The 70,512-nt window shown below is 44.1% G+C and overlaps 1 long non-coding RNA gene across 1 annotated transcript; it reads left to right on the forward strand.

Moving 5' to 3' along the window:
• Window positions 1-643: 643 nt before the first annotated feature.
• LOC129333227 (uncharacterized) lies at window positions 644-35,605 on the forward strand. Its single transcript, XR_008597408.1, has 3 exons — window positions 644-703; window positions 1,504-1,726; window positions 35,444-35,605. It is a non-coding gene; the product is annotated as an uncharacterized LOC129333227 (long non-coding RNA).
• The last annotated feature ends 34,907 nt before the right edge of the window (window positions 35,606-70,512 follow it).

A 70,512-nucleotide genomic window follows, 5' to 3' on the forward strand; every position in this document is an offset into this window, starting at 1 on the left:
TAAAGATGCTCTATATTACCCTTTAGTTTTTATCCTCTAATGATTTTGCTGCTGTTTAGAGTTGAATAGATGATACCAGACAATGCTTGTCATTTTGTTCTTTTAAACAGATTTTTCCTGCTAGTTTAAGTGAAGCTTTTAAAAGCCTTTTGGGAGGGGGGGGGGTTAACTTGTATGTTGCTTAAGTGTGCCGATGAAAGAGTTGGAAAAGTGACCCATGAATTTCTTAAACAAGCTTTTCAGTAAATTGTCCAGAAACTGGTTCGGCTTTTCTTTTTTCTTTTCTTTTTTTAAAAAAGGGTCTTTTTCTTTAGCCGTATGTTAATTGCTTTCTCTTCTATTGTTCCACCAGAGACAATGCAGAACTTTATCTGTAGAATCAGTCTCCAGAAAAATTGCTGACGGGTCTGTTTACTTGAACATAGTGGTGCTGTCCCAGGAGGCATCAAAATAAAGCTTCGAATGGAGGAGGGCTTGCGTAGCTGATACCTTGGGGGCCTGTCGTAATAAATACCCGGCTCTCTTGGGAATCAGAAAAGACAAAGCAAGCCTGCAGTAGAGGCATCTGTGTGTGAATTTTCTCAGTGTACCTAAAGTCCGTTGCAGTCATGAGGTCTTTGTTCCCTGTCCCTTTTCTCTTTTCAGTTGTCAATATTAGCACCAGAAGTGACTTCTGACTTCATGGGAACCAAGAGGGGAAGGGGTGAGTCATTGCTCTTTAAGCCACTTAAGCGCTCTCTCTCATGGCATGGCTTTTAAAAGCAACACAAAGAATTGGATCTATATGGGTTCATACCAGTCAGGTACTGAATCTCCCTTATGGGAGAAACTGAACACATGCTTTGTTCCCACAGAAATCAATCTGAGCTCATTTCCCAGTGGGCTCTGGATCCGAAACCCTGCAGAATGTATTTGGCTAAAGTGCAGATGAAGGAACTTACTATGCAAAAATGTTGTTATATTTTGGTTTCTGGAATTTGCAAATGATAAAAACTACTTTTGAAAAAAGTAAAAAATTGTAAATATTGTTGCACGGTGCAGATTATTCCCCCCATACCTAATTTCTTACAAGATATAGTAATTTTTAAAAACTGCCCCTTGCATTAAGATACAATAGTACATGAGCAAGAATAGTACATGCATGCAGAGAAAGAGAGAATATATTTAAAGGTAAGGTCAACAAGAACTGAAACAGCATTAACTGAGTAATTACTATATAATAGGTAAGAGCCAATACAGTTAGCATGACTGAATATTTCCTGGATATTGTTACAGGTTGCCACAATATACACTTTGGAACTACCAAAAAAATAACAAAACCCTAGTTTGACATAGGAAGATGCTGTTTAAGAACACACAGTACTATTGCATCATGAATTATATTGTTACTCACTCTCCACTTCCCTGACCAGTGGAAAGATCCAGGGATGGCACTATAGGATTTAGTTTCCTTTGGATAAGGCAGCACTGAGGGTTTCTTTGTAATATTCATTTTATTTACAGACTGACAAGGAAAGCATACTGGAAGCGCAAATGTCTTTGGAGAAGAGCAAAAACCCCAGAGAACTCCTGGACCCCGGGATGCTTCTCCTCCACCCACCTCACAGCACCAAACACTCTGCCGCTCATTCTATCCAAATCCAAGCATTTGTTTCTCACATGCACCTCTGTCAAGCACCCTGCACTAACCCCTGTCCTGCAAGTGAACTGTCCCTTTTCAGCGATGGTAAAACATTTGTATCCTCTTGACATTTTCTTGCCCACCTATTTATAGGTTGCTTCCAACAGAGCTCTTGGCTCTGCACCCCTCCCCCTCCCCAAACTGCCATTAGTGGGAAAAGCAGCTTCTGCATTATATCCTCACGAAATCACCCGTCTCCCAAGTTTTCCCCAGCTCTGCTCTGCAGTTTCCTAAACCTTCCTTAAAAATGATACTCAGAGTGAGTTTGGGGAGAGTGTGGTCAGGAAAGGTCAGATTTTTGGACCTTCCAGCCCACATCTGTGCCATCTCCACTACATTTCCTCTTGGTCCCAACAATATCCCGCCCCCACACACTCTTACCAGTGGGATTTTTGCCTTTTAAAAAAATTGGTAGTAGATATATTACTATAATATAGCAATATACAATTTTTTAAAAAACTAGCCAAAATCCCACCAGTGATGGGGTTGATATGCATGAGGTGAAAGCACATAGAAAACCCCATGTGGGCTTGTAAGTGCTTTTGCATTTGTTGTGACATTGAGGGCAAAATGAGGAAGAATTGCCCCTATGTGAAAGCAGTCACCGTCAGGACCCCCTTGTATGGGCAACAAAATGACAGGAGACTGTGGTCACCTTGAGGGCCCATGCCACTAGGCAAGTCATGTGATTTATTTTCATATGATATTTAGATTGGACCTAGATGGGGCATGCAAAGGGAATCTTTGTCTGAAAGCCAAACCAGGCAAACTTACACCAATATAAGCAATACAAATATTGGCCCAGCAGGGGAGGAAAAGGCAACAATATAGTATTGTATTTGTAGATACGTCTAAATAAAATTATACAGTAGTGCATCTATGTTATTAAATGGAGACAGAGGTAGAGAAATACCAGATATATACTATTGGCACTGGATCCTACATTGTGTGTGTGTGTGTGTTCTCCAGGATTTTTTTGCAGTGAAGATGTTCTCAGCACACACAATACCTCACCTGTCATAATGACAGGCAGTTTGCTTGTTATCACATACACCTTATTGACTGGGAAAAGTGGGAGGTTTGGCACAAGGAGGTTCTTGAAAAAAATGGTTGGGAATCTTGCCACATATGTAGATTTGACCAAGACACTCGTCTAGATGATTTTTATTCATTATACCTCTGAGTCAAAGGAATTCTGATAATGTCTTTCTAGGAATCTACTAGTATGACTGCTCTCCTGTACAGTCTGCTATTAATGTTTGCTGCTTCCTCCTGGGACAGGCTTCCCTCTCATTCTAGTAAGCTTTGCTTACTTCAGCTAGCCATGCAACAGAGGCTCAGCTTCTGTCTTGCCTCTTATTATGGCAGTTGGTCTTCCAGGAGTCACTACCAAAAGTTACTTAAAGACGGGTTTTCATGGAACAAGTTATGGAGCAAGAAAATGTATTTGGGGATGAAAATATCAAGAGAGGCAAAGCTTGAGCCAGAATCCTTTAGTACTACAAAATATTGCCCAATACATAGAGTAAGTAAGACTCAAAAGTAGCATTATTCGTTGCAATACCACCCTCGCAAACAACCAGTCTGCATATGTACTCTGAAGAGCCTGTACTGTGATGCTTAAAAAAAAACCTCTAAAGGCAGGCAGCCTATCTTGAGCATGAGGAGGTTTGAAAAGACTGATGGGTAAACTACTAGAAAAGAGTCCAATAGCACCTGTAAGGACAGATGGACTCACATTCTAGCCGTATTTGAAGAAGTGAGCTGTGACTAATGAAAGCTCATACCCTACCACAAATTTTGTTAGTCTTATAGGTGCTACTCAACTCTGGCTCTTTTCTACTGCTACAGACAGCCTAACATGGCTACCCAACTTGATCTATCTCCAGGGTAAATCAGCATTAAGTTTGTTGATATGTATTTCACCATTCAAACTGAGAGGATGCCAGGGTTCAATTGCCTCTCAGCAACATGCTGCAAATTTTTTTCGGTATTGTGAGTGTCGTCTTCTTAGATATGAACATGGAAAAGTAACGCCTGAAGCAGGCTTTAGTGCATATCTGCATAGGCTCTTGGTTGTATTCATTTAGCACACCTGAAACTTGAAGCATTGTGTGAAACAGGATGCTGGATTAGACAGACAGATCACTGATCTGAACCAGCAGGGCTCTTCTTCAATGCTTACATTTCCACTACTTCTGGTTTTGTCTAAAATGATGGATTGGGAGTGGATTTTCATGGAGATGTACTCTAAAAAACTTCTATTTCTTTCTTTGATGGATTTATATCCTGCCCTCCCTGCAAGTGGGCTCAGGACAGGTCACAACAACATCATAAATGAATATGGAATGCAACTATGATAGGCTCTGAAGAAGCCGAAGCAAGTGATCCATCGTGACTCAGATTGTTGGGGACAAACACTGACTAATTTAGTGCCCTTAGCTTCTAATTGCTGGAGTTTGGGGGATTTCATAGAGGAAGAAGGTTAGGAAGGGATTTCAGAGACCTCATCAAGCATGGAAATGTTTTTGTTCTCTCTCATCTTCAGTTCTGCAACTTTGACAGGTTTTTTATTTTTACCAATTTTTTAAAAAAATGGTTTAAACATATAACAAAAACAAATTAACTTGTGTTAAACATGTAAAAGAGGAAAGAAGTATTTATTTTATTTATTTTCCATTTCTATTCTACCCTCCCTGAACTGGCAGGCTCAGGGTGGATATTTTTGGTCTAAAAGTTCAGGTTCTTTTACAAATAATTATCCTTTCAATTGTTATAACAATCAAAGGCAGTTTCTGTGAGCGTATTGTACATTAAGGTTAAGGTTCTCCATATTTCCAAAAATTATTATCTTCAGACTAATTAAACTTAAGCAGTATCTTTGGAGGCTGGTGTACTTCTAATAATACATTGAGCCTTATGTTAAGTGGTGAAGTAAATATAGATCAAGGTATTATTTTTGCTGGCCCTCACTTGATGTGCTGAAAGATTTCTGAAGGGCTTGTTCAAAAATCCTAGCCCCCCCCCCACCCAGTTCATTGAATTAATATACATGGTGTGATAGAACAGGCATGTACACATCTCTTTTAACCATGAGGAATTTGGAATTTACTCTACTGGTCCAAGCCTCAAGCTGCTAGACCTCAGGAAAATTCACCTTTCCAGCTCCACCCCCAGCACAACTAGTATTACTCTTTGCTGCCACCACCAGGCCAAAAGTTAGAGGTACATTTGTCTGGTAACCTGGAGCCTAGACCATGGCCTGCCCACACACCCCATGCTACATAAAGAAGGGAAGATAGCATTCTCCCACCTTGCCCCTCCCACCTCCTGCTGTGGGGAAACAGGAAAAGAGAGCTTGCCATTTTTGCCTCCTCAGGTGCCATGGCAAGGAGTGGGAGGGGGGTGAAGTATGGCAGTGCCTTCCTCCCCTTGCCCACCTGTAGCATGACATGACAGAATGCTCCTGCCCACCTCCTTGTTCTCCCCATGACAAGGATATTACACTCCAGTCTGTTGGTAGGCCTGGTTTGGGACTGAAACAGCTGTGGTCTACCTGGAGGATAACCTGCATTGGGAGATGGACAAGGACAGTGTGACCCTGTTAATTCTTCTGGACCTCTTGGCGTGTTTTGATACCATCAATCACAGTATCTTCTCGACCGCCTTTTGGGATTGGGACTGGGAGGCACTATTCTGCAGTGGTTCCAGCCCTGCGTTGAGGTAGGTTTCAGAGTGTGGTGTTGGGGAACTGCTGCTCTCCCCCTTGGCCTCTTGCCTACAGGGTGCCTCGATGTTCCATCTTGTCCCCTATGCTTTTCAATACCTGTGTAAAGCCACTGGAGACAGTTGCATAAGGCAGCATTTTTGCTGCCCACTGCCATATCCATGGATCAGAACCACTGCATTCCTTCTAGAGAATTGGTTATTTATTTGCATACAGTATTTACTGCATTCAAAAACAGTGGGAAATCATCTCAAAATGAGGACAATAAAATGCCAGACATCAGCTGGAAGCGGAAGGAAATTGTAACGGCAACAGTGGTACTAAGAAGGAGTGATACTGCCAGAAGTTGCTATGACTGACGCTGCTAAGGACCAGGCCATGTTTTGGGGCTTCCCTTGCAATTATGGATATGGATATTTCTGCCCTCCTCCTCCCTCCAGCAGCCTCCTGAGCCCTCCAAAAAGCTGCTGCTCTCAGGGGCAAACTAGATATGCAGGTATGTAAAGAGTTGGGTCCAGGTTCCCCAGACGCAGCTTGGGTTCTCTGCAGCCACACAGCAGCTGTGGGAAATGGCTATTAAAAAAATAAAGCAGAGCCCAAACGGCCTCAGAATGCCACCGCAGCGGAAAAAAGAGCTCCTGCCTTCCCCCCTAAGCCATTTCTCCATGTCAAAATATCCTGGGGGGAGGGTATTTCCCTGTTTTTACTATTCCATGTGCACAGAATACTCTGCGTGGAACAGCAAAAACGGAGATCCCCCCCCATCTCTATTTTGCAAAATAGCTTAAGGGGTAGAAGCCCTTCCTCCCCCCATGGTAGCATTCTGAGGCCATTTGGGCTCTCCTTTTTTAAAAAAGCCATTCCCCACAGCTGCTGTGCGGCCGCAGAGAACCTCAGTGGGGTCTGGGGAGCTGGTCCCAACTCTTTAAAAACCTGCACATCCAGTTTGACCCTCACAGAGTCAGGGGAAGCTGGTGTGGGCAAAATGCCACAGAGTGCTGGGGGCTGCTGCGAAGAGGTGGGAATCGAGCAACATCACTACTACATCCCTCTTGCACTAACTAAGTCTTTTGAGTCAACAGAAATTCTGCTGGTAGAAAAGTGAAGAGGGGTGATATCACTTGATCCCCCTTCTCCACAACCAGCCCCTCATTCCTACCTCTCAGCATGGCATAGTGGATAGTATGTCGGACTAGCATCCAGAGAGACCCGAGTTTGAATCCCCACCTCTGCCATGGAAGCTTGCTGGGTGACCTTGAGTATGTCATACACTCTCAGCCTGGCCTACCTCACAGGGTCATTGTTGTCAGAGAATGGAGGAGAGGGGAATGATGTTCTAAGCTACTTTGAGTTGCCAACTTGAGAGAAATGTGGGATATAAATAAATCCTCAGCAAAATGGTGTGAGGAGAATAGGATTGCCAATTCTGGGATGAGAAATTCAAGGAGATTTCTTGATAGTACCACAGGAATTTGAGTTTGGATAGGGGAGAGAGCTCAGTGAGTACGTGTGATGCCACCGAGTCTGTTTTCTGACGCTGCCTCCAGGAGAACTTATCTCTGTGGACTGGAGATCAACTAATTCCAAGGGACCTCCAGGCCTCACCAGGAGGTTGATAATTCTAGAGGGGAAAGTAAACCCTTGCCCTATCACAGTATTATGGCAGGGGTCCAAAGTGCCCCTACCAGTCGCTTTTTGAACTTAAATGACACAGTGAGACATCCAGTCACAGGTCTCTGAAATCATGCGTAGTCTGGGGGCCTAAAAAATTAGAGAATTTCACCTGACCAAAATAAGTAGCTAGGCTCCTAAAAGTAGGGTGCAGCTTTAGCTTAAGTAGCATAGTCCGCTGTTCCCTCAACTGCTGGTGAAGCACTGAAAGGGCCAAGCTGTGGATCTCATTTTAAATTGGCTGTTTGGGATACTGAGATTTTTATCCATTTTTGATGAAATTCAAATAAATGGCCATCTTGATGAAACAAACTGTAAAGAAAGGTGGCCATTGTTTAACAAAACTACAAATGTGGAATTCTTATCACCGGTTAACAACTTGCTTTTCAACACCTCTCTGTGGACCTACTGTGCAAATGTTGACTGGCGCATGAAACTTGACGAAAGTCCTGACTTATTATCCTTTTTCTGGTCTCCCACCACTGGCTCTCTAACATACGTAAACATTCCTATAAAAACACAGATGTTGAACATTTTTGTTAATGCTATTACTGAAATATGGGCTGGACTGGTAATGTTTGCCCAATTAAAAGCACTAAATTATAGATCCACATCAGCTTTGGAATGTTAACAGTAAAACACAAAAATACAAGGTAGTGCAATGTAATACCTAACCAAAAGCAGTTCGGTTTTTGAAAGGAAGTTTTACTAGCTGTTAATTCCAAGTTTCAATTTCTCGCATTTGCTGTTCAGAAAATATATATATATTGATGAAAATGGGCCACAAAGGGCACTTTTTTTGCAATGATTTATACATTTGGTTAATGTCCCATGCTGGGAGTAAGCTCTTCTGAAACCAATAGGGCTCCTCACTGTATGTAAAGTTAAGCTTGCATAGATCTTGAGCAGAATGAAAATGGAATAAAGGTACACCACTGACTCAGAATGAAAAATCCTATTGGATACTGTAGTTAATATAGAAGAAAATTAAAATTGGAACAAAGTTACATTGGAGTTAATCTGCATGGAACTGGACCAAGAAACAGCCAATCAACCGTCTCTCCACATACAGTATATAACAAACAGTGTACCATCGAGATTGTGAGGGCACACGGGTGAAAACTGCCAAGTCAGAATCTACCAGAAGGATGATAACTTTCTTGCACTAGGCAGACCAGGTAAAAGGCATGGCTGTGGCTCAGCAGAAGAGTATCTGCTTTGCATGCAGAAGATCCCATGCCCAATCCTACCCCTCTGCTTAAAGGAATCTCGTGTAGCAAGGGGATGTTGCGGATTTTAACTTTAAATCCCTGTTTAGGATATTTTGACATAGTCAGCCTGTGAGTTTGCTCTTAGGTTTTTGTGTAAATCTGCAAACATACATATTTTTTCACCATTCCAGAACACCTGCCCCTTCAGCCTTGAAAAAGATAATTTATGAATCAATGACTTTATGTCCAGAATAAATCCTTTAAAAATTGGAACAAAGTTTGCAACAATTACTCTTTGGAATGGTCAGAGATGACTAAACCACACTTTTAGAGAAACAACTTAGATGGTTTAAGAAAGTCGTGTGAGGTTTACTCAGTTGTGTCTCGCAAATCTGGGCTGTGGTCCAACTATTATCTTTTCTGAAAAGTCTTCGTAAAACATTTAGAAATTTCATTTTATCTCTAAATATAGACTAGGTAGAAGGGATGATATGAATGCTTTATTTCTAATCTCATTTACATACGCTAGTGTTTTCTAATTGTGATTCTGGCTTATTTAATTTGTTTAAGAGTAACTAGAGTGATTTCAAATAAAGTTCTCAAACCGCTCTGAGTGGACATTAAGTTGTCCTGAAGGGCGGTATATAAATTGAATGTTGTTGTTGTTGTTGTTGTTGTTGTTGTTGTTGTTGTTGTTTTTGTTGTTAAAAGACAACATTGAGTGATCATTGGCTGGGATACAAGGTTTTCACCAAGACCCAGAATAAGAAAAACTTCTCTTTCCTGTCAGAAAACTGACTACCTGTACTGAATGATCATTGGAAAGACTGATCAACCTTCACACAGTCTCGTGGTTTAATGGTTAATGTATTGCTTTAAAATAGTTAAAGAGACTTTGGGTTTCTATGTGTTTGTTTTAAGTAATAACCCCCTCCCCCCCACACACACACATACACACTGGGTGTCAGAAGAAAATAAACTTCCTCTGCCTGAGGGCCTCTGCCAGTCAGAGCACACAATACAGAGCTAAATCAACAAATGGTGTGATGTGGCACATTTTCATATGTTCTAAATGTCTGCCAATTGCCAAGACCTAGATATTGCACAGTAACTAATCCAAGGGTGCCTCCAAGCCTCTTCTATCCTCTTTAGGTCTTTAGATCATCAGACTTGTTTGTAGTTAGCCTCAGTTAACATCCAGCTGCAGGCCAGGGCAAGATATCCGCTAAGTACCAAGAATTCAAGACTTGGGTCAGGTGTAAAGCAGAGGAATATATGACCATACTGTAGATACTTAATACCATATATCTATGTGATCTCAACAAGCAGCTGCGTGATATACAGGGAAAAGTGGTGGTTATGTGGAGAAAGGAATATTATGGGATTTAGTATTGATGCATTTTAGAACTGTTCTAATTTAGCCATTTTTGCATTGGACTTTTCTGAAACTGACCAGTTTACACTGCTCATGAAGTAGATTATCTGTGCCAGATTTCAAACTGATAGGATAAATTGTCTAGATTACATGACGAATGTAATTTAGAGACTTTGTAATGGTAAAATTTGATTAACCAATGAGGCTTAATTTATGTAGCTACTTTTGTGTGGCTGTATAATGCTAGGCAGTGGTTTTCAAAAATGAGTTCTGAGGAACCCTGAGGTTCTTTGGAAATTCATCGGGGCTTCATCATTGAGTAGATCAGTAATGGAGGACAAGTTTCTCTGAAAGATTTGTTCATCAGGAATGTATAGCTTTAGCGGTGTATTGAGTGTATTGTTGGGTGCATATTTAGGCCACAAGGGGAGAAGTCCCAAAGCCCAGACAGCACCTGGATGAAATGGAACGTGCCTCCCAGGCCATACCCAGGGACCTGTACTGGGATTCTATAGTATATCTTTAGGGATTCTTTAACAGTTGATGTGGAAAGTCACCAATTAAACATATTTTAAGGGTGCAAAGCACTTCAGGTACATTATTTCAGTAATCCTTACCACAACTCCCCCAAGTAGGCAGCGTTTGTTTTCCTCATATTAAATACTGGAATATGGTGGTAAGTGCTAAGGTTAGGGCTAAACTACACTTTTGTGTAGTTTAAGAGCTGGATCCAGGTTCCTGGAACCCAACTTGGGTTCCCTGCAGTCACACAGCAGCTGTGGGGATTGACTTTTAAAAAAGAGTCCAAACAGGCTTGGAACACTGCTGTGTGGGGATGAAGGGCTCCTCCCTCCCCTTCAAGCTGTGTTCCCATGCCAAAACAGCACTGGGGTGGGTGGGTTATTTCACAATTTTTGCCACTCTATGAGCACAGAATACTCCACAGTGAGGAGCAAAAAATGGTGAAAATGCTCCCCCCCCCACTGCTGTTTTAGCAAGATGAAAGCAGCTGGGAACGGAGAGCCCTTTTGTAGGTGCTGTGAGGCTGCAGGGAACCTGGGTTGGGTCAGGGGAACTTGGATCCATCTCCTTGAAAACCGGGATGTAAGTTTGGTCCTAAGAGAACCTAAACTTCTTGTTATCGTAGGACACCTCCCCAACAGGACACTTGTTCAACACTCAGACATTCTTTCCCCACAGATCAGCCTGCCGGTGGACTTTAAACAGTAGTTCTGCACAACATTTAATATAGCACTGTATTTGTTATGAAGATTCAGCAGTAATACTGGATTGGAATGTACTCCATGGGCAACATCCTATTATATGTTTACGTGGAAGTCCCATTTAGTAAAGATGTCCCTTGTCCTTTTGAATTTTTCTTCTTTTTTTACAGTCTAATCAGTTACTTTCAGTTCACTTGCAGCTGAATTGATTGCTGATTGTTTTATTGTCATAACAGTACAATTATGATCACAAAAATAAAATTTAAAGATAATGAGCAATTGCTTTGGCTGCAAAGAAGAAAAGCAATCATTAAGCTCCCACATCATAGAGAGTTAAATATCTTAAACTGATATTTACTGATTATGATCATGAATGCTGCAGCTTCCACAGTTGAATGGGAAGTAAGTAATTAAGAAAAAATATTTTAAAGAGACAGTAGCCTACAAAACTTCAGTCTCTCTGACAATCTAGACTGGACAGACAGGTGTACTGTAACTGCATTTTAGATTTTAAAATTATCACAAATCAGAAGAAAAACAAGGAAAACACCAGGATGCAACTTATGCAATAAATTGGCAGCAATATCATCTGGCAATGATTCTATGTTAAAAATGGAGCGGGGGTGGGGGGAATTAAATTAGGTCCATTTCAAATGAAATGGTTAGTATGGAAGCAACCCCGCTCACTATTCACTGTTTAGTCTCTTGACTAAGTTTTTGTCTTCAGTGGGAAGGTCATGAAAAAATGATGAAAAGCATATCCATCCAAAACTGTTGGGACCTCACAGCTAGGAATGAGCAGGAACACACCAAAACAGTTCTGTGAATACCTGCCAAGTCATACAGGACTGACCACCGGGACATCAGTACTCCATCTGGGTCTAAAAGGACCATCAGGTTACAAGTTTCTCTACAGATCTCTATCAAGGTCAAAAGAGCAAGGGAGTCAACCCTAGGCTGAAAGTCAGCTTGGCAAGAACCATAACAACATCTACTAACACCCAGCTATGCCTGAAAATGTAGAGCAACTACTCAGAGCTGACTCACCCACGACAAAGTCCATGTGGGCGGACACGTAGGCTCATGACTAGATGTGTGCTGGGAGTTCCATGCTGGGAACTTAATTCCAGGTTCTCATAAACCAGATTCAGATTGGAACCATGATGCATGGGGAGAGGGGGCTTAAGCCTCCCCACCATCATTTTCTTGACCTGACAGGGCCCTAGGAGCCTCTATTTGTAATGCTAGGAAATGGACATGTACTGAGAGCTGTACCTAAGTTTCCCCCCAGGGCCTCTTTACAAGATGCAAAAGCTCAAGTTTGGTTGGGAGGAAACCCCAACCCAGCTTGTGTTTCACATATGATGGGTAGCATACACTTTAAACAGTAGGGGTGCAGATCATCTCCTGTGCATGAATAGGGCAGGAAGAGAGTCTTCATCTCCTCCTTTCCAGAGTTTAGAAAAAGTCTGTAGTTCAGAAGAAATATTAACTAGTTTTCTGTTCTTTTCAATTTAGGGCTTTAAGTGTGTGTGTTTATTGCACAAAATGCATCATCTTAACCAGGTGAAGCTTCATGCCTAGCAGGAGTGTTAAAATCCAGTTAAATCTGTGCTGTGAGAGGAATTACTGTTTCAATTGCTTGGCAAATCTGATTAATGCTATGTAAGATTATTTCTGGCACAGGAGGGAGTCATACTCAATGCAAAGCAAGGCAAGCATTTGGCAAAATATTTGCCTTGTTATAACAGATGTTCAGTCAGGGGTCTCACAAAACACCAATCATTAAGTCAGACATCAAAAACTCATGACCAGGAAAATCAAATTTGGCATGGCTGAAATGCTTTGATCTTGGATTGTGGACTGTCCAGTGCCAACAGAAGTAATAGTAGTTTCAGGGAAACAAGTGTAGCTAAATTAGCTAATTAGTTTGTATCATGTACCTGCTACTCAGGAGGACTGCTGAGAAAAGGGAAGACAAATTCTGCTTCCCCCTCCCCATCATTCTGGGCTCCCAAACAGTTGGATAATTTGGTTCATATGTTTGGATGTAGGTGGTATGAGAGGGGTCCTAGCAGGACTCTTTATTTGTGGGCCAGTGATGGCTTTCAGTGGCCTGCTACTACTATGTGCATCACATTGGACCAGCAGGTTCACCCTAAATTACAACAGTCTAGATCCACTGAAGTCTTAGAAGGTGCAAGTCTGCTTAGGCTGGCACCGCAAGTCTTTCAAATTCCATTTTGGACTCCAGATTCCATTGTGCAGCTGGCTCTAAAAAGCTGTTGAAGTGATTCATCCACTCAAATTAGCTCTAATTACTCAGAAGCACCCTCTGCTCTGAGCCTGACCTGTCTCAGAAGGAAACCATCAAAACCTTCAACTCATGGTGTTGAGATAGGTACCGCTCTGAGTGTGCTTATCTGCCCCTCCAAGATTCGAGACCTTTTCAAAGTGTTCTGTAACACTTTGAATCACCTGAATCAATCAGCACAGGATAATCACGATTCAAACAAAGATGTTAACTGTAAACAAGGTTTTGTTCTTTGTATGCAGTTGTAACAAAGTATATTGTACAAAATTGTATTTAAGTTCTCTATTCCAGTAAGGTGTGTTATGGGTTTGCAGTGACTTGGTCTTAAGAATTGCATAAGTTAGGACCTTTGTTCCAAATGCATTACTACTACTACTACTGGGAGTAGTAGTAAACTGGATGTCTTCTGTATGGATGATGAAAGCAGTAATACTGAGCCACCTACAAACAAGGTATCTATGCAGAGGACTTCACTGGTATGCAGAAAAAGATGTCTTTGTAAATTAATAACAACAACCAAAAGCTATTAATCACTGACATAATGAAAACTGAAAATGCTCCAGAGGGGATGGAATGTTGAGGTAAGCTGAGTATGTTAAAGAGAAAAATAGAGGGAGGAGCAACCATGTCTCAGAGAGATTTCTTGAGAGGGAAAAGAGAAGCAATGATTCTTTGTAGGCCCTCAGCTTGCTTTTATTATTTCCTGTCTTTCCAGAAATTCCATTTCAAAGCAGCTCACATAATTTAATAAAACAATGTATAATCCGCCTTGAGTCTCAATGAGAAAGATGGACTATAAATAATATAGTTGGTCTTTAAGGTGCTATCGGACCCAAATCTTGGTCTTCAACTTTAGAGCAATACATCTATCTATCTACCTGTAAATAAACGAATAATCGATAAAATAACATTAAAATCGACCAACTTAAAATATGAAAATGAAACAAGTAAGACAACAACAATAAATCAGGATTGGGGCAGCAGACAGTGTTGCTGTTGTTTTTAAAAAGGCTAGATGGACAGGAGTCTGAAAGGGATGTGAGAGACACATTTGTTTTGTCTACAGACTCCTTTGGTCAGAAAGGTTGTGCAGATTCTTGAAATAGCATAAAACCCTCCCAAACCTGTTTACCAAAAGCAATGTGGGATGATAGTATACACCACTTCTTTCAGACCATGCTGCTTATAACCCATTTTCTAGACATTCATCTAGAAGTGTCTTCCTAATTGTTTGCTACAGTAAGTTTATCCAAGGCCAGGGAGTGTTCCTCTAGGCAGTTATTTATTTAAAACATTTTAATCTCTGAGGCAGCTTCCATCCATTAAAACAATGAAGAAATGAGAAATAAAGCCAGCATCATTAATTACTAGGGAAATTAGGTTAGCAGATGGCAAGTATACTTATCATTGACCATGCTGTCGTGCTGGCCTGATGTTAGCAAAGGCCTCTCCTTTTGCTCCTCAGCAGAGATGCTTTCTTCTTCCACATCCCAAATGCCTATACCTTCTTTGTAGCGCTGACCCTTTTTCTTAAGTTAGGCTGTATGAGGTTCTTCTCCTCCATTCCTTCAAGCCCACCTAAGCTTGCTTCAGCTGGGCAGCTGAAGCGAAGAGGTTCTATGTGGACCTAGCAATTGTGGTGTGGTACCTCGCACAGGTTGTGGGGGTTTAAGACCCACTGAAACCCTGCAGAGGTTGTTTCTCAGAAACAGTAGTAACATCTCATCTTCAACACTCTGAAAAATATCATATATCTGTTTCCAGTTTGGGAGGCAAAGAGTAGGGATGGGAGTGGAACACATGCCACAGGGGCAACATTAATGCATTTGTCATAACTCACTAGGTTGACTTACACAAGTCATTGTCTGTCATCCTCGATCCTCATGTCTGTACAGGAATAATAATACCAATCTACCTTACAGGCTTGTTGTTAGGATTGCAACAGAACAACATTAATTACGTTGAATGGCTATTGCTGCTAGGAGCAATAAACATGTGATGTTGCCTCTTTTAAGGGAAAAAATGTGCCACTGCTTGGTGTATGAGTTTTTACCGTTTTTGTCATAGCACATTATAAAAAATTAAAAATTAAAAAGCACAAGCCACATTAAAAGGAAAAATAAATCAGAAAATGTACATATTTTCCAGCACAAATAAGTTTTCTTTCAGTATAATATTAATGTGGATCTAAAATTACATTTTGCTTGCAACCTACTTAAGCTTTGCAAGAATTCCTGAAGATTGTCATGTAAAACAGTGCTGAAAAAGAAAACAATCACAGAGATGGGTTTCTCTAAAGTAGCTGTTAAAAAATTCTCATCTGCCCCAGCTCATTTTTATTCACATCCTTGCAATTATCCAGAGTTATGATAGGTTCTTTGGCACAGCATAAATGGGAAAGGCATTGATCAGATCCAGTGATATAAATCTTGATAACTTTTATAGGTTTATGCTATTGAAAATGACCCCCTTCAAACAGAATCTAATAACAACATTTTCATCCTAAATCTTGTTTCATAAATTGTCATAATTCCCATGAAACTGCCTTACATGGAGCCAGACTACTATACTGACCCTTCTGCTGGCAGCAGCTTTCCAGGGTCTCAGGCAGGGAACCCCTTCAGTACTGTTACTTGGATTCTCTTAAAAGGAGATGGTAGGAGCTGAACCGGGGATCTTCTGCATGCAAAAAATGCCTTTATGCCAAAGCTTCATCCGGATATGCAGCAGAAAAGGGTGCTCAACCTTTCCACATCCACTGATTTTCCCAGGCCTTCCTTTCATTATCATATAATCAAAGTCACTGATTATCCCGCAGACATGTCTCTAGTACCCTACAGGGTGAGGGACAATGACTTGAGGGATCTTATTTTTCTGGCAAATATCATCCCATGGTGAGGATGCTTCAGAGTACAGCAGCGGCCGTTCCAAAGGGCTACTGTGTGACCCGTAGCTTGAGCCTCAGAACGACCATCCTGGGAGACCTAGTCAAGCATTAGCTCTGTTTAGTAACTAAGCACCATCAGAGAAGTTTAAATAAGAGAACCAGTTGAGATCTCTTGAGAATTAACTGCATTCCCTGTGAGTACTTGTTGACACCCACTTTCCTGTCATACCCAAACGCGTGAGACAGCAGTGGTGCTCATTAACCAGCAACCCTCCTACTCACTGATGACAAGATTATCCCTGCAGGGGGGAAAATTCAGCAATGATAAATGTGCTTTCTTGCTGCAAGCCTAGTTTTCCCTAAGAGCAATTAAAAGTGTTGCTATCCCAGAAGGAGCTGTTTAATTCAGGTAACATCCTTTCATTAATAATGTGTGCTGCTCCTGTGCTGGACATTCTTTTCCCTGACAATGAGAATTGTTTGGAGACAGCTAAACAGAACAAAGCACTGTTCTTCAATACAGTCTGCTATGTAAGCAGCAAAGAAAATCTGTCTTCTTCTGCACTGGTTTTTAAGGGAAATGTTCTGAAACTGCTTGCCTGCTTTGTATCCATGTATCATCTAAAGACTACCTTTGGCATTCAGATTGAATGTATACAGTTTAATTTAATGTACGTAGCTCAAGGGCCTTGTAATCCTAAAATATTCAAAATCCTCCACACTCTTCTCTGCCTAGCACTAGGATGGCCAGTCCTTTTATGACATCAGAGCACCTAAGCCAATGACAGAGCAGCTGAATCATCTCAGCCTGCTCAGGCCCAAACTACATCTGAGAAAAAACAGCCAATTGTATCAAGAGAGGCAGTACAGGCAGAGGGCTCCAAGGCCAGGTATGCTATTTTTAATGAGCGAATGAAGCTGTAGCTGATTGTATTGTCAGGCACTTAGTTAGCTGATATATATGAAAAATGAGTGCAACTGCCTGCCATTGCTTTGTAGCAAGGCTTTAAACTCCCTTCAGTGTACCACAAATTGATTCCAGCCCCCCTCCCCATGATCAGTGCTTTTAAAGTTGACAACACTGCACATTAGTTGGGCAGAAGAGTTCCTTCATATAGCAAGGTTTTCACAGTTCACTGCTGCAAGTGAGGCTCTCTGGACTGGGTCCATGCTATTTCACACTGGGGTATAAATAAATACATGCTCCCTGTTTCTGCTACTTTTGCATCCTTAAATTGCCCAACTGCTCTGTTTCACACTAATGATCAAACTATTCCTAATTATAGTTCCTCAGACTTTTGATCTGTTAGAGTACTATACTAAAATACAAGAGGGGCTTTTTGATTGTGAGAAAGGGCCATGGCATTATTGTGTAGGACAAAATCTGAGGATGTGAACTAGGGCTGCTAGGTCTCCTGGATTAGCAGGAGACCTCCTGCCAGCAGCCCTCTTCCGCTGCAGCTGCTTGGTGGGCCAGCAGGGGGAAATAGGAGGGGGAATTAGCAGTTAAGCATTGACATCGCTTCTAGCATGACCAGGAAGTAATGTCAGTGCATAGTGAGACATTCTAGCATTAGCCTCAAATTCTATGGTTATACCATAGAGTTTTCAGTGAGTGCTATAGCATCAAACCTATGTGATGATGTCACTTCTGGTTCACACTGAAAGTAGTGTTACTGGAGAGGCCCCCCTGCTGATAACTCTTCCACTGGTTGCCAGCTTTGGTCTGGTAGCTGTAGTGTGAACTCAGTGAAATGAACCTCTGGCTCTTAGGGACCAAGCTGAGGCTGACTTGTAAAAGCTGAGGGGGGACAAGGGGGACTTAGCAAGGAGAATCAACTATGCTGTGGGTACAAGCCACCTACTTGCTTCCTGCCACCTGTTGCCACCCCCTGCCTCCTCTGTTCTAGTTAGGAGGAACTTGGGCATCTGTGACAGTCTGCACTTTTTAAAAGCTTAGATGTGCTGTACAAACAACTAAAGGACTGTGGAAGTTTAATGCTTCACAGAAACAGAGAGCTTTGAGTGACAGGATACTCCAAAATCAAAAAGAGTCCAGTAGCACCTTTAAGACTAACCAATTTTATTATAGCATAAGCTTTCGAGAATCAAGTTCTCTTCGTCAGATGCCTGATCAAAACTGGGCAGATACAGAAGAGGAGGGGGAAAGAGAGGGAAGGAGGGGAGCATAAATCACAAAAAGGCAGAATGCAATTAGCATAGAGGCAATCAAAACATTCCTTTGCTTGGAAATGTAAACATTTCCTTTTGGTGTGCAGTCAGTTTGTAGCAGTGAAGGTATCCAATTCCTATGTAGTATAAGCCTTCGGTAACCACAGCTCTCCCTGCCAGTTGCATTTGACAAAGAGAACTGTGGTCCCCGAAAGCTCACACCAGGCGTCACTGGGCTCCCCCAGATCACGCCTCTGTAAAGAGAATCTGTTACCTGTGGTAATGTGATAACCATTCATAGTCTCTATTCAGTCCCCGCTTGACAGAGTCAAATTTGCATATGAATTCCAATTCAGCAGCCTCCCGTTGGATTTTGTTTTTGAAAGGTTTCTGTTGAACCACAGCGACCTTTAAGTCTTTGGTGGAATGTCCTGGTAGATTGAAATGTTCTCCCACTGGTTTTTGGACGTTTCCATTTCTAATGTCAGATTTGTGTCCATTTATTCCTTTGCGTAGAGGTTGGCTGGTTTGTCCAATGTACAGAGCAGAGGGACATTGTTGGCACATGAGGGCATATATCAGATTGGAGGATGAGCAGCTGTAAGAGCCAGAGACAGTGTAGTTGATGCCATTGGGTCCTGTAATTGTATTCCCTGGGTAGATATAGGGGCAGAGCTGGCATCTGGGTCTGTTGCAGGGCTTGGTACCTGTGCTGGTGACTCTGCTGGCCGATTCATGATTGTAAGTGAGAAGTCGTTTAAGATTGGGGGGCTGTCTGTAGGCAAGGAAAGGTCTTCCACCCAGGGCTTCTGAGAGAGAGGTATCATTTTCCAGGATGGGTTGTAGCTCACTGATGATACGTTGGATGGGTTTGAGCTGGGAGCTATAGGTGACAACCAGTGGTGTTCTGTTGTTAGTTCCTTTAGGTTTGTCCTGGAGCAGACTGTTTCTGGGTACTAGTCTGGCCCTGTTAATTTGTTTCTTCACTTCATTTGGTGGGTACTGTAGTCCCAAAAATGCTTGTTGTAAATCTCTTAAGTGTGAGTCTCGGTTGAGAGCATTGGAGCAGATACGGTTGTAACGTAAGGCTTGGCTGTAGACAATAGACCGAGGTACATTTCGCACTCGTTTTTTAGAGCGCGTTTGTACCTGTTCCACATCCCATGTTTGCAAGGTTTTCACACTTAAAAGCAGTCATGGGATGCAGTCTCGCTTTTTGTCCACTGTATCCCCGATTTTTCCCCCTGCGGACATACCCCGATGTTTTTTTAAGTTCGCTGCTGACTAGCAGCTGGCCCGCATTTTGCTAATGTGAACACTTTTGCCTCCTTTTTGCTTCTCTTCTCCCCCCTCTCCTTTTCCCTGGGAGCTGATTGGTTTGTGCAGAATTAACCACTCCCACCCTTCTCAGCTCTCTGAACTCCTTGTCCACCATTTTTTTTAGTAAAGCGAGCTGAGGGTCATAAGGCTGCTTCTTCGTTGGTTTCCTTCCTCCCGGTATGCATGCTGTTTTATTTTTTTTCAAAAGCCAGGAATGATTCCTAAGCTTGCTGCTAATTCCCTGCTAGCTTTAAAATCAAGGAAAGTGTTAAATAGCTGCTTTCTCCTTCCTCCCTTAGGGTATGCACACACATTCTTTTTTTTTTTAAAGACAAGAATGGGTTGCAACGTTGTAATGTTCCTGCACTTTCTTCCTGGCTTTAAAAGCCAGGAAAGGATTAAACGGCTGCTTTTCCCTCCCTCCCAGGCATGTTTCAGACTTTGCCAAAGAGGGGGAAAAAACCCAAGCATTTTGCACAGCCCTTTGGAAACAAGCCTCTGCTTCCTGGGAGGAGATTAATCGGCAGCATTTTAACCCTTTCCTGGCTTGATTTAAAAAAATGAGAGTGGTATATGTTTTCCCCCAGAACTCTGCCACCAATTGCCTCTCCGGTGGGCAGGGGACAGCCCAATCAGCAAAAAGGGGGGAATGGTTCCAACATTGCAACATTACTACGCATGCTCAATTTTTTTAAAAAAAAGTGTGACGTGAATTGCAAGGCCCCAAAAGCCCAAAATTGCACCGAGGTTTTGAAATGAAGCACAGACACCAAATCGAAATTGCAGTGGACAGTGTGAAATGAACAGGTGCAATGCCGAAGCCACTGCGATCGGGGCGAATGCTCATAAATGGCGGTTTAAACCGTAAGTGCGAAAAGGGCCCGAGTGGTATGTTTAGGGTGGAAGCTGGAGGCATGTAGATATGAGTATCGGTCTGTTGGTTTCCGGTATAAGGTGGTATTTATTCGTCCATTATGTAGTTGTACAGTGGTGTCCAGGAAGTGTACCTGTTGTGTAGAGTGGTCCAGGCTTAAGTTGATAGTAGGGTGAAAGTTATTGAAGTCCTGATGAAATCTCTCAAGGGCTTCCTTCCCATGGGTCCAAATGATGAAGATGTCATCCAGGAATCTTAAGTATAGTAGTGGTTCCAGTGGATGGGAGCTGAGGAAGCGTTGCTCTAAGTCCGCCATGAATATGTTAGCATATTGTGGTGCCATGCGTGTGCCCATGGCTGTGCCATTAACCTGTAGATATAAGTTGTCACCAAATTCGAAGTAATTGTGAGTGAGTACGAAGTGACAAAGTTCAGGGGCGAGGTTTGCTGTGGTTTTGTCCGGGATAATATTCCGTATGGCTTGCAATCCATCTGCATGTGGGATATTGGTGTACAAGGCCTCCACATCCATGGTTGCTAGGATGGTGTCATCTGGTAGGTTGTCAATGGATTGTATTTTCCTGAGGAAGTCAGTGGTGTCCCGTAAATAGCTGGGTGTGCTGGTGGCATAGGGCCTGAGGATAGAGTCCATGTATCCCGAGACTCCTACTGTGATGGTGCATTTTCCTGCAACAATTGGGCGTCCTGGGTTACCCGCTTTGTGGATTTTGGGTAGTAGGTAGAATCTTCCTGGTTGTGGTTCCTGGGGTGTGTCCGTATGGATGCATTCTTGTATGTCCATGGGGAGTGTTTTTAATATTTTATTGAGTTCCCTTTTGTATTGTTCAGTGGGGTCAGAAGGTAGTATTTTATAGAATGTTGTGTTGGAGAGTTGTCTTTCTGCTTCCTGTATATAATTTTGTTTATCCATGATGACAACTGCTCCGCCTTTGTCAGCTTCCTTGATTACGATGCCAGAATTATTTTGGAGGCTGTTTATGGCCTCTCTTTCTCCACGGCTGAGGTTCTGCTTTAGGTGTTGTTGTTTGTCAATTATCTCAGCCTGAGCACGTCTACGGAAGCATTCAATGTAAAAGTCCAATGAGGAGTTACGGCCCTCAGGGGGTGTCCATGTGGAATTCTTTTTCCTGGAGTTTTGTACCGATGGTTGTGTATTGCTGGGTTGGGGGGGTGGGGGCTGCTGTGATGGTGTCTGTTCAGTGCTTTGTTCGTCGTTTTGTCCAGCAGAGTAGTTGAAGAATTCTTTCAGTCTTAGGTGTCTAAAATAGGCCTCCAGGTCTCCACAAAGTTGTATGTTTTGTGTGGGTCTGGCTGGGCAAAAGGATAGTCCACGTGAGAGGACTGATTTCTCTGCTGGGCTCAGCTTGTAACTGGAAAGATTGATGATGTTGCTTGGATCCCAAGTGTTTTTGCTCTCTGTTGCAGGCAGGAGTTTTGAGAATTTCTTCTCCTTCTTGTTCTGTAATTCAGTGAATAGATTACAATAAATAGTTTCTCTGGTTGTGGCAAACATCTCCCAGTTACCGGTCTGTGCAGAGGGGGTGCACTTCATGGAAGAGTCTAGTTCAGAGACCTCTTGCTTGATCCATTGTTGCTTGCTGTACATCAGTCCAATGAGGTGAATTAAGAGTTTCCAGGATAAGGTGTTGCATAGTTTCTCACTGTAGTCTGTGTAGTAAGTGGATTTCAATGGATTCCTCACACAAAGTCCCTTGGGTAGAATGTCCAGTCTTTTGCATTTAGAAAGAAAGATGATGTCTGTTTGTATCTGTGCCAGTTTCTTCATGAGGTTGATGGATTTCCTCTCCATTCGGCTGAATGCGGTGCTTTCCAAGGTCATAGATCCAGAGGAGTTAGCCGTGTTAGTCTGTAGTAGCAAAATCAAAAAGAGTCCAGTAGCACCTTTAAGACTAACCAATTTTATTATAGCATAAGCTTTCGAGAATCAAGTTCTCTTCGTCAAAGACCTTTCCTTGCCTACAGACAGCCCCCCAATCTTAAACGACTTCTCACTTACAATCATGAATCGGCCAGCAGAGTCACCAGCACAGGTACCAAGCCCTGCAACAGACCCAGATGCCAGCTCTGCCCCTATATCTACCCAGGGAATACAATTACAGGACCCAATGGCATCAACTACACTGTCTCTGGCTCTTACAGCTGCTCATCCTCCAATCTGATATATGCCCTCATGTGCCAACAATGTCCCTCTGCTCTGTACATTGGACAAACCAGCCAACCTCTATGCAAAAGAATAAATGGACACAAATCTGACATTAGAAATGGAAACGTCCAAAAACCAGTGGGAGAACATTTCAATCTACCAGGACATTCCACCAAAGACTTAAAGGTCGCTGTGGTTCAACAGAAACCTTTCAAAAACAAAATCCAACGGGAGGCTGCTGAATTGGAATTCATATGCAAATTTGACTCTGTCAAGCGGGGACTGAATAGAGACTATGAATGGTTATCACATTACCACAGGTAACAGATTCTCTTTACAGAGGCGTGATCTGGGGGAGCCCAGTGACGCCTGGTGTGAGCTTTCGGGGACCACAGTTCTCTTTGTCAAATGCAACTGGCAGGGAGAGCTGTGGTTACCGAAGGCTTATACTACATAGGAATTGGATACCTTCACTGCTACAAACTGACTGCACACCAAAAGGAAATGTTTACATTTCCAAGCAAAGGAATGTTTTGATTGCCTCTATGCTAATTGCATTCTGCCTTTTTGTGATTTATGCTCCCCTCCTTCCCTCTCTTTCCCCCTCCTCTTCTGTATCTGCCCAGTTTTGATCAGGCATCTGACGAAGAGAACTTGATTCTCGAAAGCTTATGCTATAATAAAATTGGTTAGTCTTAAAGGTGCTACTGGACTCTTTTTGATTTTGCTACTACAGACTAACACGGCTAACTCCTCAGGATACTCCAAAGAATCTGATTGGGTAGCATGAGCTGAACAGATAAAAGACTTCTGAACTGGATGCTGGGGACAGTCTGATTTTAGCCCTAGGAGTCAAGTACTGTTTTGAGATTCAGCCCTGACTGAGAACAGTTTAACTCATACAGGAGAACTGGGAGAAAGTTTGCAAGGAAGTTTGGGAAGTAGACACAGGGTGATTCCGCACGAATGGTTTTCCCTGCTTCAGCTTCTAAATGACCTCGATTTTTTCTTGTGTTTCCACACGTGGGAAGGCAATCCTAGCAGCAGATTCGAAGTCACTGCACGTTTTGTCCGGTTTTTTTCCATCCTGCTTTCCCCCGACTTATTTGTCCATGCGCAGCAGATTAGGGATTTTAATCATGCAGAATTCTTTATCCGATGTTCTCCCCACCCTTGCTCTTTTCTCTCGCCCTTCGAATCAACTTAATTTGATTGGCCAATCATGTTTTCTAAGCTACACCCACTACCCTTTCCCTTCCCCTCTTTTTTTTTTAAAAAAAAAATGTAAAAAAACGTTGCAACATTTCTACAAATCTATGCAGAAACATATCCTGTGTCACATGACAACAGCTGGCCAATAATGGGTCCATTTTACAACACGCCAAATTTGTTATTTGTTGCTCGCTGACAGCTGACAGCTTCTGAGGTAGAGTGAAAGTGTGATGGAGGGACTTCAGCATTCAACTAGTGGTCTAGGCATTTCATGGAGGGAGAAAGAGACTGTCCTCAACACAACACCTATCACTAAACCACACCACTCACGAAGAAAGCGGGAAAGATAGATGCGGGGTCATTGGTAACAATTTTCCCTCCAAATGTCAATAGCCAATACTCTTCCACAATATCGGTGGGAAGTGCTCTGGCCTATCCAATATGTTTATTTGATGCAACGTTTATGTGTAGCAATGTTTTTTTGTGAGAATTTTTTTTCTAATGTGTTGGTTTGATGCAACGTTTATGTGTAGCAACGTTTTTTGGGGGGGGGGGGAATGAAGATGTGCATCATTCGACACTTCCCCCAGAAAAAGCGATGAGGAATTGATTTTTATCCTGTCAAAAATTCCACATGATGGACTTTGAGCCGATGAAATGTGCGAAACAAAAGCCTAATGTGGAATCGGGGAGAAGTAGATTTGTAGGACTCCACCGCGGCATGACTGCTCAGAAAGTCCGATCAAAATTGATCATGCGGAATCCCCCACAGACTCCCATTTGGGCCGAAGAGAGGAGAACTTCCCTACCCCATCAAACAGGGAGTTAGCTCTGAAGAGTGAAGAGATCCCTGGTCTAGTGGTTAGAAACTGCCTTTGGAGAACTTAAGGGTCATTTAAAAAGTCAAGATGAGTACTGGTGTTTCAAGAGAAGAGGATTGGGTACTGGAAAGAGTACCAGCCTTCTGGAAATCAAAAAGAGTAAAAGAATACTCAAAGGAAGTGTTCTAGAGTGTTTGGGAAAACACGGGAACAAAAGCCTCTCAACATAAAGATTTAAGTAACTGTGAGGAATTTAAGAAACTGTCATTAGTTTGAAACCTAAGTACTAAAGTCTGTGTATGTATTGATTTTACCTCAGGGTTCTATATTGAGTTACCTCAAACATTTTCAACGCTGATTTCACCTGAACTTTTCCCTCTGTTTATTTTATTTTTGAAATTAAGAATGCCTCTAGTACCATTGATGCATCTGACAAAGAGAACTGTGATTCTCGAAAGCTTATGCTACAATAAAGTTGGTTAGTCTTAAAGGTGCTACTGGACTCTTTGTGATTTTTCTAGTACCATTTAAGTTGTTTAAGTAAAAAAAGGGTGTCATAGCATCTAACAGGCCTTTCCTCCTCACTCCCCAGACATGAGAAGACTGAAAGCCCTATTGTCACGCAGAGCTTGCTAAATTGTCTTTAAAGATGTGTGTGTGTGTGTGGTGGGGGGGAATGACAGGGTAAGGAAGGATCATCATTAACATTTGCAATGAGGCAAGGTAGTGATTGTTGTCCCTCCAGATCAGCTATCTGAGGCTACTGCCCTTCCTCACCCTATTGTACAGTCTGTCATGCAGAGAGGAATGAAATGTGAGGCATTCAATCATGTGGTAGACCCAGTGTGGTGTAGTGGTTAGAGTGTCAGACTAGGTTTTGTGAGACAGGTTAAAATTCTCACTCTGCTACATATATACACTCAACCTAATCCAGGGCTGGCGCCACCATTGAGGCAGTGAGGCGGGCGCTGCAGGGCCAGAGGGGGCGCCGGAGGGGATGCCGGGGGCGGAGGTGCGTGCCACGGAGCTGGCGTGGCTGGCCCACAGCTACTGCAGCCGACCAGCCCTGCGCCGCCGCCGCTGCCGCCACAGACCCCCAACCGGGCGCAACAGCTGCAGGCCAGGCACGGCAGGCGGCCAGGGTGGCATATGGAGCGCGGGCAGCCTCTGCGCGCCGCCCCAGCCACCCGATGGCCAATGGGCCCAGCTTTGCTGTGTGATGACATCATCACATGGTGACGTCATCACGCAGGCCAGGGGCGTGCGCACACTGTGTGCGCACGCACAGGGGGTGGTGGTGGCCGCGGGTGTCAGAAACCCTGGTGCCAGCAGTGCCCTAATCTACCTCAAAGGATTGTTGTAAGGATAAAGTAGAGGAAAGGAGAATGACATAATAAGCTACTTTGATAAATCAAATAAATCTCACTCCCATGCTAACATCTCCTCTATTGTTATACAGATTTTTTTAAATTAGAAAAGTAGACAAGTCATACAATAAGTGATTGTTCTGTATATATACTATTTTATCCTGTTACATCTGGACTCATTTCTCAAACCTAATCTAATACTTCCTTTTTAACCAGTTTTTGAGAAAAGTCTTATTCCAGAAAGTGATGAAAAGCAGCCAACCTTGTACAAAAATGTCCTGTAATCATGATTAGACATGGGCATGAACAGGATCACGAACAAAAAACCCCCATGAACAGGCCGCTCAGCTGCTCGCGAACGGGCTGTTCGTGATGCGCTACTCCAGCCAAACAGGCGGTCGGTGCAAGCCTTGTTTGTTGCGCTCGGCCGCTGTTCAGGAAGCTAGATACTCAGTCGCCTTCAATCAATTGCCTTGGCAACGGAGGGGGGGAGTGCCTGAACTCTGTTTGCACTCCCACTGTCGCCCCGGACACCCCAATCAAAGCCCAACTTATCTTGATGGGCAGGTCTTCCTTCCAAGCGTGGAGCTGCAAATCGGTAACAATTGGTAACGTGGGAGCAGACACCAGGGGGGAGGGAGGGAAAGGGGGGCTGTTCTGTGGCCATGGGAACTCCAATCTCATCCCTGCAAACCCTGTTAGGCAGTTCTGACTGCCAACCACAGGCCCCGTGTTTCTCCATGAGTCCTCAGCTTATAAAAGGGCACTGTGCTCCCAGTTCTGGTTTCACTTTTAGCAAGCAGTGGAGTGGGACAGAGCTCTCAATAGTGTTTGGGAGGAGAAAGTGGGAGAGTGCATTGGAGCTGGGGGGTTTTCTGTGTATGGTGGGTGGGATAGGGAGCTATCCCCTCTGGTTCCAGGGCTGCTGCCAGGCCCTGGGGCCAAGCTCAATGGGCACCTCTGCTGGGGGCTCACATTACCATCAGAGCCTGATCTGATCAGGCTTCTGGGAGTGCTGCTGGGCTAGGGCTCTAGCCCCAGCCTCTGGTTCCAGGGCTGCTGCCAGGCCCTGGGGCCAAGCTCAGTGGGCACCTCGGCTGAAGGCTCACATTATTATCAGTGCCTGATCTGGTCAGGTCTCTGGGAGTGCTGCTGGGCTAGGGCTCTAGCCCCATCCTCCGGTTCCAGGGCTGCTGCCAGGCCCTGGGGCCAAGCTCAGTGGGCACCTCAGCTGAGGGCTCACATTACTATCAGTGCCTGATCTGGTCAGGCTTCTGGGAGTGCTGCTGGGCTAGGGCTCTAGCCCCAGCCTCTGGTTCCAGGGCTGCTGCCAGGCCCTGGGGCCAAGCTCAGTGGGCATCTCGGCTGAGGGCTCACATTATTATCATTGCCTGATCTGGTCAGGTCTCTGGGAGTGCTGCTGGGCTAGTGCTCTACCCCCTCCCTCTGGTTCCAGGGCTGCTGCCAGGCCCTGGGGCCAAGCTCAGTGGGCATCATGGCTGAGGGTTCACATTATTATCATTACCTGATCTGGTCAGGTCTCTGGGAGTGCTGCTGGGCTAGTGCTCTACCCCCTCCCTCTGGTTCCAGGGCTGCTGCCAGGCCCTGGGGCCAAGCTCACTGGGCACCTCAGCTGAGGGCTCACATTATTATCACTGCCTTATCTGGTCAGGTCTCTGGGAGTGCTAAGCTAGTGCTCTACCCCCTCCCTCAGGTTCCAGGGTTGCTGCCAAGCCCTGGGGTCAAGCTCACTGGGCCCCTTGGCTGAGGGTTCACATTATTATCACTGCCTGATCTGGTCAGGTTTCTGGGAGTGCTGGGCTAGTGCTGTACCCTCCCTCTGGTTCCAGGGCTGCTGCCAGGCCCTGGAGCCAAGCTGACTGGGCACCTCGGCTGAGGTCTCATAGTGTTCTCTCCTTTTCTGTCCTCCTTAATTCTAGTTTGGTGGCACAATGAGTCTTCCTGTTGTGTTGGCCGCCAAGAGTGGTCATGGGGTGAAGTGCAAAGGCAGCCCTCCTGGTTTATTTGTGGAAAGCAATAGTGGGTGTGGTTTGGGGGCAGCAGGGAGTCCTCCCGCTCCCCCAAATTCACCTGTGGGTGCTGTGGAGGAGGCCAAAGAGGTCTTCCCGCTGGGGAGAGAGGATCTCTCTCAACATTTTGAGGAGGAGTTGGGTGACGGATCCCTGGAGGAATGGTTTGTGTTTTATGAAAGATCCCTCCCATCCCCATCCCAAACTCTAGGTGGTGTCCCCGCCTGCAGTCCACCCCTCACCCCGTCGTCCATGGCCAGCTCCACAGCGCAGCCTGTAACCGTTTGTCCTCCTCCCCCTGGGACAGTTAGCGGTCCATGGCCATGGAACCAGTTGGGGGAGGTGAATCTAGACATTGTCCTGAATAGTGCCCAAAATCTGGAGCACTATGTAAATATTGTCAAATAAATTGGAAAATCTGACTGCGTACATGTAAGTGGGAAGTTGCCCAGAAAATCCATCACAGTCACATTTAATTTTAAAAGAGGAAATATTTTTAAAAATGTGGGAGTTAGTTAAAAAAAAGCTGAAAGAGACTGTCAAAGATGGTTAAATCTCTTCAGAATCTTTGAGGCAGTTGAAACTCATGTTAACAGATGATCATGTAGGGTTGAATCCAGGAATCCATGAACAGAAGGTGTTGAAAATGTGAATTCTTGCTGTATTCCCTTCCCCCGTGAAACACAAACCGGAGAGCAATGCAAATCGTAATATATCAAATTATTTAATTAAAGTGCAAAAGTGCAAAGTTGTGCAACACGATTCATAGAATATACACTTGACTAAAGAGGTCTGTCGCAGAAAACAATCACAAATTCATATATATACACAATCAAAAATGGAGAGTGCACAATCGGGGGAAAGGCAGTCCCTGTGTCCAGAAATGGAATTAATAAGACAAAACTAGCCGACGGGCATCAGCTGTTGTTCTCAGTTCCCGTTTCGGTTCTTCTTCTTCCAGGGCTAGTATTCATGGGCTGATAAGTAAAATTACAATGATGAATACTAACTACATATCCCATATGATAATCAAAAACACCATTCAAAGGATTTATACTCACTCTGCAATGCCATCTCTCCTCACTCCCCACAATTATTTCGAGCACAAATTAATCGACAGATGGTCTGCTAAACGACCCGCCCCGTTATTTATAATAACCACCCTTGGTCACATGATGTATGTACAGAACAATCAGGCCACCCCGGCAAATACTTATACTTACAAAGATGCTTAAAGAGTTAGAAATCTTTACACCCGCCTTAAAGCAATTCCAAAAGATCACCTGTAAAGACCAACAAAGCTGGAGGATCGCCAAAAGGGTATCCTAACCCAAAAAACAGGAATAATCTATTGATTGATTTAATCCAGAAGGGCTTAAACTTTTCAGCTCAAAAATCCATTTACTCTCAGATTGCAAAAGTTTGGTGTTACATTCAGTATCTAACACTTCCAAAACTGAGACCGACAAGTCCCTCGGATCACCATGATTGGACAGAAAATGTTCCACCAGAGGAGCCTCCCTAACATGATTCTTAATTCTAGACAAATGTTCCTGGATCCGAATGCGTAATTGGCGTGCGGTGCTGCCAACATAATTGAGACGGCAGCCACACTGAATGACGTATACCACATGGGAGGACTTGCAAGTAGAAAAACTCAACGGGGGCCCTCTTTGGAGGGTTACAATACTCCCTAAATCCACCATCAAATTGCACACTGAGCAGTCCCCACATGGAAAATGTCCTTTCGGGAGGGAGCTACCGGGAGCAGGTCTAGGGTATTCAGACCTAACAAGAATATCTTTAAGATTTCTAGTTCTCCTGATGCCCGCTAGTGGATGCTGTTCACATCCAGCAATCCCACTTACTAGATGCCAATGTTTTTTAATAATTTTATCTATGGCCCCAGTCATGGAGGTATACTCCAGGGACCATTTGATTCTTGTGTCTTCCTGCCGACTCTTGGGTTGCAGTAGTGTTTCACGTGAGGTGGACTCCGCCCGTCTAAGAGCTGTTCTCCTCACTTGCCCTGGGTAGCCTCTAGCGGCAAAGCAAAGATTCATATCCCGACTGTGCTGAAGGAAGTCTAGCTGATTGGTCGAGTTCCTTTTAATTCTAAAAAATTGGCCTATGGGGATGTTGTTCCTCAGACGCCTGGGATGGAAGGAATTATAATGTAAGTATGAATTCCTATCCGTTGGTTTCTTATACGGCCGCACTCCCAAGGAACTCGGTGTGTTTTTGTAAATGGTGACATCTAAATAATGAATACAGTGTTCATTGCCCTCCCATGAAAATCGGATATTAGGATCAAGATGGTTTAGCCAATTGCCAAAGTCCTCCACGGCATGCGATGAGTCAAGAATGGCTATGACGTCATCTATATATCGTTTGTAAAAAACAATCGAACCCTTAAAGGGACACTGCTCAGAATAAATGGAATGTTGTTCTAATTGTGACATAAAGAGGTTGGCAATGCTGGGGGCCGCAGCACACCCCATTGCCACCCCTTTCGTTTGGTAGTAATATACATTGTTAAATTTAAAGTAGTTCCTTTCCAAAATGATGTCCAAGAGGCTAAGTAAGAATGGAGTAGACGGGATTTGTGTAGTGCGTAACCATAATGCGCTTTCTACTGCTGCTCTGGCTCCTTCATGCGGAATAGATGTATATAGAGATGATCATGTAGGGTTGAATCCAGGAATCCATGAACAGAAGGTGTTGAAAATGTGAATTCTTGCTGTATTCCCTTCCCCCAGCAACCCCTTCTAATTTCTAGATGATTCCAGGATCACAGGACCCGTGGAGACACTGAACAGGGGGCTACAGTGAGTAGGGGGAGAAAGGGCATCCCCCCTTCTCTCTCATCCATTAGCAGAGATGCAGTTGCAGACACGGGAAAGGGGCAATCTCTCTCCTTCTGAGAATAATAGTACTGTTCGACAACAATACTGCTTTTGAGAATTTTGAGAATTTGACAAAATAGTCACCACATATTTTCTTATGATTTAATTTTTGTTGACATTTCGTTGATGATATGCAGACCCTGATATGCAGCTTTAAGCCTATTGAAATTTTGCATTTGAATGTTCTGCTACCGTGTGTGCTTGATTTGATGAAACAAACCAAAACCCCAACTTTGGATATTTGTCATTTGGGTATCTCAGCTGCCTAGGTTTGTGGTTTGACATTAAGGCAGCAGCTTCCTATCGCCCTGGGATGTTGTGACAAGAATAGGGGCTCACTAGACAAGCACGTTGGTTTACTAAAATAATTTTTACTTCCCCATCAGTATTTTTAAAAGTGCACCAAAACCACATTTTATTCATTTGCAAGCATTTCCTGATGTGCTGCTCATCCCACTAAAGCTTGGATATGGCATTGCTTCTGGATGCCCAGGACATAGGTGTGGCAAGGGCATCTCTTGCCTACTAGGACTGATTGGCCAGCTACACTGTTTCCTAGAAGACACTGTGAATCACACTGTAACAGTGACATTTTTATTTGACTACTGTATAACATGTTCTACTTGGGTCTACCTTTGGAAAATGTTTAAAAACAGCAGTTGCTTCAAAATGTTACTGCCAGATTATCAACTGGAGCTGGCTGTAGAGATCACGACACGCTGGTAGGGCCCAATTCAAGGCATTAAAAATATTTAAGAGCCTAAATAATTTGGTTTCAAGCTTCTATTCATATGAATCTACCCAGAGTCTGAGATCTTTTGCAGAGGGTTTGTTCCATGTGCCTCACGATGTGAGGTGCACTGAGTGGTCACACATTAGTAGCGGCATAAAAACTAAGGAACTCTCCCTGGGAGGTTCATTTGGCCCCTTCTTTAGATGATACTTTCTCTGGCAATGTTTATTAAATTACTTACAAAGTGCTAGCACAAATCACATTCAGCACACCGATCACAATAGTAATGGATGCACTATGTGCCAAATATAATTCTGTAAAACCAGACAAAAATAAATTTTAATCCTACTTTGGCCAGTGGGTGCACCAATTAAGCGTAAAGCATCCCTTTCTCTTTCACCATTTATTTATTCATTAAAATATTTATACCCCCACCTTTTCTTTTGGCTCTCAAGGTGGATTAGAATAGCTGAGCTTGATGATAGTGGAAAGTGCCATCAAGTTATAGTTGATTTACGGTAACCCCTGCTGAGGCTTTTGAATCAAGAGACTAACAGAGGTGGTTTGTTATTGCCTGCCTCTGCATATCTAGGAATTTTTTTTTCCTTTTTGCAGACCAGAACAGCAAGCCTGTTGCCATACTCCACAGCAGATTTGTCAGGAAGTAGAACAAAGCCTCAGCAGCTCTCCATGGACAGTCTCCAAACTGGATTGCCAGCATGTCTGGACAAAAATGTCTAGTTGAGCAGTTGAAGCTTTTCATGGTAGAGAGGTAAATAGTATCACTTGATAAATATCATTCCATTAAGCCTCTACTAAAGGGATAGGACATTCCCCCCCCTCCAAGCCTATTGGCAACCATAACAAATGGTCACATAGCAACAAGTGAGCAATAAGCATGTGGATGGGTTGGAGGGCACACAATATAGTAAGCTTTCTAAAAGTAAGCCTGTCTTTATTTCATCAGTGTTTCCCACGATGAACTTCTGGGAACCTTGTCTGCTCCCTTTTAGTTCCAGGACAGAAGGAAGCCAGGGTTAAAAAAGTACAAGCAATAACTAGCGGGCCTGAGAAAAATCTGGTAATAGGTTGACTGAGATCAAGGGGTGATGATAACCACGGGTGGAAACTGAGCATGGACACAAGGGAGATTAATCTTGGGCACTCAGATTCAATTACAATTGGAATATTAGTCAACCCGTCAAACGTCTGTTGAATGGCCAATTGATTGGCCCACTCCAGCACAGTACATTTTTGTCAAATGTTCCATATCATCCGGAATGCCCTTGGGTAAATAGCAACCTAACTTTTCATTTACATTATGGAATCTCATGGCCCTTCAGAGGGCTTGTGTTGGCCTCTGCCATTGAAACCTTGGGGCCTAGCTTCGACTTGCAGTGTACGGTAAGGGCACAAAGATCAAGAAGTGTAGGAAGCAGATATCCACAAGCTGTTATCACAGCAGAAAGGGTCTCCAAAGGCCAGGAGTCAGGGGCTATCACTAGGTGCATTGCATTTTTGCAGGGGACCCTGTGGGGATCTGGTTCAAGGATATGGGAGAAACTGGACAGATTTATGTCATCTCCTCCATTGTTCTGATAAATTAGTGCTTTAAATAATTTAATCCCTGGTAAATTTGACCACTTGGTAAACTGTTTTTCTTGACCATTTAAATGCAAACCCTAGACACTGCCCAGTGGGGCTTCTCCCAAGGTAAGCAATGGGCAAGGCCATGATGGGAACATCAGCTGTGTCTTCTGTGAGTCACAGAATGCTCTGTGCATGCCGGGGGGGGGGGGTCATAGGAAGCAATGGGGACACCTCTCCAGGAGACCGTGCATGTAAAACTGCAGCTAATGGGATGAGATGCATGCTTTAAACTATATTCTGTTGTGGCATTTGCCATCTTATAAAAATATATACTGTCTGCTCTTACATGAAGCGTTTGCTGGTCTCCCATCCAAGAGAGAGATCAGGCCTCTGCCTGATTAGGTTCATCAAGGGCATTACAGTTTAATTCACTGGACTGAGCTCTACCAGCTTTGAGGTATGAGAAAATATTGATTCGGACTGAGGATGTCTATCACAATAACACATTATAGCATTTCCTAAACCAGTTTTTCTTTCCAAATCTTGCAAAATCTCACACATTTGCAGACAAGCTATGGCACACTGGAAGGGTGCTTTTTTTCTTTTTAAAATTTAAACGGGACAACAGTCAAATACTCTTTCTATTTTCCCCTTGTAGCTTGTTTTGGTTTCTGTGTGGGTGGTTCATGTGAGCCAAATTGTTACGAGGTAAATGTTTTCTGAGGGCAGAACAGGTTGTCCTTTGCAAGCTGAAATTTAAAATTTGCATTTTAACTATATTACCAACAGCTAGTCTTTAACCTGCCTACATAGTCGTATTTGATTGCAATTCTATATGAAACAATGATTAAAGGTAAAAGAACAGTTTATTGAAATTTGAGCTATTAACTGGTTTTTCAGACTTAGCTGCTAAATTCAAGATGTGAAGATTTCTTTGCCCTTTTTTCACTCTTTCTCCCAAGGCCATTTCACACATTACACAGAAGCACAGTTGGGTTTGATTTCAAATGTACACTCAACAGCAGCCAGTTATAATTCCTGGTGATATACATGTTGGTAAACATTTTTCCTGCACTCACACATTACATGTTTAGGTATAAAATGTAAAAACATCTCAGGTGTGCCCCTAAAGAAAAGCAATGTATGAAAGTGACCCTTGACAATGAATGTTTATGGATTTGCATTTCCCTTCCTCGTTCCATCCTCACTGGCTCTTTGTACTTTCCAGGATAGATAGCATCAGGGAGGTGCAAAAAGTGTATCCATCCATCCATCCATCCATCCATCCATCCATCCATCCATCCAGCCATCCATCCATCCATCCATCCATTCATTCAGTTCATTTATAATCTGCCTTTCTTCCCCATGGGCATTCACTCTCCTCATTTATACTCACACCAACCCTGTGAAGTAGATTAGGCTAACAATATGGGATGGGTCCAAGGTTACCCCACAAGCTTCCATGACAGGCTGGAGGTTTGAACCTGGGTCTCCCTGATCCTAGTCCAACATACTCCCCACTACACCAACCTGTTAAGTTAAAGTATGGCTGTTTCCACACGGGGTTGAGAATAGTCCCTCTCACAGTGGAAGCAGGAGGCCCACACAGGGACAGCATCTGCATGCCCCATCCCCACACCATTTGCTGTCATTACTTCAGTGCAGAAGTCCCAACACAATGAGAACCTCCCCCGCCAATTTCCCCTTCCCCCCTTTCCCTCTTAACAGCTGATCCGTGGCCCATATTAAAAGCTTTATTAATGGGCTGAAGGGGAGAACTGGCGCTCAGCTGTGCCACTTCCTTGGCTAGCCTGTGGCCGTGTCCACACAGCCCCTTGCCCATAGCCACCCTGCCGTTTCCTCTTTCAGCAGAAGCAAAAGGGGTGATCGCTTTCATTCTTTTTTCTTTTGGTGCTCTAGTGTAACCCCTATGAGGTTATTGGTTTAGACAAGTAGGGTGGAGTCAGTAGCTAGAGTCAGGCAGCTGAGAAAGAAGCTGGTTGCTGGGGTGCAGAATGATAATTAATATGCTCTTATATCACCTTGAATAACGTAATCAAATGTTGTATGTGAATAATATGACTAAAAGTGGTGTTTGAATATTGTCTTTAGTTGGTGTTACTGCGATTGTACTATTTTTGCAGGGCTGTAATTCCCCAAGAAGAGGACAGAAGTCTGGGCTCCAGTTGCTTTGAATTGGAAGGATAGTGAAAAAAGACTCTCTCACTCAGTGGAATCAGACAAGTTGAACTGTTTACCTTTTCTTTTTTTTCTTTTTTAAAGGAGCATAACAATATTAGTTTTATTATCCATTCCTTTCCTGGATAATTCACAGCATAGAGTTCGCCTTTTTTTTTAAATAATAATTTTCATTTTATTGTATTTTTTCATTCAATCTTACAAGCAGTAAATGTATTAAGTCATTAATGTTTCAAGAACTATAAGTGATATCAACAGTTCAACAATATTCAACAGAAGAAAAGAGAAGAAAAATAGTAACAACAGCTTTTTATGAACGGCTTCACATCTCTCAATTGCAATAATACCGCGTCTTTTAGTCTGCACTTAAAAGATTTAAAATACTTGTGTACGTGAACTAACATCGTATAATTAGAGGTAAGCCATTGAATAGTAAAGATCTTGTTTCGCCTTATTATTTGTCCAATTGTCATTCTTAGTCAAATAGTCTAGTATTGGGAGCCATTGCTCTAAGAGATAAGATCTATGGTGTATGTTTTCTCTCTGAGCTAGTTGATCTGTGATTTTCTTCATGATAAAATGATCCCAAATAACTGTTTACCTTTTCAAAGACATTGTTGGTTTAAAGTTTCTGTATGGTTGCAGTTATGAGTTTAGTTTAAAAAAATAGTTGTATTAATTGTTAAAAGGTTTTTAAAAGATTTTTTTAAAAACTTAAAATTGTGTGAAAGTCTGCTTCCTAAGCTCCACCGAACCCATACAAGGAGAAGTTACACTAGCTCAAATGGGAAATTCCTGGGAGACATGAAGCATTTTGTGAAGCAAAAAAAAAAATCTAAACAAAAACTCCCTGCAGTTGGGGAGGGCACGTTGAGCAAACAGTCCATGCAAAAATACCTATATGAAGGACCCAAAGATGTGCAATACCCTAAAGGTGATCCCTCCACTCCCTTCCCCCAACACTCCATGTTCTTCATAGAAAAAATAATTTCAACACATACAGAAATGGACGTCAAGAAGGAAACCAGGCATACTGCAGTCTATCTGCCTTACCGCTATTTTTCATTTGGAGAAGCAGTCCATTGTGTGAACCCTACTGCACTCCAAAGCATCCACCCCAATCAAACCTTCAGCATCTCAGCAAGAACTATGTCTTTGCCTTCTCAGGGATGGTGCTTGTAGTTATGATGGTTGTAGACTTTCACTATTTGAATTTAGGAGCAGAAACAGAGAGACAGGGTCACTGGCTTTTCCTCACATCTGCAACCTATTTGTAAGGAGTCAAACTACTCTTCTGTTTAAACTTCTCATTCTCTGGCCGCATTCTTCCATAGTGACTCATGGTAACTATTCTCTTGGAACAAATCCATTCTGAAGTTGTCCTCATCTTTGTTGGAAACTAGTTCAGATATGAAGTCAAGTGTTTATTTTGAAATGGCATCACAGGAGTCACATGACTGAAACCAAGCATTAACCAACGTGACAAAAAAACCCCATTGTTTTTCTTTAGTGACAAGGTGGACCTTGCAGTGGTGTTCCTGGAGGATTTCTGGTTGAATGAGTAGGAACATCATACTTGGCTAGTTAGATATATCTTGACCCAACTCGGATAGGGTTTTCTAGCTCATAGATATCCATGGCTCAAAATGAACTGTTAAATGTAAACCTTGATGTCTGGCAAGTCTAACTGGAAAAGCTAAAGATTTCATTCTAGTTTCAGCAATACCATAGAGCAAAGACTCCAGGAGTACAGAGTGGCCTATTTCCTGCAAGTGAATGCAAGTGCCATAGAGTTTTATTTATAGAAAATGTATCAGTTATCAACAAACATTGTTGCTGCTACTAGCCTTATTTCAGAAGGAAGGTAAATGATGGGTAGTTGACCAAGACTTTATGCTCCAGTACCCCAAATTGCCTTTTTATTATGTGACCAAGCTCCAGTGCCACAGATGCTGTTTGGTTTTGCCTCTGAGGGTAGCACATGAAGACAGGTAATAATAGAGGCGGAGCAGATATAGCCAAGGTACCATAAGTTGTTGAGCCATAACTTAATCGAAATAGGTTTCTGTCTCTCTCAGTTCTTGCTGCTAACTGATAGATATATAAATAAAAATAAGTATTTATAGTATAAACCATATGATGCTTTCTTTTCTTATATTAACTTTTTCTTTTAATTTTTAAAATGGCTCAGCAGATAGTCTCAGGGTGACACAGTGTGGATCCCCCACAAAATGGAAGTGTTTATTTATTTTAAAACAGATTATGTCACATATTGAGTTAGAATATTTCTGGCAATGTACTCCTCGGGGGCTGACCGAACTGCCATATTTGGTGCCTGACAGCAAGGCCAGATTGACACAAACAACCACCAAACTAGTAAAATGGTTCCCAAGAGCCACTTTGGTATAGTGGTTAAGTGTGGGAGAGCTGGGTTTGATTCCCCAGTCCTCCACTTATAATAATAACATACTTTGTAAACCACTGAGTGGGCATTAAGTTGTCCTGAAGGGCGGTATATAAATCCGATGTTGTTGTTGTTGTTATATTGCAAACCTTCATCTCACAGGTGGGAGTAGAGTTGCATGACTGAACATTTCTCCATATATTTTGAAAAATCTCCACATACAGAAAACCCAATGGCTGGGGAAAGAACTTTGGCTTAGTCTTCTCCCTAGTGTGCAAGTTTTCTAGATGTGAGACATTTTTCCTCTCTAAGGAAACCATCAATCAACCATGCAGTCCTCCACTGGCATCTTGAGGTGATACAAATTATCACCTCAGCTGCTGTTTCTGTGAACTAGGTTCACATATAATGGATGAGCAGGGCTAACCTTGCTACAGGATGGGTAATTACGCAACATTTGTGCATGTGTGAAAGGAGGATCTGGTGTTTTGTGTTGTGGTGCATCTTAGGCACAATGGAAGAGTTATCATTCCATAAGCCCCCTCCCAAACCACTAAAATTTCAAAGTGGTGCAAGCTACTATTTAAATTACCCTGAGGGAACCCAGCTACAGAGCACCACATCACAGTATGTAACAACTGATTTGAAATCTATCTTTTTCAGGCACAGGATATCACAGATTTTCAGCAGCTATTATGGCCCACAATTCAAAAACAGGGTTTCCAAGAAGTATAATTTTATTACTTCAAGGCCAAAATACCCAAAGGGCTATAGAGTTAAAACAACTGTTGAAAAGGGTCTTGGACTTGCATGCAAATCCATATCTTGCATTGAAAAGTTACAGTACACCATCACTGGAACTGAGAAAGTGCTGGATACACCAACCTGACAGCTACTTTAGTAAATGTACAGAAACTCAGAAATGCTGTGGCTGGGTTTTTAAAACTGGATTTTAATTTTAATAATGTATTTTTTTATTTGTAAGCCACCTTGGGCGAGTTTCCTGGAGAGGCTGCACAAACGTTTAAATAAATCACTCATAAGGCTGAAAGAAAAACAGGATGATGGCAGACAGTTCCATGGACTGCGCTTCTTACAAACCAACAATGATGTTTGAGTTCCTGGTGGCATGGAACAAGGGCAACAGAGGACTAGTGCTTATAAAGTGGTTCCTCCTAGATCATACAAAGCCCATACACACTGAAAAATGTTCAAGGTGCAGTAGCATCACCTCCTACAGACTCCAAAAGAAATTAGGAAGGATGAAGCATCTGGTGAAACACAGTACAAAAAGCAGTAGGAGGCAAACACTGAGTTAGCCATCCCCCCTCCCCAAACACAGAAATGTTATCTGCGAAAGTTAAATTGAATCCAGAAAAGAACTGGGATGAGACATTTAGAACATTACTAATATCTTAGCTAACCTTTGTATTCTTTGGTATAATGATAGTAGTGTTTACTTGAATGTGTAAGATTGTTGGCCCCGGCCTCTGCCACATTTAATAACTGTGATAGCTGCCTGTGATATAAAAATCAGAGGGCCCCTAGATTAACGCAGCCTGATCTGCAGCAGGAGGAATTCCAGCCAGAGTTGCTGAGTCCCACACAAGAGATCAATCATGAATAGGACATTCATGCTAATACAGAGTGACTGCGGTGATTGTATTTACTGCCTTTCTCAGCTACGGGCATGAGCTGTGATAAGACAGGGTCTTGTTGAGTCACCCCTCTTAGCACATTCCGCTACCCTCCTTCCATGATGAAATACCCATCCCAAGATCGAGGAGCGATCAACTAGCACTGATACGTTTATAGTTTGTTCTTGGGAAGATGCCGTCCCAATCTAAATTCATCAACTCAGCTCCGGGGAGATTCATTAGCAAACTGCCCCTTTGTGAGGCAGCAGGAGAGACTTTGCATTTCCTTTCACACACCCTGGCGGCAAGTAATCAAGGTAATCAAACCTTTGTGATTCCCAGGAACTGACCTATAGGATCTTTGTTCCAGCGGCTGAAGGGGCTCCCCAGCCTTAGGACACGTTTTCCCCTTTAAAAACCAGGGCTTTTGCCCCATTCAAACTATGCACGCTTTCTGGATCCAAGTGCTACTCCCTTAGGGTCACTTCCCCTAAGTGTCTCTCCTGGCCAAAAACGCTGGATGTTTGAAGCTCCTCCTCTGTGGACTACTCTGCTCTTCGGATAGGTAATTATCACCCTGAAATCCCTCAAATCCATTCCACTTTCATTACTGCATTTCCTAAGCATCTTGTGCATTTGTGAACAATCTCTTGTGTGTGTGTTAATTTTCCCCTTTTAATAAAAATACTTTTTCATTCAAGGTCATCAGTCTTGTTTGCCTCCTTTGGTAAGGGACCCTGTAAACACTGGTGGAGTTATCCCGGAGTTGCCCCTCTCGTATAGCCTTCCTCCTTGCCGCTAATTCCCACACTTACTCGCAAGGAGGCCCATTCCTGGTAACAAGGGCAGCTTCCTTTAAGACTTATAAAGCCAAGCCCAAGGCTGGGGTGGGGAGTACTCAGAAATCTCCAACAGTATTAGAAAAAACAATAAATATATTGTGTTCACTGTTGATGGCACACCTTTTCTGAAGAGGTTAAAAGAATGCAGGTGAGGGGCTGTGTCATTCCTCACTAGAGTTGTCAGAAGGACTATCTAATCCCTGTGCAAAGCAGTCACACAGCTGCACTCCTCAGAGCACAATGAAAGCCATAGCTGTAAAAGAAAGTTGTATTTTCCTCAGTGACAAAAACTTACAGGCCAGATGCTAGAAAAAGATGATGCCACTGCATCTGTCTTAGGGAAAGATGGTTAAATTTCTAAGTGATAACTGCTTTGTTGTTACAGTCCGTTAGATAAGCACCTTCAAGAAGCCTGTGAAAGAAACAGTTATGGCATTGGCAATATGATATCAAGTCACAGCATGAAGCATTGGTTCAGAACAACAGGTCTGCATTAGCATTGGCATGGATGGGGCTCAGACATGCACTCATGCTGAGAGAAGTACACTGAGAGGTAAAACCTCTCTGCAGTGGAGAGGATTCCTTCATAGATCCAACCCTTGGCTTGTTTCTTACTATGGTACATCTCCTAAGTTTAGTGAAAACACAGGAAACTGGAGCTGGGACATTTATTTTGACATGGATCTCAAGGATAATGGCTAGGAAAGACCTGAACTGCATCCTTGGAGATGCAGAGTAAGTGCTGCACTCTTGGTCTGACTCCATATAAAACAGCTTCACATTTCAAAGATTACTGAGAGAACAAATGTCCAAAATCAATGCTAAATATTAACACAAGTCTTATAAAATGAAAATGACTCAGTATTAAAACAATCCAAGCATACAAGAGGTATCCCCAGCCCTGCTCATCAAGCTGTATTCCTATTAAAATCCTCATAAGTGAAAATCCACCCATCACTTCAGGTGGCAGTTATAGTTAATATTACCACAGGGCTCTCCAATGACACCTTATCAGTCTTTTTCTGGCTACCTGTCATATTAGCATGACCCTCCAAGATGTTTTTGAGGATGGTGGAGAATAAAGTCTCACAACTAACTGATGTTATAAGATTCACTATGTCAATTACAGAGGGGGAAGGTGGATGAGTTGAAGGCTCTGGGAATTGCACTAAACCACAGCTGTTTCCTTCAAGCTTGCGGTAGACACTGTGTCAAAGAACTCTGTGCTGTATTTTTCTAAATTTCATCTGGATGAAACTGACACAAGGCTGGCCACCAAGCCTACTAAGGAGCTGTAAATGGGCATCCCTTGACATGTACTATCAAATTTCAAAGCGAATACACAAGCTAATGGCCAATTAGAAGTGTTCCCTTTCGACATGGGTTTGCCCAAGTGATCATGTCAAATAAAACTTCAGAAGCTGTGGATTCTTCATGAGGCTTTCTTTGTCTTCTGAGAGCTGAAGCTTTGACATTCTGAAACATGTTCAGGTTCCATTTGTAAGGGAAGGTATCAGTGGACCAACAACAACTCTAATTAAGTCAACTGTCTTTCTAAAATCAGTCTTCCCAACTTCTCAACTTTGTTGAGCCTTCATGAACTTTTGGAATAAGGGCAAGGATAGTGGGCAGCAGCACAAAATGGCTACCATGTGGGGAACTGATCATAACGTGTCTGGAACAGAAGCATCCCCAAATGGTTGCCATTAGGGGCCAGATCAGCTGTTTGCTTTCTTTTATGGTTTCAGTTTCAAAAAGGGAGAATCTGCTCCCTGTATGATGACAGGGAAATTGAGGGAACATAGCTATGAGACACCTGCCCTTCATGAGTTCAACACTTTGCTAGTCAGTTAGCTTGTAGTATGTGACCGAAAGCTCACTTTTCCCATTCAAGACCGTTTGGATTTCCCCCTCAAGGATCAAGGAGAAAATGGGTGCTAGTAAGCAGCATATCAGCCGGCTCCATGGTGCCCATGGGTGCCATGTTGGGGCTCACTAATCCAATTAGTTAAGAGACATAACTGGACTTGGGACTTGTTTGAATTTTTAGCATCCTGTTTCTGTTTTAGATGGGGCCTAATCATGAACATGATTAAAGACTGATTTAAATAAAACAGGGAACAAAGTGGCAGAGGCTTCTCTAGACTTAGGTAAGACCTTTCAAATAATTCAAGGCAAAACTTATGAATATTCTTAAACAAGGAAATGTTTGTTTAGGAAAAACAAGAAAAAAACATAAAGCAGGCATACTGTATATTAGAGCACAGCACACACAACTGAAAGATTGAAGAACAACATAAAACATACTTGTGATTGTGATGCATGATATATTTGTATAAAGAATATATTGTTCTATTTTGAGATACGGCTTTTCCCCTTCCAGTCCAGACAGCGAAACAGGCTTCAGTGTCATAACTAGGCCATGTTTGATTTCCAAAATTGAGTTTTCAAATGGAGAAACAATTCTTTATTTTAATTTTTAATGCCAGTACAGGTGAAGCTAGTGTCCCCATGGATAGAGGATTCTGATAGAACAAAGTGACTTCGGGATGAGTTGTGTGAGCTACGAGAGGGTTAGTTGCTCAGTGTGGGTTCATGTGCATTTGTTAGGAAATCATACTGGATTTTCAATATGTATTTTATTTCAGGAAACACCTCTTAGTGTTTAGACGAGAAGAGGTATCCCAGGCAAGGCTAAGTTATCTACCTCTAACTTAAGGCTACTTCCACATAGAGCTTTGGATCTGGTTTTACAGGCAAACTGGAGCAGGGTTTTGTTTTGTTTTTTGACTACCCACATGTTAATTCCCCACCCAGTCATGCTCCAGTTGTCCTTTCCCTCATCCTCTTCTCCAGACCTGCTTTGCTATGATCTTTCCAAAATGATCAGAATCAAGGTGAGTTTGCCCACGGGTGGGCAGGAAGAAACCAACTCAAAAGCATAAGAGATACTGAGGAAAACTTGGGGTGCAACACATTGGACACACTCTGTTGCCTCTGCAAATGCCTCTGTGTAATGATTTTAAGTTAATGTGTGCATGTGTCTTTAAATGCTTGGTGTGATATAGGTGAAGAGTGAGGGTGAAAGAGAGGGATGAGTGAGTGATATGATTGGTTGATGACTGAGAGTGTGGGCGGAGTGAATGCAGTTTGAGACTGAGAGTGGAGAAAGAACATTCAGTCAGGAGAAAGCAGGCAAGCGGTGTGCAGCCTGAGTAATTTTAAGCAGTTCTGAAAGAAATATTAAGTGAGGAAAAGAGAGGTTAGCTGCGTGATGCCTGAGCATGTTTAAGTATTACTGAGAGAAATATAACCTATGTGGAAACCTGAACTGAGTATGTTTGTGAAAGAACATTCAGTCAGGAGAAAGCATGCAAGCTGTGTATGAAGCCTTAGAAAAGATCTGTGTGACTGGGTTTAAGAAAGTAACTTTAAGAATTGAGAACTACTCTTTGAAACCATCAAGTTTTAGAAATAACATGAAACTGATACGCTTCTTAAAAAAATAAAAGTATACTTTGTTTTTGTTATATCCCAGAGTATATGTCATTGCTATATCGAACCACGAAGGAGCCTGACACTTGGGCACATTACTAAAGGGAAAATTTAAATAAAATATCTTGGAATATAATATTCCTGGTGGCAGCAATCTACCCAGAGGGTGTGAGGGAAAGATTAAAGGCAAAATCTACCCAAGAGAAAGAAAGGGTCATAACACTCTGTATTCACAGTGGCAATGATCAGGGCCGGATCTAGGGTTGCCGGCGCCCAGGGCAATCCAAGTCTGGCCCCTCGTGTACATGCTCCCAGTGCTGTGTGATGATGTCACTTCCGTGACATCATCACGCAGGGTGGAGCGTGCTGCCCGTGCGGCAAGCTGGGTGCCCTGGTGCGCCGCGGAGTTGGCAGAGGCAGTGAGGGGGGCTGGGAGGCCGCCTGTGCCATTCGCTTGCCCCGCAGGACTGGGGGTGGCTGGCTGCCCCCTGTCCTGCGGGGCAGGCAAATGGCACGAGCGGCCTCCCAGCCCCCTGCACTGCCTTTTGCCTGCCCTGCAGGACAGGGGGTGCATGGCAAGATGGCTGCCCCCTGTCCTGTGGGGCAGGTGAAAGGTAGCGCGGGGGGCTGGGGGGCCACCTGCGCTGCTGCCTGTGTGCTCCTGGTGGTTGGCAGCTGCGCCTGGCGCCCCCTCGGCAGCACGGGAGGCAGACTACCCCCCTGCACCCACTCGATCCAGCCCTGGCAATGATCACACAAGGGGGAATCGTCCCCAAATGGAAGCAGCCTTAGTTCAAAATATGATGGTATAACTATCCCTCCTATTTATGCATCCATGAATCCTCCAGGTTTGGAACTGTCCATCTTATCTTTTTGATCAGCCATTCTTTGACTGCTAGTGATAGGAGACCACCATCTTCATTATAAAGGCTATGAGCTGGCAGAGATGAAGGCAAGACTGAATCCATCCTGATCTCATGATGCTCACTGGAAAAAAATGACAGCTTCAGGGAGATAGGGGCATACTGGCACAAGGGTCTTTCAGTCATTAATTGAGACTTGTCAGTTAATCTGCTCTTTGTCATGTTGTGCTTCTATAGCACCAGTATGTCTTCTAACACAGATAACTGTTGCCAGACTCTTTCCCCAAATCACGCATGTTCCGCTTTGCCTGCCTGGTTTTGCCATGCATCCTGAGTGCCTTGCTGTGCTTTGCTCTGCTTTGCATGGCAGACATCGCATGCCTTCTTGCTTCACCTTGCCACCAAAACTTAACCTCGATTATCGTTTGGTCTCTGTCATCAGCCTTGGGAAGAACTCCCCTGGATCCAAAACCTCCTGGTTTGTGCATCAAATGGGGGAGAGTTAAAACAGCCCAGGAGCAAGCCATGTTGAGTGGCGCCTGGAAAGGCAAGATGAAATGACTGATCTATACCACCAAATGGTATGAACTAAGCTGAAGTCCTTAGGGAGAAGGGGATTAAGACTTCCTACCCATTTTTATCTAACCCGAAACAGCCTTAAGGAGCATCCATTTTCCTCATTGTGGAAACTTATATGTGTACCCTTAACAGGGCAAACAGTGGCTACCCTGGGCCATTTCAGCTTGAGAAAATAGCATGAGAGGAGTCTTAAGCCCCCTTTCCCCACGTGCCATGGTCCTGATTCAAACTGGGTCTGCACATTCCTTGGAACTGTGTTCCAAGCATGGAACTCCTGGAATAAGTCTAATTGACAGGATCAAGGAGGACAGATGGGGGGCACAAGAACTTTGGCCGTCGTCACACGGCCCCTTATTTCATCAGTTTTGCACTAGAAATCGTTTCCTCTGTTATTGTTATCAGAACGGATTCTCCATCTTTTGACGACTGCTTGCGCTTCCAGTCGGTCACACTAAAAGGGAAAAGCGCAATTTGACGGTCAGTCAAAGTGCCTCTGGAAACTGGGCCCTAAAAATCCCACCCCCCCTTCCCCCCCCGAATATTTGCGCTATATCGCACTTCTGTTATACCAATGTTGTGCTGGGCCAACCCAAAAGCCAATTGTGATAGCTAGCAGAGGTTTCCTACCCATGAACTGCCTAAAACATTGGTTGAGCCAAATTTTTTTCCAAATTTGAACACCCATAAATTGCCTTGTGGCTTCTAAAATCAGCTTGTCTGATGAGATCCTCCCCTCAGAAGACACAACCATGGCCCCACAGATTGTCGCTTCTTTTGGTGGCGCAGCTGGTCGGTTATCTTGTGCAGAGCACGATGGCACTGTGTCAGGTGCACCTACTCTCCATCCGCTGGAGGAGAAGAGTGGCTGCCAGACTGTTCCTGTCCTCAGGAATACCTGCCCCTTCAGACCGCCATCTTGGGAAGGCAAGATGAAGGAGGCTTTGTGAACATTGGCATGCCCTGGCTGGCATGACTGTCCCCAGAAGATTCTGGGTCCATGAGCACAGTTGTGACTGGTGGGACAGGATAGTCCTAACCACTTGGGACGACACCCAATGGACTGAGTGTTTCCGCATGGACAGGGAAACTTTAATGGACCTGGTCAGCATGCTCTGTCTTAGACTGGAGAGACAGAGGACCAACATGCAAGAACCAGCCTTGGCGGAGCAGCATGTGGCGGTGACACTATGGTTCTTGGCGACTGGTGTGTGTTACCGCGTCGCCGGGGATCACTTCAGGCTGAGGTCATCCACAGTTGCAACTGCTGTTTTGGAGGTCTAGCCAAGACTGTTTGCCTGGGATCTGAGGTTGGCAGGGTTTTTTTTTTAAAAAAATGTTAGTATCACGATATAACATATCCAAATAATTGAAAAAATGATGTTCCATCAGAGACCTCCTGTTAGATTTTTTTTAAGTTAGCAAAAATAATCTTTATGTGCAGTTATGATCAGAGCTTAGACTTACGTTCGAATGTCTGGCATCGCACTTAGTGATTTATTTATTTCTTTTCAGATTATGGATGGATTCGCGGCCCTTGGATTCCCTCACTGCCTAGGGGCCACTGACGGCACCCACATTCCAATCAGTGCACCTGGGGGCAGCCCTGAGCAATATGGGAATCAGAAAATGTTTTCATCCACGTTATTGCAGGGCACCGTGGACCACACCGGGCGTTTCACGGACGTTGAAATAAGCTGGAGTGGCAAGAATCATGATGCCTTCATTTTTAAAAACTCTTGCATCTGCACTGCCATGGATGCCGGCACGTTTGTGCCAGGAAACCCTATGGCGAACTTGAATGGGGTATCTGTTCCACCCATCATAATCTCTGATGGGGCATATCTTATGCGCCCCTGGCTAATGAAGCCCTATGGGAAGCTTGCTTCGTCATGGAGAGAACATCACTTTGATCGGTGTCTCTCAAGATCGAGGAACCAGATGGAATGCAGTTTTGGACGTTTGAAAGGGCGCTGGCAATGTTTGCTGCACAGAAGGCCAGGGAGGAGAACCTGGTGACAATCATCACAGCATGCGTGTTTCTCCACAATATATGCAAGGCTAGGGGACAGCAGGTCCTTGGAGACCTCAGAGATCCCTCTCCTGTAATGTTGCCTGCAGAGGGGGGTGAATTCTTGGGTAACAACCCCTCACTACTGGAGGGGGGAAAGCTGGTTCGCGATGCACTGGCCACCTTCATGGAGTCACAAATGAAGCACCAGTAGCACACACAACACAGAGTGTGGCAAAATTAACTGAACAATGAAAATTGCTCTTTGTTCATGCATGTATATAGTTGTATTTTTTCTTTGTTAACAAGTAATCACTCTATGTTCTCATGTTTCCTGGGAAGCATTTTTGTACAGTAAAATAATCTATTTTCAAAAATTATGTTTCTGGACATTGCCTTTATATGAGAAACTGGGGTGTGTGCTTGTGTGTCTTCTGTCTTTCCAAAGCTGTCCAAGGGTGGTCCGCTGTCCCTGGTGTGAGTGGGGAAGAAGGTTGCAATTTGCTGTGCAATGGTGTTGTGGCACTGCTGTCTGCATAAGGTGGGCAAAGTGACAACTCTTCAGAGTAATGAAATACTCTCTGGATGCCCTTACCCACCTCACGCGGGCAGGCAAGTGATGTTAGCCACTCACACCGCTGTCTTCGCTCTCTGACACAGTGACATTTGGTCTCGTCCCAAGGTAAAAATGTTAGCATTAGGACACCTTTGGAGTTCCCCCAGAGGCACTTTTTTTGATGCTGAGATGCAGCTTCCAGGCCAGGGAACAGGAGCACTTTTGGAATGTTCACATATTTAGACAAGAGGGTAGCATATTCTTGATGTACATGACTCTTAATTACACTTTGGCAGGGTATGACCTTGAGATTCAATCCAAAAAAGACATGAGCCGAGGATATCATCGGACTGCTCTGTGCAGTTCAGCATAATGGGACAGGAGAGAAGAATCAGTCCCTGCTTTCTTGTCTGGGCGGATGGTACACGTGCTTGAAGGGGGCGGGGCGTTAAGAGCAGGTTAGCCTCACATCTATGCAATGGAAGGAATTGGGGCAGTCAGAGTTAAAGGCAGGCATGTTAATCAGGAGACTGTTCCATGAGTCGAGTTATCTCTCTCAAAAATTTTTGGGAGTCCTCCATTTAAGGGGAAAGGAACAATCATAACTTTAAAAGAAAAAATTGACCTGACAATGGCCGCTATTCTGTGCTATAGTGGAAGTGCTCTTACCTGTATGACAAGGTGAGGATATCCTTATGTCCGCAGCATTAATAGTTTCCAGGTCAGTGAGAATAGCTCCTCCGATCCCTCCTGGAGCTCCAACAGTTCCGTCCTCACTTGACCCATTACCTGAAGAACCACACTTCTTGCTAGGCGTTTGGGATTCACACTTGCATCACCACAGAGTATGCTCTCAAGCTCCCTGTAGTAGGGGCAAGTGATGGGTGCATTGCCAGACCTGCTGTTGTGTGCAACCACCTTCTTATATTCTAGACGCATGGTCTTGGTCTTTGATCTGCACTCAAGAGTCAACTTTCTATGGCCTCTGGTTGCCATCTGCTCCGATATTCTCTCAAAATAGTCCAAGTTTCTATGTGTGTTCCTTAGGGCCTCTTGGATTTTTTCCTCGCCCCAAAAGTGCAGCAGGTCTAAAATCTCTCTGTCTCCAAGAAATTCCCCGTTTCACATAGCAGTCACCTCTGTAAGCCATTGTTTTTTGTACCTGGCTATCTAGACAACTGATCTCTGTTTGCTGAAGAGGAACCCACTTTCCCGCCCAAATGTCGCTGAAGCTGCAGCTGAACGGGTTGCAGAGGGCACAGCTGCTTTTTATTTGGTGATACCAAAAGTGAAAGTTTCTGGCACATGCCCCGCAACTTCTTAACCACAGTTTTGTTACCACGCCAAAAAGTAATGGCTCACAATTTAGACGTGCACTATTGCGAAATATAAAGCTGATATATATATTTTAAAAAGGCGGGCAGGGCGGGCAGCGAAGCAGAGAATCCACGGCTACTTGGCACTAAAATTTTAGAGGAAATAAATGTTGGTGTTAACTGCCTCAGTTGTTCTTTCATGGCAGAATATCGCAATAGCGCTATAAGGCTTACTTTAAAAAAAATTTACTTTGAGGCTTAATTGCAGGTCGCGCTGGGGCTTGTGGGAGTGTGGGGCAGGAGAATCAGTGTTAGGTGGGACAGATGATCGGGGAGGTGTGTTGCCAAGTAGGCCCCCTCCCCTGCTTTAAGGCCTGCCATGAACTGTGTTAAAGTTTCCTGCGTTGCTGTTTTATTGCTACACAAAGACTGCCTGGCACGTGTATGTGTGTTAATACACGTGTCAGTTTCCTGCCTGCGTGTCAATTGTCTTGCTGCTGCAATAGACTGTGTAGTTTACTGACTCCATGTTTGGTTAACTGCACAAAGGACTCTTTTCCTGGGCAGCCCTGCCCAGACCTGTATCTGGACTTCCCAGTGTGTGTTTGGACTGTATTACAAGTGTGCCCCGTGCCTGCAGTGCCATCTGCCACGGACCGTGCCTGTTCCCTGCTTTGGACTGTGTTTTGTGTGCTGTTCCCCCTGCCTCCATGGAAGCCTGCCTCATATGGGCCCAAGCCGCTGCTAGCAGCCGGGCGCCTGCCGGGGAAACCTCCAGCGAGCCTGGCTAGGCGCTCCCTGGTCAGTTCCCGCCTGGAGCCTCCCGCGAGCCGGTCGCCGAGCTTGCCCTCGCTACCGGGCAGCCTGCTATCCAGCCCCAGCTATGCCCAGCCGGCATCCATGTTCTCAGGCAGCCAGAAGACCCAGAGGAAAAGACTGCTTTGAGAAGCCATTTCGGCGAAGCGGGCACACCACGTCCGCAGCGAGAGCACCTCGCCCCGCTCTGCATATCTTAGGAGCCGCCCCGGAGAAGGAACTAAGTGCCGACCATCCCAAGCACTTAGAGAATGCATCTCAAAGAAACCTCCGCATTCCAGAGCTGATGACATCAGGACAAGCCCTGTCCGCTGGAACATCCTTTCAGCCCACTTGGATTTCCCCCTCCCTCTTTTGTCCCCTCTTCCTGAGGTGTCACTTATCACAATCAGATTACCAAAGTGGCCCATCCAAGCCATTCAGTAGCCCATTAGAACCTTTGTTTTAAACTGTGAGAACCACCAAGTACAGCACCAGCCCCAGGGTACGTTTTGGGGTATTTAAGCTGGTCTCCCAGACCACTCGGTGCCTCGGCCATTCCCTATCCAGACCTCCTTGCTGTCCGTCTGTGGTTCCAGTGCTGGCATTGGGCCACCCCTCGCTGCTGTGTCTCTGCTTCGCTCCAGGATTGTGAGTATTTCCCTTATCATCGTTGGGAACCCGCTAATGCGAAAGTCTCTATATTTCCTACTCTGTGTTTCTTAGGTCTTGTATGTTCTTTGTATGCTTGTGCAAGTTTAGGCTTACGCCACACTAAATACACGTGTTTGGAACCTTATTTGTAGTCTGCCTCTTTTTCACTAGAGTGTCTGGGATCAGGACCTCCATAGACATAGGTTAAGATCCGCGCTAATTTTAAGTTACAGACTGCTACAGCTAATTCCCCATTATAATAAAGAGCAGTTCTGGTAACAGGTGAGTGCTTTGGCGTTGCAAAGTGTTCACAGTCAATCCAGGGCATTCACATGGAAGCGGATGAGGACAACATAAAGAGTCACAAAGTGTGAATTGGGGAGAATGTTGAAATCTCAACAGAACCGGAATAAGGTGAGCATTCAGTGGGAGATGGTGCTAGTTCAGCGCAAAATTTATGGCCGTGTGACGACAGCCTTTGTAATATGTGAATTGGTCCTCAGAATGTTTTCTCCATCTTAGGATTCCTGGGGTCAGTAGCTGGGGCACAGGAGGCAGAAGCTGCCACTCAGGTAGCTAAGCAGCTAACATTTCAGCCAGTCCGTCCTGGGTAGTCCATTCTGCCTGCCAATCACTCATTGACTATGGTGTAGTGCCCCCAGCTCCCCATTGTCTTCTATAAGTAGGGGAATATTCTGAGCACACATGGAGCAGACGCCTCTGCTTTCTGCATGGCTTTGGATCACATTTGTACTTCCATTACAAAGTGTGAAAAATTTCTAACAGGTGATTTCCCTCCCCTGCCCTTGCTTGGCCAGGAGAAAGCTTTCTTTTGAAAGCTCACAGTCTACTCTCCCAGGACCGCCGCCCCAGCAGTTTTTCTTAATATCAAAAGCAGTGTTCCTCAGAGTGTGTCACAGGTCTTTAGAGATTAGGCTGATCACATGACTTCTATTTTCTGTTTCCAGCTGCCACATAACATTAAAAGAAACTAACAGTTAATGCTTTCCTTAATATTACTTTCCATATTTCTCCAGAGTTGCCATGGGGATGCTATGTGATCATGACTAGAAGAGAAAGTGATCTAAGAGGAAACCATTCCCCTATCTTGCTGTTATTCATGTTAATTAAATACCTAAAACCCACTTTCACTGCCACTGGCATAGAGACAGAATTTCCCCCTTTTTTTGCTCTTCTGCTTTGCCATTTGTAAAAGCACATGCATGCACACAATTCTTGACAAAGAGCTTGTGCACTCATTTTATATTGCTTACCTTGGAAGAGAGGTTCTTAGACCACATCCCGAAGAACATGGGGCTCCTCAGAAACTTTTCAGAACTTCCTCTGTGAGAAAACTGATAATAGCAAACTGCCTCACAAAACATTGCCACCTCTGTTCAGTTAGGGACAAATGTACACTGAAACAAGGCTAGCTGGTTGGGGAATTGCCTGTACACAAATTGGCACATGTGCAGTCTCCTCACCCAGTTCACTATGTGGGCTCAGACATAGTTCCCATTCGAGGCTTAACATTGGTGGTCTGCTATTTGTTAAACAAAGCTCCAGCTACTCCCATTTTTCATCAAGGGAGTCTTTGTCAACTTGAAGAGGGATGAACTACAAACTACTATGGGTGGCAACCCTATACTGATCTTCCAGTATTATGATGGTTGTCAGACTTGGCTTTCACAAGTAACAGGTAAGGTTGTAAAACTGTTCTTAGGCTGCAACCCTTCAGACTGCAGTGGGTGGTGATGATAGCAGGGTTGGAACACACTACACAGAGAAAACTAGCATGTCAGGGAAAAGGCTAAATCCCTTCCCTGCAACACCAAGTTTTCTATGCACACATGGAGGCATTCAGCCTGCACTCGAAAGAGGGGCAGCCCAGGAATATCGTGGCCATCTCATCTGCTGTCACTGACCAACTCTGAGCCAAACCCTGTCTGGGACTTCAGGGATGGTTCACTGGAGAAGCCACCCAAGCACCTGCCTGGAGCAGCACCCAGAATACAGCACCCATCACAGCAGGGAATTGGCTCACACCTGGGCACTGGAAACCACTGGCCTCACTTCCTAAACCCATGATGTTGCCAGACAAGTATGCAATGCTCAGCTCAGGACCAGCCACCTTTGTGGCCTAACAAAATATCAACCTAATCTGCTCAGTTAGTGCCCACAGGAAGAGGCAAAGGATACAGGGGAGCACAATACCTTGAACTAGCTCTGATAACATCTACAAAAGTACTTCTATCTGTTCTCTCGCCATAGCATTTGCTTGGCTCTTTACTTTGGCTGGACTTCCCTTCCCTTTATGTCTGCTCTTCCTGTTGGATTTTATCTTTCATAGATTTATTTTCTTTTACTACAGAGAAACTAAAGAAGAGTTGATCTGAATTTTACAAATCTCATTGGTGGCTTTTATCAAGTTGATGGGATACATCTCCACTTGCATTCAGCTACCAATGGAAATGCAAGTACAGGTTTCAGAAGGGGCAACCAGCACCTAAAGAACAACCATACACAGATTTATTTTTGAACCATAAATGTGTACAGAAAAGCAAGTGGCTTATGCTTCTCCGACCCACTGTGCTATCACCAACAGATCTCTCAAATTTATCTCTGCAGATAAGAATCAGTTTAAGCCACATGTGCCAGATGCAAGGCCTAATCCGATCCTGTTTTTGCAGTGTGACCTTTAAGGTACTGCAGCACCAGACTGAAACAGGGTGTGAGAAATGCCATCTTTTAAAAAATGCAGACATTTTCAACGCATTGAAAAAGTGTCACCTGCTAAGGCTTTCAACAAGTCAGTGTAAGCAAAAATAGATTTTAACAAAAAATGCTTGTAATACAGGAAACAAACCCGAGCTGGTTTGGTGTAGTGGTTAAGAACACAGGACTCTAATCTGGAGAACTGGGTTTGCTTCCCTACTTCTCCACTTGAAGCCAGCTGGGTGACCTTGGGTCAGTCACAGCTTCTACCAGCTCTCTCAGCCCCACCCACCTCACAGAGTGTTTTGTTGTGGGGATAATAATAACATACTTTGTAAACCACTCTGAGTGGGTGTTAAGTTGTCCTGAAGGGTGGTATATAAATCTAATGTTGTTGTTGTTATTATTATTATTATTATTAAACCTTTTTGAATGTATAAAATTGACTACAGAAAGAAGGTGGTATTTGATAGCACTGTATTAGTATTCTGTGACACACCAATGATATTTTGTATCATCAGTTGCTGAAGGAACCCTGTGATTACTCCAAAGCAGGCCTGGGGTTCACTAGCAGAGCATCTGTTGTGGAAGCAGAAGATCCCAGATTCAATCCCTGGCATCTCCAGTTAAGAGGATCCAGTAGTAGGTGATGTGAAAGACATTGACCTGAGGTCCTGGCAAGCCTGATCAGATAGCCACTGCAAACACAAAAGCTCCATGCTTCCACATGGAGATTTATGCTGCACCTTTCCATCGTACCACTATGACTAGTAGGATTTTTGCCTCTTTTATTATTGGTACTTGGTATATCTTACAAATGTTTTCAAAATAAAACACTATAGTGCTTTAGCAATATAGTGTGAGGTTTTCCAGTGTGGCACCCATGGATGCCATGGTGTCCACCAACATCTTTCTTGGCACCCACCAAAGTGTTTTTAGAAAGTGAGTCGGGCCAGATGGGGCCTTTGCCCAGCAGGTCTTCTGATTGGCCATTGGAGAGCTGATTATCTGGGTAAAAGTTGCTTTCTCAGCAGCTGCCACGACAATACATGGATCTTCGCTGTATGACCGAAAGAAAGCTGTGTGTACACAAGAAGATATGTTCATTTTTAAAGGGCTTCTGTTAAACAGATCTTCTGCCAGACCTCATGCTCTGAAATATGATGGTTAGCTCCAACTCTTGTATCAGCCATTTTGTGGTTGGCTCCACCTCCTGCAGCAGTAGAGTTGCCATGAGATTGAGAGGCAGGCATGGGAGGGTACAGTCCTACCTTGGTAATTTTTCCATGGGCACTTTGTGCATGCCTCTGGGCCCTTTTCTTGCCCCCCACATCACTTTTCCTGCCCCCCATGTGATGATGCCACTTCCAAAAGTGACATCATTATGGCGGGGCACGGAAGTGCACATGCCTGTTTCTCCAGGATGTCTGTTGATGGTGGGTGATCATCAGGCAGCTTACCTCCTCATGCCAATTGCCAGAGATCAGCGAGCAGAGGCCAAACTGCCAGGAGTTTGCCTGCCACTGATGGGTATTTGGCAACCCTATATGACAGTAATTTTTTTCTTGCACCTACCACCCTGTGTCAGAATTCCAGAGGTGCATCAGGGTCAAAAAGGTTGGGGACTCCTTCTACAGTGTGATCTATTTACTACCAATAATATTGAAAAAGAACCAACAAAAGCCTGCTTTCCCTTTCACACTTTCCCAAATCCTTTTTCAGTATGATCTTCTAGGGCCCGGCGAGATTTATTAGCATTTTGCCGGGCCTATAAGACAGAGCTGTTCCGCCAGGCATATGGTTGATGCCGGGCAGTGCCCCCTAGCCGGGGGAACACAGTATATGCCCTCCCTACTAGTGACACCTCCATCTCTCATACATCCCTGGCAAAATTCTCTGGAGATGGCTAAATAGGGGGTCGCCTGGATTATGTGCCACTGTGTTTACATACATACATACACATATGTGTGTGAATATGTTTATATGTATTTTAATCTATGTATTGAGATGTTTTATGATTTTAAATTGTATATATGGTGAAATATATTTTTAATCTTGGTTCTGATCCGCCCTGAGCCTGCTGATGTGGGGAGGGCGGAATATAAATTAAATATAAATAAAATAAAAATAAAATAAATAGGAAATGTGATACTAAAGAAGATATGGTAAAAATCATAGCAGAGAAGGAAAAACCTGGAAGGTTGGCAGAAGCACAACAATAACATTTGAAAGCTAAAATTAAATCTGCTGAGAATTGGGTGGTGGTGGTATGGGGGACACAGAGCAAGAGTTCCATGTGGATGCAACCTAAGGCTACCATGATACATTTCCCTGGCTTGCGTTGTTTTTTACAACATGTTTTTGTAAATTCATCTATTTCACAGGATCTGCTGTTATTGCATATTATTCTGGTAGGGAGAATATTACAGGCTGTTACTCAGAGATGAAACACATGCTACAAGGACCTGTATCTTTATGAAAAGGTTAAATGTTCCCCTCTCTGTTCTCCCTTAATTTCCTCCAATCAACCCGAAGCCACAAGCTTGCCATTAAAAAACCCTCAAACCCCGCCCCCCACCACAATAATGTACTACGTAGTTCTGCCTTGAGTATCGCATGGCCCATCCTAAAGAGGCATGGAGTCACACTGGGGAAGACTCAGTTGCATCTAAGTAGTCCGGCTATTGCTCAGTTGTTGACAGCAATCTAGACATCTTTCTTCAAGGTAGCACTTCTCTTGCTGGGAAATTTTACTTTCCCAGCACTTAAACTACAAAATGTTCTTGTGGAAATGCAGTGGGTTTTTTTATCTTCTCCACTAGTGATTCATCTGCTGCAACTGTATAATTATTTATTTTAATTAATCCCTGCTTCTACTATGCATGAAATAGCTTCCCAAAAAAGTAAAAATATGATGCGACAACATAGAACAGTAACATCAGAAACAAATAAAAAATCCCAGTACAATGTGTATGTGTGTGTATAAAGTGCTATAAAGTCATAGCTGACTTGTGGCCACCACATGGGTTTTTCAAGGCAAGAGACAGAGGTGCCTTGGTGGTCTCCCATCGAAGTACCAGCCACATCCCCTGCTTCGTTTCCTAGAGCCAAAAAGATCAGGCTAGCCTGGGGACATCCAGATCAGGGCTACAATATAATAATTCACCACCCCTCCAAATCAGCACCCTCAACTGCACAACCTTCAAGTCCAATGATAAGAAAAATCACCAAACCAGCAGAAAAACCAAAACAACCAAAAGTCCATCAATGACAAACTCTTCAATGATGGTACTTCAACAGCAGAGCTCCATAATAACATTTAATTTCCAAGGAACAGCTAACCTTTCAGAACTTTTGCAATCTTGCCAGAGATGTCCTACACACATTCCCTGGCAGGCCATTCCAAATGGTAGGTGCTACCACAAATAAGGTTATTGGTTGCATGGAAGCCAAACGTATCTCCTGAAAGAATAATACCTCCAACAGGGGACAATCTGAGTTGGTGAGAGAACTTCTATAAGGAGAGCGCAAAGTCCTGCTGCAGGTGGACTGACATATTTGCACAAGATGAAGTTTTTGATCACCATCAAGGGCAGTCCCATGTAGAAAATCATTATCATGTAGTGGTTAGAGGGTCAGACTAGTAGGGTTGTGAGTAGGGTTCCCAGGCCCCTATCCCCTACTGATGGGAGGTGAAGGACCCGGGACATACCTTTTGAAGTTTTTTTGCTCATGGATAAAGTGTGTGCATGCTCCTGGAGATGTGTGATGACGTCCTTTTTGAGACGTGACATCATCATGTCGGCCACAGGCATGCTCCCGCGCTTTGTGCAGGGCTAATTTTGGCCCTTGGTGCAACAGCCCACCTTACTGTACTCTACAACTGGAACACAACTTCATCTCTGCTTTACAAAAGAAGCTCATGGCAACATTTGCTCAGGGGAATGGAACCACTCACTGACTAAGGAAAGTCCCTGGTGCTTATCAACTCTCCTGATCCTCCAATGGTTGTGGATGCTATTGCAGTCATGGAAAACCCTTTCATATGAATGAGGGCAGCCAATAACAAGTCTGCCTTACAATGGTCCCACCCAGTTTCTAAAAGCTAACTGGGCACCAGAGGAAGTGGTGGCAGATGCCATGGTACTAGGGTTGCTGGGCTGCAGTCCGCAGCACCATTGAGCATTTAAGGGGCAGGGACTGGTTTTGCAAATCCTAGAGTGTCCCATGAAGTCCCTTTTGAGCCCCTTCTGCACTGGGGACATAACTCCTCACTATCGCCGAAGTCAAGCCAAAAGGCATGGAATCTGTTTCTATGTGGCTGTTCACACCTCTCATGTTTGGTCCATGTGGCCCTGTTTTTTTTTTTTTTTTTTGGTCATTTTGGGGTAGCTCTGTTCGGCTGGTTCTCAGGTTGAGAACTGGGGGCAGGGTGGGGGTCATGGATGATGACAACCTGCCTGCCCTCAACAAAGAGGCAGCTTTTAAAAAACTTTTTATTCACAACAGGTGTGGATGGTAATAGGGTGAAATTGACTGGCCTCCTCTATTTAGTTAGGAGGTGAAATGGACAACAGTTGGTCAATTTCAGTTGTATGGTCCCTCTGCAAAAGGAACTTCCCTCTCTGTGTTTTCAAACCAGCGACTTATCGATCCTGTGCTGTACTTAAAAAAAAAATTAGAAGAGGAAAGAGAGGAACAGGGAAGAATGGAAAGGAGAGGAGTCGGAGTGGCTGGCTAGACGACAGTAGCCAATCACAATGTAGTGGGCTGGCACAAGGTGGGAGAGAGGAGAAGAGGGTGGAATAAAGAGTATGAACGGGGAAACAGCCTACTGCAGAGTGTATTTTTTAAAAAAGTGAGCTATAAGCGCTCCCAGGAAAGCTGGAGAAAAGCCACATAGCAGCCGGAGTGACTACTCATGGTGGCAAATCTGGTGCAGTCAGGGAAAAAATGCTGCAGTATGGGAACAGAAGTGGTGAAATTGACCTGTGCAGATTCGGTTCCAGTTTTCATTGGACTGATGTCAGCACACTAGTGCAAAGACTGCATAGGCCCTCATTTCCCCATTCCTCCCCGCTGGGTTTCCAGTACTCCTTACCCTCCTAGTTGGGGGGGGGGCAACCTGGCACTCACCTTCTCAATCTCCTTGTACACGGTGTGATGACATCACTTCTGGGAACGACGCCATTGTGCAGGCCCTGGGAGCACTCCTGCTCTTCTCAATGGGCCTGTTCTTAAAGAATTGGTCCATATGCAGCCCAAATGAGCCCAGTGCAAAGTGCAGGAATTCCCAGGCCTGCACAATGATGTCACTTCTGGGACTAATGTCATTGCGCCAAGCCAGAAGCTTACCCTGGGAGGCCTGGTCCCCTGCCTCCCCCCCTCTTTGGCCAGGTAAGTGGCTGCGGAGGCCAGAGGGTGGCAGCTAGGAGCAGGGGATCCCCTGCTTCCACCGGAGGACCAGCAACCCTATCCCCCATTTTCTCTGGCAATGCTTCAGACGCTGGCAGGCAACAAACCAGATTGGTAGGAGATGGCAACCCTATATGGCATTGGGGAACTCTGGCCTGGGTAGACTAATCAATCTCTGAAGCTCATATGTTTTACAGATAGTACTATACACTACAAAGACTAGTAAAAATGTTCTCAAACTCCTAATGCTTGTGTTGGAGAAGCAGGAAATATAGCAGCTCTTTTCTCCAGATGTGGTGGGATTATAGTATTATTAAAGATTACTGGACTATCATTAAGAAGGGATATGGCATCATGAACAAAAATATATATCTTACAGGCCCATTTGGAATTCTGACACAGTGTGGTGGGCACAGCAACAATATGGCTGCCACAAAACGGCTGCTGCAGGATATGGAGCCAGCCACAAAATGGCTGGTATAGCTTACCTTCAGTCACACAGTGAAGATCCTTGTTCTGTGGAAGAAAGTTTCTGCCAAAGCAATGATTTTAAAAATCTGCACAGCCAATCAATACTCCAATGGCCAATCAGAAGCCATGCTTAGAAAAGCCCCACCTGGCCACAACCTCTTTCTAAAAACACTTGGTGGGCACCAGAAAAGGTGGCTGGCACAATTATGCCCATGGGCTCCACACTGGGGACCCCAGTCTTACACAATTGATGGGTTTTCTGGGTTATAATTAGAGATGGGCACGAACAGCAATGTGAACAAAAAAAAGCCACAAACAGCCCAATCTGCTGTTTGTGAACAAGCTGTTCATGAGGCCCCATTCTAAACTAACAGTTGGTCATTGCAAGCATCGTTCCTTGCTGTTTGTTGCTGTTTGTCAAGCCAGACAGTCTGGCACCTGCAATCAATTCCCGTGGCAACTTAGGCAGGGATTGTCTGAACTCTGTCTGAACTCCTGCTGTTGCCCTGGAAACCCCAAATCTAAGCTCAATTTAGCTTGATAGGCAGGTCTTCCTTTCAAGCGTGGAGCTCCAAATTTGTTACAACAGGGGAGCAAAGAGCAGGGGGGAGGGGAGCTCCCAGCTCTGACTTTGCAGACAGTGGAGAGACAGTTGCTGTTGGCATTTTGATAGAGAGAGTGCGTTGGAGCTTGAATTTTCTTTGTGTGTGGTGGGATAGGGATCTACCCCTTCAAATTCCAGGGCTGCTTCCAGGCTCTGGACCAAGCTATCATTTATTATTGGTACCTTTCCTGCTGCCTGCTCAAGTAAGATTTCTGGGAGTGGTGCGGTAGGGATTTTGACTTGGTTGATGGCTGGAGGAGAGCCTGCTGGCCCCCACGAATAGCCAACCACGAACTTGTTCCTGAACAGGTTCATGTTTGTGGTTGTTCATGAGTCCCTGTTCATGGATGGCAACGAACAACAAACATCATGTTCGGGTTTTTTTCTGTTCGTGCCCATCTCTAGTTATAATACAGAACAGCTACCTGAGAACATATAGTACATAGTCTCATATCTGTTGGTTAATTAATTAATTTTTATACCCTACTTTTCTCCCCAATGGGGACCTAAAGTGGCTGAGAGAGTGTGACTGACTCAAGGGAGGATTCTCATGCCCTTCCTGACAACCATTGGGAGACCAGGGGTGGGGTGAGGGTGGCCAGTACTGATAGAATGACATCACTTCAGGGGGGGCTGGAAATGACATCACACCTCTCAAGAAATTGCTGGAAACTCTATGGTTTCATACATCCTAGAGAGGCATGACATTACATCTGGGTTTTCCCTACAAGTAATGTCATGCCATCAGCCTCTCTGAGCCGCAGTGGGAAATGAGAAGCAGGGCTGGGGTGCTAAGGTCTGGCATCCGTGCCAGGGTCTGGCAACCCTAGCCCAAGGTCAACTAGAGAACTTCCACAGCAGAATGAGGATTTGAACCTGGTCTCCCAGATCCTATTCTGAAACTCTGACCAGTACACCACACAGATTTCTGTAGGGTGGCTACTATTGATCAGCAGCAAGTGGCTAGACCTGGGTGAGTCATGCAAGTCAAGTGGTAGCAAGCTGCTGTAGTTGCTCCTGGATCTGGATCCAATGAGTCCTCCCTCAAAGGTCTGAACAGTCCTGCCTGCTCACCTTGCCTTTTACTCACAGAAAGCAAGGTTTGAAGGCTGTGTGGATGCCTAGCAATGGCCATTCATTTCTTAAAGCTACACGCACCTTCTATTATTGGGGAGGGGAAGTTAATTATCCAGTGGGTCGTCAACCCCCCCAGATTTCAGAATTTCCTCCAGTCAAGTGTTTTCTTAGGTTTGTAGAAAGATCTCTCTGGTATGTTCATGGGCCAGTGTCCAGATTTAAACATCCACAGATGGGGGCTATGTTGAGAATTAGATACATTGATAAGCAGGGAACCCACAAGAACTTGCAGGGTGCCTATTATCCCCCCCACACACTATTTCCTCTTTCCCTTCCCCAAAAGCCTCAATAGCTTTCCCTTTTCCTGCTTTTTTCTCTTCTTTCCACCCATCAGCCATCCTACCTCTATCTGCCTCCATCTTCAGCTTTCCCTTTTCCCCTCACCCAGCAGCCTTTACCAGAGAAAACTACAGATGAGTTTCTTGATTCACATATTTTGCCCATATTTGAGAATTAGATGCTGAATAATAAACTGTATTTCATGTCTACTTTACTCATGTTGCAGAGGCAAACCCAAATTTGTTAGAGCCTCCTCTTCTTGCTTCTCCTCTCTCCTGAGGCAGACAGCCTTGCACTCTTCCTTTTAAAGGCTACAAGATGCATACACGGGCAAGCTCCAGCCCATGAACATTTAAGAACATAAGAAGAGCCTTGCTGTACGGCGATTTAATCTAGCATTCTGTTTCCGACTTTGGCCAACCAGATTTATGTGGGAATGCTTGAAGGACAGGAAGGAGGAACTCCATTTACATGTGTTAAAAAGTAGCTTAAAACAGTTTTTAAAACAGTTCTAAAACGGCTCCAGACCTGGCAAGAGAAACATGTTAAATATCATCAGCATTATCCAAGAGGCTTCTGCAAGAGTCACTCCAAAACAGCAGCACCGATTGAACTTTCAGTGGGCCAGCTGTGGCTCCCCCTCCCCCCAATAGAGCTTGTAGGTGTTATGAAAACCTGAAAAACTGGTTCTGCATGTGGCCATGACAGGAAACACAGAAAAGAATGTGTGTACCACAGGGAATATTGACTCCACAATGTCATCCCCACTTCTCTGAAAATGTATAATTTCTACACTGTTGCTTAGATACAGTTGTGCCTAGGTTAGATCTAAGAATCTAGAGACAGCAGCCTATTCATCTTCATCAAAATCAGGATCTCTGTTGGAGGACCTTGTGTGCCACTGCAAAAGCTATGTTTTGAGGAAGCACGATGTTCGTGCTTGGAGTGGGTGGATGGTTTTTTCCTGTTGCTTTGATTCACTGGCTGGCTGAGTTGATTTGCATGATTGTTTCATGCTTCTGTCTGGGTATGTCTGTGGTAATTTAATACTGCTGTTGGATCAATTGACAACATGTTATCAGTATAGGAAAGTATTTAATACTGCTGGCTGTTCGTTGCTGTGTTATCATAAGGCCACTTGGCAGACTGCCTGGAGCTTTCAGCACTGGAATGTCCAATTGTTTTATAAAAGTAAATAAATATGGAGTTCCATTATACTGTGAGGAATAAAGGTTTATCGGTCAGCTATTGACATGGGAATGACCTATCCATGTCATCTTAGGTTGTAGCAGAACAACTCCACAGATAAATTAGATTTCAGCCATAGCACATTTTCACTCTGATCTAGTAATTTTATGTACCTGCAAGGAGTCCCATATGTATCATATAGTGTAGCGACAAGAAAAAGACTTAAGTGACACACAGCATGAACTTCAGGTCTTGGGCTGTTAGCAATCGGACCGCTCCTTCTGCTGAGGAGCAGCTTATAGAAATGAAATCATAAACATCCTCCCTCATATAGCATTACTGCAAGATACTGCCTGGCCTGAAATAAAAACAAAATGGATGCCAGCCAGGTAGGAGCCTGGAAAATATTTTAGAAAGGGAATCAGAGCAGTTGGCTGACTAGACCCCCTCCACACCCTGGAGAGATGCGTAACTTAGGACAATGAGGTCTCCCAAGAAACTCCTGACTAATCTCATCCAAGCTCTGCCTCTCACCCATTTACCCTGATTAAGCACCACTTAACGTTATTCACCATCCAATACTCAAAGGGTCATCAAGCACCATTTACACCTATAGTCCACCTCAGGTAGACCCATTAAGCCTCTCCCAACTTATTATCCATCTCCAGAAAACCAATTAAGCCATTGTTTTGGTGGCAAAGATGTCAGCTTGCCCCAGGGAGCATTTTGCCCTGGACTCCGTAGCCACCAGTGAGTGTATGTCTGTCTTTGGATCCATACAGACGCCCCCAAATCCATTTGGGACTTCTCCTTTTCTCTGTGAAACACTAGTCATTTTGCTGATGCCTCTGTGGACCTCTATCCTTGAGACTGGTAACTATAGCCTTCCCCGAAACTGCTTTCTCCCCTTTTCCTCCCTAATTTTCTCATATATGTGCTATGTGTGGTTTTTTTGTATGTTTGCCATTTTATCTCTTTTTTAATAAAAACCTTTCTGGCTGAACATCTGGCTAGTTAATTTTGAGAGTCCTCTTAAGGGGAAAATCTCCATAAACATTGGTGGAGAATCCCAGTTACCCCCTCTCTCTTTGTCTCCTTTAAGCTATTTTCTCCAACTAATTAGGAGACTGCCTATTTGGGTAACAGAAAAGAGCCCCAAAAGAGGCAGAGGGAAAAGTCAATGAAAAAAGTTTATACATGTAACAGCGTACTACAAAAAGTATTACTAGAAAAGTAACGTGCAAAAAGCTACAAGGATATATCTGGAATCATTTATAAATTTATCGAACTACTTAATATACAAATATGAACAATCCAATTCTCAGAAGGTAAGCAGCTGCCAAGTAAATCCATTACAATATACTATTACTTCCCATTGTAGGTGCTGAGATGAATCTGAAGTTAAGGAGCATCAACGTGCAAAAGTATCAGGTAAGTTCTGAAATAAATTCTTCAAAAGTATAATTATGTTCTTTCTCCTTCTCTTTTAACAGGTGCTGTAGTTAAAGGGTACAAAGACCCTGAGTTGCAAGCGCGTTGCTGCTCCTTAACTTCTTTCTATCAGCCTACCAGCTGATAGTTTAAAGGGACCTGTCACTTTCAAGCCACAGGAAAAGTTTATATGGCCATTTTCCTGGGGAAATAGCCATTTAAACTGCCCCTTTACGACCCAAATGAACTACTAGACTAGTTCGTGGAAGTTCGTGGAAATGAGCTTCCACGAACCACTGGTTTGCAAACCACGAACCAGCCTGTGTTTTTTGGAGTCATAATTCGATTTGTGACTATCTCTAGTCCCCAACTTTTTTGCACCTATGGGCACCTTTGGTATTGGGCAGCACAGGGTGGTGGGCACAACCACAAGACAGCTGCTGGAGGCGGAACCAATCACAAAATGGCTGCTGCAGGAGGTGGAGCCACACTAGGGTTACTAGTCCCCTGGTAGGAGTGGAAGATCCCCAGCTCCCAGCCTCTGCCCCCTGCCACCACTCACTTGGCTGGTGGGGTGGGAAGTGCAGAGAAGGGGCTCACGAGCTCCAGAGCATGATCCCGCACACTCTGGAGCATTTCCTTGTTGTGCTGGGAATGACATCATTCCTGGTACAATAATAATAATAATATTTGATTTATATACCGCCCTTCAGGACAACTTAATGCCCACTCAGAGCAGTATACAAAGTATGCCATTATTATCCCAACAACAAAACACCCTGTGAGGTGGGTGGGGCTGAGAGAGCTCCAGAGAACTGTGACTAGCCCAAGGTTAGCCAGCTGGCTTCAAGTGGAGGAGTAAGGAATCAAACTCGGCTCTCCAGATTAGAGTCCCGCACTCTTAACCAGGGTGGATGTGATTTAAATCAAACTGATTTAAATCACGATTTAAATCACGATTTAAATCACTAGTCGTTAAGGCTTGATTTAAATCATAGTTTTCTACATAAAGACTAATTCTTGCTGGTATAACTTTAATATGCAAGTAGATGCCTGCCTTACCGATAGGTAAAGGAACTTCATTAAAGTATTCCCAAACTGGGTCTCTTTTACGGCCTGCTGCCATTATAGGTTCTTTTCCTCCAAGGAAAGAATGTGATAAACCTCAGGTCATACACACAAAAGATCCAAAGACTTGTGCAGTATTGTGCTCAAAAAGTTTCACTTTCATTTTGTACTGCTTGCCCCTCCCTCCTCACACTTAGTTTCTTCTTGTGCAGATCTATTCCACTCCAAACAATCAGAAAAATATTGTTTCTATTCACTGAACTTCTTGAAACTTAGCACTGGAGGGGTTGATTCTGTCTTCATAGGTTTGTAGAACAATAGGATTAAGGTCTTTTTCTCAACTGTTCATGTTATAACATTTTTGCTGTGAAGAAGAGGCATGTGATCTCTGCTGAGCTGACACAAATTCAGTTTTGAGAACTGCAAAACCAAGCATCTGTGATAATATCTTGTAGGCAGAGAAACTGCCCAATAATCTTACAAAAACCTCTGGAAGAGCATGACATTGTGAATGGATTAATGGAATTTATTTACCAAAAAAATTAAACATATACAGCCTTATTCTACATAATTAAAAACTAATCTTTATTTCATGATGGAATAACCTTTGGATGGTAATATATTTTCCTCAAAAAGCATTTTATTTAAAAAAATCCAATTTAAATCAAAATCCAATTTAAATCAAAAAAATCCTATTTAAATTTAAAAAATCCGATTTTTTTGATTTTTTTTAAAAAAATCATTGATTTTTATCCACCCTGCTCTTAACCACTACACCAAACAGACAAGGAAGTGAAGGCTCCCATGCGTGGCTGATTTGATGAATCTTCCAGATGTGACAAGAAGGAGCTCCGGAGCTGATCTGATTAATCTTCCTGGCATGACAAGGAAGAGCTCTGGAGTAAGTGCTGCTGTTAATTTAGTGTACTACTTAATTTCTGTTTTTAATTTTTATTGCTGTGTAATTTTAAAAATGTTGATTTGTAAACTTGCTCGAGCACTTTGTACCTAATACTAAGATATGTGGACTGTGGACTGGACTATAGGACAGTTCAGTGGATAGGGAACTGGTTAGAGGACTGCACGCAAAGAGTGGTGGTCAACGGCATTTCATCAGATTGGAGGGAGGTGTCCAGTGGGGTGCCGCAGGGCTCGGTTTTGGGCCTGGTACTTTTCAATATTTTTATCAATGATCTGCTTGAAGGAGTAGAAGGGCTGCTCATTAAATTTGCTGATTATACTAAATTGGGAGGAGTAGCAAACACCCAAGAAGATAGAATTAAAATTCAACAAGACCTGAATACTCTGGAGAAGTGGGCAGCTGCGAACAGGATGCAATTCAACAAAGACAAGTGCACAGTATTACATCTGGGCCACAAAAATGGGAAGCACAAATACTGGATGGGGGATATACTTCTGGGCAGTAGTATATGTGAAAGGGATCTTGGGGTAAGAGTGGACTGTAAACTAAATATGAGCAGTCAGTGTGATGTGGTGGCAAAAAAGGCTAATTCAATCTTGGGTTGTATCAAAGGGGCTATAGCGTCGAAATCGCAGGAGGTCATAGTCCCTCTCTATACTGCCTTGGTCAGGCCGCACCTGAAGTATTGTGTGCAGTTCTGGAGGCCTCACTTCAAAAAGGATGTGGACAAAATCGAGAGGATGCAGAGGAGAGCGACGAGGATGATCAGGGGTCTGGAGACTGAGCCCTACGAGGAAAGGCTGAGGGCCTTGAGAATGTTTAGTTTGGAGGAGATTGAGGGGGGACATGATTACTCTCTTTAAATATTTGAAAGGCTGTCATTTGGAGGAGGGCAAGGAGCTGTTCCAGTTGGCAGCAGAGGGTAGGACCCGAAGCAATGGGCACAAAGGTACTGGCTGGACATTAGGAAAAACTTTTTCACCGTCAGAGTAGTTCAAAAGTGGAATCAGCTGCCTAGGGAGGTGGTGAGCTCCCCCTCACTGGCAGTTTTCAAGAAGAGGCTGGATGAATATTTGTCAGAGATGCTTTAGGCTGATCCTGCACTGGGCAGGGGGTTGGACTAGATGGTCTATATGGCCCTTTCCAACTCTATGATTCTATGATATATATTTCCTGGAGATTGTTTCCATTGTCTGCAATGAACGCAATCTAGCTTCTTTGTTTTTAGAAAATCCAGATATTTTTGTCAAACCCCTGCAGTCTAATGTATTCATGTCATTTTGTCATATTTTGAAAAATATACATACCGAAAACTCAATTGCAGTTCCAGTTTATACAATCTGTACTTGTGTAGTTAGGGGCTAGTGTGGTTTTTCACACAGTAGTGCAGCTACTGTAACTTTAAGTTATGATCCTTTGTTCTTTTGTCAGTTTTGTTTTTATGTTTAATTAGTTGTCTCTTGTTCCACATGCATTGCATTCATAAATCAATCTATGAACGTTCATTTTCTAGGGAATGGATTTTAATTACTGCTTTTCCAGCTGCAACCAAAGCAATTGTTCATTATTTTTGAATGAGTACAATTGTGCAATTACATAATTATGATAATTAAAAAAGAACTACTGAGCAGCACAACAGTCTCCTAGTAAGGACGCAACTGGAGATGCAATTATGTCTCTCTGACTGCTGTATAAACTTTCCTAATGGATAAAATAATCCAGGAATTATTAGATCAGGAGTCAGCTACCTTTTATAATAAGAGAGCTAAACTTCGTCAAAATTCAGAGTAAGAGATTCTATTTGCATAACTGAAATTAGGCAGTTTAACATTACTGATAATTGACATGTTGATTAATAATCTATAAAGTTTTCACAGCCCAAACACTGGGTGTTATGGATCCTTTCTTAGGAAGTGGCACCCATGAGATCTTTCAACAAGTAATACATGCAACAGCACCCTGTACAATTGTTTTAGTGCAGTGGCATAAATCTGTGCATGGAAAAAACCGGGTTTCTCACCTGTAACTGTTGATCGTCGAGTCTCTTCTGTGCAGACACACATTGGGACTGCGCAGGCGCAGGCCAGCCGCGGAAAAAGATTTTTCTAGCTTTTAGAGATGTGAAGGGGACGTTCGGATCCACCGCGCATGCACGCCGGTGTTCCCGCCAATTTTGAATGTATATATATCCGAACGTTCCCGGCATTCCCTCAGTTTACCTGAGCCGCCGGAGAACCAACTTAGTTAACCAAGCACTCACAGCGGGGTAGGTGGGAGGGAATGTGTGTCTGCACAGAAGAGACTCGACGATCAACAGTTACAGGTGAGAAACCCTGTTTATCGTCGTCGTCCTTCTGTGCAGCCCCACATTGGGAGAATAACTAGCATCTCACCAATGGGGGCGGGTGTGAGTGTCTACTTGAACAAAGAATGCAGGACAGCCATGCCAACAGCTGATTCATGCCGTGCATTCACGTCCACAGAATAATGTTTGATGAAAGTGTCTGCAGTGGACCACGTCGCAGCTTGGCAGACATCCTGGAGCGGTACTCCTCGCAGGAAGGCAGCAGAAGCAGCTTGCGCTCGAGTAGAATGAGCAGTAACCAACAAGGGGCACTGGACTCCAGCTTGCTGATAACAAAGTTTAATTGTAGACACAATCCAGCGAGAGATGGATTGGGCAGAAGCAGGCAAGCCCTTGCGGGGGCCAGAGTAACACAAAAACAGAGCAGGAGATTTCCTGAAACATTTGGTGCGATGTAAATAAAACAATAAAGCACGTTTCACATGCAATGTGTGTAGCGTCCGTTCCCCTGGGGACGAGGGGGTCGGAAAGAAGGAAGGGAGGACCACCTTTTGCTGTAGGTGAAATTTGGAGACCACCTTGGGCAGAAATTCCATGCTAGTGTGGAGCATGACCGTACCAGGGAAAAATTGCAGGAAGGGAGGGTCACACCTCAGAGCAGACAGCTCCCCAACACGCCTAGAGGACGTGACTGCCACCAAAAAAGCTACCTTTTGTGTGAGCAAAGGCAAGGGACAGGTGGACAGGGGCTCAAAGGGCCGGAGAATCAGTTGGGAGAGTACCAGGGACAGACTCCACTGAGGAATCGGCGGGGCCCTAGGAGGGAAGGTCTTGAACAGGCCCTTTAGGAAATGCTTGGAAAGCCAGTGCATAAAAACGGTCTTCCCATCAATCTGCTCATGGAAAGCAGAGATCGCAGCCATGTGTACCTTAATGCTCAAGAAGGCAAGACCCTGCGAGCACAAGTCCAGGAGGTAGTCCAGAATGATAGGTAAGGGACAATCAAAGGGAGAAGCCCCCCTGGGGGCCAACCACCTGGAAAAACGTGACCACTTCCTCTGGTAGGATAGCCTGGTTGATAGCTTCCAGGCATTCAGAATGACCTTAAGAACCTCTGAGGAGAGGCCTACTCCGGAGCACACAGGAGCCAGGCAGCCAGGCTCAGAACTGCCACATTGTGGTGTCTGACCCCGTCCCTGATTAATAGGTCCGGGGCAGGCGGCAGCGCTAGGCATCGTCCCTGTGAAAGGGAGAGTAAGAGAGGGAACCAATCCTGGTGAGGCCACCGAGGGGCAATCAGGATACAGTGGGTGTTGAAGGCCCTGACCCTGGAGAGGACCTTGTGCATGAGCGGGAAGGGCGGGAAGGCATAAAAGAGCCCTGGGGACCAGGGTATCTGAAAGGCATCCCCTAGCGAGTGACTGCCAATTCCGGCCCGGGAGCAGAACAGCGGAGCCTGTTTGTTGTGGGCCGTGGCGAAGAGGTCGATGAGTGGTGCACCCCAGGTGCAGAAGATTAAGTGGAGGTAAGCCCTGTTGAGGGACCACTCGTGTTGGGGCAGAAACACCCTGCTCAGCGTGTCCGCTGCGGTGTTGAGCTCCCCTGAAATGTGAACGGCCCTGGGAAGGACGTTGTTGACAATGGCCCATTTCCAGAGAGTCGTTGCTTCCCTGCAGAGCTTGAGCAAGACTGTTCCTCCCTGCTTGCTGAGGTAATAGCAGGCCGTGGTATTGTCCGACAGGACCTGAACCCTCCTGTTCCGAATGACATCTGCAAAAGAAGCAAGGGAGTAACGGATCGCTCTAAGCTCTAAGAGGTTAATGTGCATGTTCGTCTCAGTCGGGGACCCGATGCCTTGGGCTGACAGCTGTCCACAGTGCCCCCCCATCCCAAGTTGGAGGCGTCAGTAAAGACGGTGACCTCTGCCACGAAAGGGCCAAAAGGACAACCTTCGGACAAATTCTCAGGGACAGTCCACCAGGCCAAGGAGCGCTGTACCACCCTGGGGATGGAGAACTTCTGATGCTGGCCCATAGTGAGGGGGTCGTACCTCTGGACGAACCAGTTTTGCAGAGGCCTCATATGCAGGCGTGCAAAAAACTACCCCTGTGGAGGAGGCCATATAGCCTAGCAGTGTTTGAATTAGGAGGGCAGATTGAAACCGGTTGTGCACGAAATGATGGGCTAGGGAAGAAAGCCTGTTCAACCGATCTGGGGGTAAGTAGGCCCTTCCCCGTGGCGAGTCAAGATGGACCCCTATAAATCTTATGGCCGTGCCCAGAGTTAAGACAGACTTGTCCCAATTAACCACCAAGCCCAACTTAGCTAGT

This window comes from Eublepharis macularius, chromosome 1 (genome assembly GCF_028583425.1).
Source record: "Eublepharis macularius isolate TG4126 chromosome 1, MPM_Emac_v1.0, whole genome shotgun sequence".
NCBI lineage: Eukaryota > Metazoa > Chordata > Lepidosauria > Squamata > Eublepharidae > Eublepharis > Eublepharis macularius.